This window comes from Tachysurus fulvidraco, chromosome 17, assembly GCF_022655615.1.
Source record: "Tachysurus fulvidraco isolate hzauxx_2018 chromosome 17, HZAU_PFXX_2.0, whole genome shotgun sequence".
NCBI classification, from domain to species: Eukaryota; Metazoa; Chordata; class Actinopteri; order Siluriformes; family Bagridae; genus Tachysurus; species Tachysurus fulvidraco.
The window spans coordinates 22,067,173-22,134,691 of NC_062534.1; the positions used below are offsets into that span (position 1 = coordinate 22,067,173).

Here is a 67,519-nt window from a genome sequence, read left to right on the forward strand (position 1 = left end):
CATCGCAGGGCACACACACACACACACACACACACACACACACACACACACACACACACACACACACACACTCTCTCATTCACTCACGCACTACGGACAATTTTCCAGAGATGCCAATCAACCTACCATGCATGTCTTTGGACCGAGGGAGGAAACCAGAGTACCCGGAGGAAACCCCCGAGGCACGGGGAGAACATGCAAACTCCACACACACAAGGCAGAGGCGGGAATCGAACCCCTAACCCTGGAGGTGTGAGGCAAACATGCTAACCACTAAGCCACCATGCCCCCCTATCCACAAGTTTTATTTTTTGACAATTAGCAATTCACTGTGAGCTTCTCTGCTGTGCTCTGGCCACCATAATGCTGTCCTACCAGAATTCCCTGCAAAAGTGAGCCTAGAGTTTGGACAATGAGATGCAGTACATCAGATTCTGTCTTTTTGAAAGGCATCTACTCCGATCTCCTCCGTGCTCCATTACATTTGGTGCACTGCCACGAACAGCTTGTCTCTTACCCATTTCCAGTCCCTCTACTCTGCGTTCTAACAGATCTCTGGATCTGAACACTGAGCCTTCTGCCTGTTTCCTTTCCTGCTGCGATAAAACTCTACAACAATAATGCAGCATCAGAGAAAGGGAATGATTTCTCAGACATATTCCCATTGACTGCTGATTCTGCAGTCAATGTGGGGTCTTTTAAAGTAATAAAGATATTTCAGTTGCAAACAATGTGCAAATTGGCCGTTGATGATATCCATCATCCAACTCCATTGAGACCTGGCTTGACAAACAGTTCTTGGGAATACTGAAAAAAAAGTTGAACCACTTCTCAAGGAAATGATGAAATTACTCAATTTCCACAGTGCAGATAAGTATCAGGGAGTGAGGTTAGTTATATGTGGTTCTCATTTTATAACGAGTCTGTATAAATATAACAAAAGTAGATTTGCAGGACAAAGGATTTAAAATCGTACCAGGTTTTTTTTATGTTCTATAGTTCATATCACATAATAAAAGTCTAAAAGTCAAATAAGTCTAATTTTTATTGCTCTTCAGCTGCTCCCCCTTTGGGGTTACTTTCATCTGAACTGTATATTTGATTTTGGCACAGGTTTTTTGCACAAGACACCCATCCTTATACAATCCTCTCATATTAGGTGCACCAAGAGTTAACCCCTTAGAGGCTGAGTGGGTTTCCCAGGGCATAACAGTGAGAGCTTAGGATTCTGCTACTGTACCACCCAGCCGGAAGCCGTTGTTGTTGTACTAGTTTACATTATAAATCTTCATCACGTATTAGTTAATTATTATCTATCTATCTATCTATCTATCTATCTATCTATCTATCTATCTATCTATCTATCTATCTATCTATCTATCTATCTATCTATCTATCTATCTATTTATTTATTTATTTATTTTCAAAACATGTAAGTGAGCATATTAATACTATGCATGATTAATGTTTCTGTTATACGGGGGGTCTATTCTATTTTCTAGTTGCTGCTTTTCCCGCTCTGTCCATGCAAGCGCACAGACGGGCGTGTGGATTTTTGCCCACAACAGAACCATACCGCTAACACTAGCTGTATGCACATCATCTACTGTAATAAATGCTCATTTGACAAAGTGGTCCTGACTGAATTATTATTATTATTATTATTATTATTATTATTATTATTATTATTATTATTATTATTATTATTATTATTGTGTATTACATAACCTCATTGGTAGCTCATCAGTGATATATTAGCTTAGCAGTTAAGGCATTGGAAGTTTGGAAGTTTAAATCTCAGGTCCACAAAGCTGCCACTGTTCGGCCCATAAGTAAGGCCCTAATTGCTAAATTGTATAAAGCGAGATAAAAATGTAAGTCAATCTGCTTAAGGGTGTCTGCCTAATGCCATACCTCTAATTACAACTCAGTATGCAAATGATCATGTGATCTCTTGAACTAGCAAGCAGTACCCTGGCTAACAAGCTGTGGACGTGCATCATGTGTCATGAAAAATCTCTTCATGTGTGCATTAATATAAAGACAGCTCAAAAGCATACACAATGTTTGCATTTTCCATGTAATATAAAAAAAAGCTTAAAAATACAAAGGAAAATCTATTGTTAATGCGAATGGCTTTTAACGGCAAAACAGGTTTGTGAATATAGCAAATGATGACCTGATAATTACTCCTATTTTGTATGGTGTTTTTAAATGACCATGTGAAATGTAGTATAGACATTTATACAGAAAGGGGAAGAGGATGTGCATTTGCACAAAGAGTAACGGAGAGACAGTCAAGTTTCTCTCTCTCTCCCTCTGTGTGTGTGTGTGTGTGTGTGTGTGTGTGTGTGTGTGTGTGTGTGTGTGTGTGTGTGTGTGTGTGTGTGTGTGTGTGTGTGTGCACTGAAAACATACTGAGAAGTCTATGGCACAGGGGATGGTGTGTGTCTAAGCATTGGCTACAGCCTTTGGAGAGCCATGAATAGTTTATATAGTAGATCAGGGAATCTGTATGTGTGGAAGTTCACTCGTTGCCATAGACAACAAAAAATGAATGAGAGGCAAATAGAAAATAAAAAGTAAACTGTGTGTATTAAAGCTAATACAGTGTGATACTGTACCTGGCTGGTGTGCATGTGTACAATGATGGCTTCAAGTCAGTCAGAGCCCCTAACAGCATCTTTATGGAATTGCTGTTTGGACCTGATATAGCGGGAACCATTTATTGAAATGGATATGAATCAATTTATTTCTAAATCATTTATAGGAACATTTGTACAAGATGCAATTGTATTCAATGACAATGCAGCTTGTTTGGAAAAAAACATCCGCAAATCTGATCACGAAGGAGACCCACTAATGTGATTTTATGAGTAACTTATCTGTCAAGTTTAAATCCCTTATTTATTTTAATTACACACCGATTTAGTAATTTAGTAATTTAATTACACACCGATGAGAAAGACAGTGCATGTCTTTGGTAGCTGAAGAGCTACAGGGGCTGAGCTGCCTTTTGTAGAAGATTTAACACACTCCATTCATTCATTTATTCATTTATTCATTCTCTACCGCTTATCTGAACTACTCGGGTCACGGGGAGCCTGTGCCTATCTCAGGCGTCATCGGGCATCGAGCAGGATACACCCTGAACGGAGTGCCAACCAATCGCAGGGCACACACACACTCTCATTCACTCACACACTCACACACTACGGACAATTTTCCAGAGATGCCAATCAACCTACCATGCATGTCTTTGGACCGGGGGAGGAAACCGGAGTACCCGGAGGAAACCCCCGAGGCACGGGGAGAACATGCAAACTCCACACACACAAGGCGGAGACGGGAATCGAACCCCAACCCTGGAGGTGTGAGGCAAACGTGCTAACCACTAAGCCACCGTGCACTGTAAGGTTTTATACTGTAGGGTAAATGAGCTGTTCTGGGATTACACTTCTTAAATGTTAATGAGCGTTTCCTAACCTTTTAAATCCGTTGGAAATATTTTTCTGTTTTGTCCTATGAAAATTTTTACACACAAATTCATTAAAAGATTAAAAATGGAAATTGAAAAAAATACTGTTTGTTTGGACACTGTTTGTTTATATCATGCATGATCTATTCATCTGCCTTTCTAATAGCAAAAATGTCTTGTTATTTGATTATCTCTTTTGATTCACCCACAATAATATTATCCTTATTACATTATTCAAAATCATGGTAATTAGAATCTCCTAATCTTCTTTGTGATTTGATTTTGGGCCTGTTTTGGCTTACCGGACATTCCCAGTGGTTAAATCAATAGGAAATAAAACACAGAGAAGCTCATCTGATCTGCTTAAAGTCAGCCAAAGTTTATTTTGAAGGCCATTCATTTTTTTCCGATGTTGAATTGAATTGCTTAAAGACGCAAGAAAAACCTCCTACACTTTTATCATCATCCATAAATCCTGATTCTATGAAAGCAAATAGGAAACTCTACTACAACTGTTTCTTTGCTTGTAAAGATCCAATAAAGCATGTGAGTTGATAGAAGAAATAAGGCTTAGGTTTTATCTAACATCACCCTGAGCTAGCAAGCAACACCCTGACTAACAAGCTGTGACATGCACCATTGCACTGTTCCATCTGACAAAAAGACGCTCATCAAACTTGTGTGCAAGCAACTGCAGAGAAAAAAATAATGTCTCTGTCTTTGTAATAAAAATAAAGACAGGTCAAAGGAGGAAAGGACAAATCCAGAGTAAAAATCTACTGGGAATGCAAATGGTTTATTCTGTTGTTATTGTTCTTCTTCTTCTTCCTATTATTATTATTATTATTATTATTATTATTATTATTATTATTATTATTATTATTATTATTATTATTATTATTATTATTATTACCTGAGCTTGATCCCTGGATCCCCTTTGGGTTAATGTCTGTGTGGAGGTTCACATAATCTTTTGGTTACTTTTTGTAACAAATGTTGTACATTACCAACAAATATTCTATTTCTTACTATTTCTTATTCATTCTATATTTTGAACCTGCAATTTGTGTAACGTATATAACTTTGTAGGTGACAAAATAAAATGTGAAATAAAAACATGCAAATAAAAACAAAACCTGCAACATGCAAGAAGTTGAACTGGCAACCCTGAGCAGGATGAAGCAGTTAATAAAGAGCTATAATTATCATCATCATCATCATCATCATCATCATCATCATTATTATTATTGTTGTTGTTGTTGTTGTTGTTGTCGTCGTCGTCATGTACAGTAGCTTAACTGAATGTCTATCATGTTTTCCTGACTTTATTCTCCAATACATCATATAAAACAATGACGAGAGGCTCTGAGGAGGAGGAGGAGAAGGAGGAGGAGAAAGAGGAGGAGGAGCCTTGGCGTTTGGGTGTACAAATCAGGGACACCAACAAGACCGATGCAATATTTGGAAATAACTCTCACGCGCTCTCAAGCTGCTTCATTCATCGTGCGCTCGCCACTTTTTAGGCTTAAACCACACTTTTAAAGCAAACAGAACGAAATAGTCGTCCTTTTTGTGTTTATGTGAGCTATGCGGTTTAGATGGACCGAGTTGTTTAGCGCGTGCTTGCCGTAGGTGTGCGGACGGGGCCGCGTGCGACTCCGGGTTGCGCTTTTGGATGAGCGCGGCCGAGCCGGAGCGGCGCGCGCTTCACGAGGATGCTGCGGGGAAATGCCTGCGGGACGGGAGGATGAGATGTGCGGGAAGGCGCTGGAGTTGCTCTCTGAGCTGTGCGCACGCGGAGAGGTGCACAGCGACAAGTGCGCAGACTTTATCTACTCTTTCCGCGACCTGGGCAGACCAGACTACTCTGACTCGGGTATGTTCCGACTCTGGAAGCTTCACTTTTGCGCGTGCTTTAAAGCTGGTTTACTCAGTATTAACACTGCTGCATGAACATTCCCAAGTAGTGCATAGATACTTTTCCTAAAGATCCATGTTAAACATAATGAAACGTATTGAAACTAATTTTTATCTCTTTATCTACTGCTCACAATGTCCTGACAAATAAAGAAAAAGAAGAGAGACTATTAAAGTCTGAGACTGAGGGTGGACTTTGTTGAGTGATCTGAAAGCCGCACCCTTTTACTGACCATAATGTGCTTTCAAACGTCACATCATGGCTGAAACGATTTCACCAGCTTTATGGGTACTTTTCTGTTCAACAACCTTTCTTCCTAAAGCTGATACACAATGAAAGTAGTTGTTTTATTCATTAGAAGTGGCATTAGGGGCACTGAGAGGTATTGGTGGCACTGAGAGGTATCGGGGGCACAAAAGGCACTGAATAGACTATTTCGAGGTATTGGGGGCACTGAGAGGTATTAGGGGCACTGAGAGGTATTGGGGCACTGAGAGGTATTAGGGACACTGAGAGGTAGTAGGGACACTGAGAGGTAGTAGGGACACTGAGAGGTATTAGGGGCACTGAGAGGTATTAGGGGCACTGAGAGGTATTGGTGTCTCCAAGGTTCTGAGGGGTTCACTTCTTAGTACTGCCCTGAAACAGACCTTCCAGGATAAAGGTAAGTATAAAAGTGCAACATGTTGTATAATAAGTGAACAATCAGTATTGTTGGATCTCACAATACATCTGCCCTGTCTATGTGGATTTTTCATGTTTACCTTATGCTTCAGGGGTTTCCTCTGGGATCTCTGGTTTCTTTCCATACCAAAGTCATGCATTAAAACTTATCTCCTCATGCTTGGAGAGGTTTACTCCAGTTACTCTGGTTCCTGTACTGTCCCTGTCCTGGCTGTTCTTCCCACCCTGTCTAGTGCCCTGACTCCCCTGCTATAAGCTCCATGCCCACTGAGACCCTGTGTATGGACAGATTTCTGGCATGATATTGACATTTAACTGCATTTACTGTAGAAGCTCTCATTCAGGATGCATTATGTGATGTGCAAACAGATTAAAGCACAGCAAAAGAATAATAACGATCACGTGAAGATAAACTTGTGTCATTAGGCAATGAGTTCTCCTCCAAGAAACCATATTTAATCAATTACCAAACTGAAAAAAAGTTTTATCTTCCTTTCCTTTCTGGTCTCCCTATACAGAGACTCACAAAGGTTCATTCATAAATCTTCAGTATGCGTTTTATCTGGGTCAGAGTCTTGGCAGATCTGGAGCCTATGTCTGGAACACTGGGCATGAAGCAAAGGGTAGGGACACACCCTGGGACACCAGTCTAATATAAAAGGGCATCATGAGGCAGAGCCCGGAGGAAACCTAGAGAAAACCTCAGCAGATACAGTATATGGATGGAAAGAACATACTGTACAAACCAGAGATACACAGAGACCTAAATTTAAGACTGAAGCTGTGATGCTACGAACTATGTAGAGATATACTGTACTAAAACTCAGCGGATTTGCAACAGTCTTTATCTTTATCTCTGGCAATCTTTGACAATTGTTACTTGAGCTTTAGCAGAATATATTTAGCGGTTCAATCTCTTAATACTTAGTTGGAAAAGATCATGGATCATTGGATTACTTATTATGATTAGATTCTTATTTGCATATTTTCCACATCAACAACTACGATTGGATAAATACAAAATAAAGGGAAGTTGGCTGAGTAGTGGTTTAGTGATTAAGAAGAAGTCTGGACTGTATTGAAATGTTATGAGTTTAAATCGCAGCATCACCAAGCTGCCACCACTGGGCCCCTGAGCAAGGCCCCTAACTAATTTCTCAGCTGTATTAATAAGATATATGTAAGTCGCTCGGGGTAAAGGTGTCTACCAAATGCTGTAAATGTAAATACAGCATGCAGGCACTTTAAAAAATGTCTTAAAGTGTATGACGTGCATTTCTGAGATGTTGAGTGTTTTTAAATATGATGCTACCGAGCAATACCGAGACGCCGGCCAGTTTTGATTGGGTGTCTGTTGCTAAGCTACAAGCCATAACATTCTAACACCGCTAACATCATTTCACACTGTACACGTTTAGTACCGCAATGTGGAGTTAACACCGCAATAGCCGAGCCGATCCTGCTTTAGGGAAGAGTTTCAAAACCCCAGGGAAAAAGCCGTCGTAACAAAAAATGCTGGGGTTTTCCAGGGTTAAAAGCAGGGGTTTAGAACGACATTAACGCGGGGGTAAGAACAGTGTGAAAAGCCCTTCTGTCCTAGTATGCATTTAAACTAGACAAATCAGATGAAAACTCATTCAAAATTCATTTTATTTTTAGTGACTTGAAAGCAAGCAGTCCACAACAAATCCATTAATAATGACAATAAAGACTCGACCATTCAAGTAGAAGGACAACAAAAAAAAAACATGTACATGATGCGCTTGTACAGGAAGTGCTCTTTCACAGCTTTTCATCATTTTGTCATTTTCAGCTCTCTTTGAGCTTGTGTAGGTGTCACCAAAGATATAAATCACCTATGCTCCGAACTCGTTGCACTTTACATCCGTCGGCGTTTAGCAGAATGCTTTCAGATACTTTAGCAGATGTTTTTTTTTCAATCTCTAAAACATTTACCCATGAAAGATTTTAAAAATTAGGCACATTTATGAGGTATGATTTATGAGGTATCTTTTCATGCTTGCCATTGTTTGTATAGTACTATTAGAATAGCCACTATAACCATTTCTCCATGAGGTCCTTTGGATCCCAAATCCCGGCTCTTTTAGCCGTTTCGACCATTTTTTCTTAACGTAATGTATCGCATCTCTGTGTTGTCACTAGAGAGACCACTGCATGTGCCACATATGTGACCGCAGCTGCTAGTGAACCTCATTCGTCATTCATTTCCCTTAAGAAGGGTTACGCTTTAATTAAAGCAAGCAGCTGAGGCTGACCTGACATGGGATTAACTAATCCCAGGAATGATTTAATGATTTAAAGCAGAAATTGCATGTCGAAACAAAAAACTAGTGTGACTGGGACATAACGTTATTGCAAAGCAAGGGATAATAAAATATAGGATAATAGAATATAAGGTGGTGGCTGATATAAAAAAATATACATACTGTATGTTACTCTGCCAAAAAGTCTGCTTTGTAGCAGGCTGAGACCTAATCTCATAATGTCCGTGGATGAAACTCCATGACGTTTATCATAGTCCACATTACGATACAGAACACGTGTCTTACGTTTCGTGTCACACGTTCAAATTTAGATCAGCGCTTGACAGAGGTGGGAGAATTCTCAGCCGCTGGAGGTGTGGGACTGATCTCTGTTAACTGTCTTTTACTGTATGTAACGACGTATGTACGTACGTCCGTATGTTGGCGCAGGTCTGTGAGTGAGCATCATCTGCATAAAGCTTATAAAACATAAAAAATATACAGAACAGCTCAGGCTGATGTATTTTGTAATGGCAGTCAAGATTGGAAAACTACTGTAACTAAACGAGAAGAAAATCGTTCGTCTTTCTGCTCTCGTTCTTGTCTGTTAAAGAGTTGAAAGGTTTCGATTGGTCAGAAAAAATTAACGTGAGCCTGTTTATAACTGCTTCAGATGCTAGTAGTACAGTTAACAAAAATGATGTATACTTTAAGTGGGTAAAAAAAATTAAGTTTCTGTTATTGCTTACCTTTATCGCTCCATCCCGTCACGTTTCAGAGGAATAAATGTTGTAATAGGAAAAGCAATAGGTTAGTTCAGAGCTCGCTCCACTTCATCCGGACGCATCGCTGCACACATTTACATAGTGCTTTATTCTTTATTTATTAAACTGCATCAAAAACAGAGCTGTAGATTCATGTTCAATGAGTAATTTAAAAATAAATAAATAAAATTCTGACTTTTGACTTATTGATCATATTTCAGCTCTCCTGTTTGTTTGTTTTTTTTGTTTTTTTTGCTTTTGGCAGCAAAACTCACTCACTCACTCATTTTCTACCGCTTATCCGAACTTCTCGGGTCACGGGGAGCCTGTGCCTACAGTATCTCAGGCGGCATCGGGCATCGAGGCAGGATACACCCTGGACAGAGTGCCAACCCATCGCAGGGCACACACACACACTCACACTCACACAATCACACACTACAGACAATTTTCCAGAGATGCCAATCAACCTACCATGCATGTCTTTGGACCGGGGGAGGAAACCGGAGTACCCCAGGAAACCCCCGAGGCACGGGGAGAACATGTAAACTCCACACACACAAGGCGGAGGCGGGAATCGAACCCCCAACCCTGGAGGTGTGAGGCCAACGTGCTAACCACTAAGCCACCGTGCCCCCCGGTAGCAAAACTATTTGTACTAATGTCTTTGAAGGAAATACAATCCACATCTATAAACTCAATAAACAGCCAAATTACTGAATCATTTATGATTTATTTAATAATTTACTCTTTTAAGTCCTTCACCCTGCAAGGTCCGATCCCATTTATACAGCAAAACCTTGCAGTCTGATTGGTTCTTCACACTCTAGACGTATTCACACTTCTTCTCGGCGCTGGCTCACAGAATATCGTCTTCCAGCGTTATTTTAAATATTTCGTGTGAAACATTTAACGGTGAGTAAAGAAGAGTTTAATTTTTGTTGACAGGCTACGGGAAAAATATACTTTTATGTGCCTTACATCATTTTTTAAAGTAAAGGTGTAGAAGACGGTAGTGAGAGCAGATCTGCTGTATGGGTTAGAGACTGTAGTAGTGAGGAAAAGACATGAGGCAGAGATGGAGGTAGCGGAGATGAGGATGTTGAGGTTATCTTTAGGAGTGACGAGGATGGACAGGATTAGGGACGAGGACATCAGAGGGACAGCTCAGGTTGGCTGTTTTGTGGACAAGATCAGAGAGACTAGATTGAGATGGTTTGGACATGTACAGAAGAGAGAGATGGTTATATTGGTAGAAGGATGTTGGAGATGGAGCTGCAGATAAGAGGTCAAGAGGAAGGACAAAGAGGAGATATACAGTATGGATGTGTTAAATGAGGACATGAAGGTAATTGGTGCGAGAGTAGAGGATAATAATGATGAGGATAGAGTTAGGTTTATTCTGATGATTCGCTGTGGTGACCCCTAACAGGAAAAGACGAAAGAAAAAGAAGAACTTTTGTCACTATGAAAAAAAAAAGGGATTCTTTTAAAAACCATTTAGTGAAAAGTTCCTCGGGCGACCATAAATGGTCCTTTCAACGGCATCACTGTAAATTGTTTTTGTTGTTGTTTGTTTGTTTGTTTGTTTTTTTTTCTTAATCTTAAAGCGTGTAAAGAACCTTTTTAATAGTTTAAAGAACTTTTTTTTCCACTACAACTTTCCAGCGATGGGAAAGGTTCGCCATAAAACCACACTCGGACGAAATAGAACTTAAGAACCGTTATTGCTTAAGAGTATATTCACTATAAAAGTCCCTCACATATATATTTGGTAAATACACACTGACATTTTTAGCACATTTCTTTGAGCTAAGAGAAGCATAAAAATCCCATTTAGCACAGATTCACTTCTAATGTAAGTCTAAATATTTAGACAGTCATTCATTTTTTAAAAGCTGTAATTACATTTATGCAACAAACCCGAAGCGCTTACAAAGATTTAGATTTTTAATTTATAAAAACGCAGCATTGTTAAAAACTTTATAACGGGGTTGTGCAAGATTACAATTTGCATAAACAGATTTTTTTTTTTTATGGATTTAGGATTAAAAAGCAATGGGGCGTGTCGTTATAAGCAAATAATCGACAGCAGGGTGGTGGGTGGGATTACTACAGCGATCGGCCACCGATTACAGTCTCTCGTTTGTGACATTAACATCGCGCACCGTCTGTAAAACTAATGAGTTTCTGTTATTGCTTGCATTTATCGCTCCCTCTCTTCACTCCTGTCTTCATTGGAAGTTTGCACTGGAGGCTCCTTAGGAACATGTTAAAGAAACATCTCCCCACTGAAACTTCACCGAATCACTGATTCTATGTTATTCTTCGATAATTAATATGATTTTTCATTGTTGTTGTTTATCAGTAGTCACGTGTACTGTTCAGGTTCCTGTAAAAGAGTTGTTACCATAGAAACAGTTTGATACGGTAGAATGAACGCGTTAATGTGAACCCGAGAGTTCACGTCTGACCAATCGCCGTTCAAAGCACTCTGGAATAAGGAGGTGTAAAAAACTTTTAATATAAGTGAGTAAGAAGTAAAAAAAAACACACACACACACAGTAATAATCACAAATTAGATTGTAGCCTGACACTCAATACTGTATATTTTTTCTTGTTGTTTATCACATAATTTGTTCTGCAATTAAAACAGATATTTAGTTAAGAGTTTTTTCCAGCACATACTTAAATGTGCACAAGTTTTGGCACTGATATTGTCTGACATTTGTGTATATCATAATAACTGTTCACACGACTCAGTGTACATAGGGACGAGGTTCACTCTCACATACTTCACTCTCACATACTTTCAGCTACACTAAACAAATTGCACATTTTTAAATTGGGGTAATAATGTAAACAGCATCATCTAGTTTTGCAATAATACAAAACATGGGACATTTAAAGGGGGCGAATACTTATGCTCGGTTAACACTAGCAAGTGGCAAAGCGATAAGGTTTTAATTTATTGCCTATGTACAGTACATGTGAGAAACCAGCACCTATTACAGCCATAGTCCATCAGTGTGATAAGTGACTTTAAATGTGACTTGCTTTCAGTTCTCTGCAATTGAGCTACGACACGACACGACACGACACACGTACAGCGACAAATCAAAAACTTGCTTGATGATTTCTCCGAGTAATCCTTACTAATCCCTTAACTAATCCTGTCGCTTGTGGTCCGAAGTTTCTTCGCTTAACCACTCGGTACTTAATTAATTGTAATTAATCCCTGTTTACTGTTTGATGTGCAGAAATGAAAAGGAACCGCGGTTTTATGGTTTCATGTCCAAGCTCTTTTTAAATGTCTATAGAGACATTATGAAGAACGAATAAAGCTCGGAACGAACGAACAGACATGGATTTTTGGTGCCTATGAAATACTTTTTTGCATATCCCAACTGGAGGTTGGGGTGAGAGCACAGGGTCAGCTATGATATAGCACCCTGGAACTGAGAGGGTTAAGGGCCTCACTCAAGGGCCAATCAGTGGCAGCTTGAAAGTGATGGGACTTGAACCCTGATTCTCCAACGAACAACCCAGAGACTTAACCGCTTGAGCCACCACTGCCCTTCAGTAAGCACTGGTGAGTACAGTTAGTACGGTTAGCTAGCTTTGCTAATCCGCTACCAAAGCTTGTATGATGCCTTGCATGTAAATCAAACTGAAATGCATTTTAAATAAAAGTGGTGTGTTTAAATTGTATAGAAGGCTGTAAACTATACAATTTGTGGCTATAATAACAGGAAAAGCAAGTGACATCAGTAGTGTCAGGACTTTGGCCACGTGCATCTGTTTACGTTCTTCGTCACGTGTCTTCGTCTGCTCCTCCCTGTCTACACACCTGTTTCCTATTGTCATTACCCTGTGTATTTAACTGTGAATCTACTGTTGTCTTGTCCTGTCTTTAGTCCGTGTCCTGTTTAGTGTTTCTTTTGTTATTAAACCCTGTTTGTTTTGCTATCCTGCATTTGGGTCCGTTTCTGTCCCGCGTTCATGACAAGTAGCAGTTGCTACATGCTGAAAAAAAGACAGAACTCAAGCAAATCGAGTGACTTTTCCGTGATTCTTTTCAGATTTGAGGCTAATTCCTGTCTCCTCATTTAATTTGCTGCCGTGGTTTATGTTTCCTTTTAGTTTTTTAGATTCTCTAGCATGTTTAAAGACGCTTTGTGGCTGTGAATATTTGCCTACGTCTTTTTTTGGATTATTCATTTGTTTTGCACTTCAGGTCCTCCGTAGGCAATAAATAAGGCAACGAGAGGCACTTGGGCGCATTTGAATTTAAATTGGTGTTTAGATTCGAAGCTTTAGGGAAATATAGCGGCTCTAGCGAGTCGTCGGTGTTCTGTTCACAGAGCACAGTGCGTGTCTGTGCTGGTTTTTTGGAGCAGTGTGGGTGAGAGGAAGATAAAGACGGAAACACAGAGACCTCTTTGAAGTACAACTCAAAAGCCATGTTAATCATGCTGAAACCTCGAACAAAGCTAGCTTTCATGGCGCTTAAGCGCTCTTTTACGCTTAACAGGGTTCCGAGGTGTTTATTTCAATGGTATCGGGAAAAGCAACAACTAATCTGATCTAGATTTTAAAAAGAAAATGTTTATTAAAAACATTTTTAAAAGTGGAATTATCACAGAGACATCAGTGAACGAAATATCGGTGAGTGTTAGTTTGGTCTAATTAAATGGGAATTCTTGTTGCCATGTCACATGATAATTGATCAGTTGGTGATTTAAGTCCATCATGTAGAAATAAAGCTCAACCATCTAGGATCTAAAAGAATTAGGCTCCACAATCAGTCAATTAACCACAACCTTTATGTACAAAATATATATATATATTGCCATCCTTTGCCCTTCCTACTTTTTTAACATATATTTATTTATTTGTTTGTTTGTTTGTTTCCATTTAAGGAGGCGTGGTCAGTGTGTATGTCAATTCAGTTGAAGGAGGTGGGTCAGTGTGTGTCAGTTCCATTGAAGAAGAGGTGTGGTCAGTGTGTATGTGAAGGAGGTGTGGTCAGTTCAGGTGAAGGAGGCATGGTCAGTGTGTATGACAGTACCAGTAAAGGCGTGGTCTGTGTCTCAGATTAAGTGATGGAGGTGTGTCCTCAGTGTCATTCTGTTTTTATGAAAGATAGAGGTGTGATTGTAAGAGGTCAAAGTAAAGGAGGCTTGGCCTCTGCATGACCAGGTAAAAAAAGATATGGTCTGAGTGCATGTCAGTCCTCGTACAGAAGGCATGGCTTCTGTGTATGTCACACGCAGTAAAGTAGGCGTGGCCTCTCAGGGAACAAGTTGTGGTCTGTGTATCAACCTCTAAGTCCTAGTGGATGAAGTGTGTTCAGTTTCAGGTAACTACTACTTCTTCTTCTTCTTCTTCTTCTTCTTCTTTTTAATAGAAATATTTATTTTTCATGCTCATTATGTATCAAAATGTGTATCATCTCAAAAGCAGAGATACTCCCACATGATGCGTCCCACATCATGATGCGTCCCACATCATGTTAAAATTTTTGCAGTCAGAAATGGCATGTCTTCAAACAGCGGCGTTCACACAGCACAAAGAGCTTTCAGGGGACGATTAACAACTTAAGTACTGTGCAACACCTCGCCTAATTCACTTGAGCTTATATACACACTGACCACACCTCATTCACCTGAACTGACCTACACACGGACCACACCTCATTCACCTAACTGACCTACACACTGACCACACCTCCTTCACCTGAACTGACCTACACACTGACCACGCCTCCTTCACTGGAACTGACATACACACTGACCATGCCTCCTTTACCTGAACTGACCTACACACTGACCACGCCTCCTTCACTGGAACTGACATACACACTGACCACACCTCCTTCACCTGAACTGACCTACACACTGACCACGCCTCCTTCACTGGAACTGACATACACACTGACCATGCCTCCTTTACCTGAACTGACCTACACACTGACCACGCCTCCTTCACTGGAACTGACATACACACTGACCATGCCTCCTTTACCTGAACTGACCTACACACTGACCACGCCTCCTTCACTGGAACTGACATACACACTGACCATGCCTCCTTTACCTGAACTGACCTACACACTGACCACGCCTCCTTCACTGGAACTGTCATAAACACTGACCATGCCTGCTTCACTGTAACTGTCATACATACTAATCACGCCTCCTTCACTGGCACTCAAATACACACAGACCACGCCTCCTTCACTGGCGCTTATATACACAATGACCACGCCTTCTACACTGGAACTGACCACACCTCCTCACTGTAAATGCCAGTGACATTAGCCATGCCTTCTCAGCCACAGCTTGTCCACTGAGACTGACAGACAAGGCCACACCTCAACACACAAGTACTTTATACCCAAGGAGTAATATAAATGTATATGATTTAATGACTCATGAGTTAAAAAGATCTTTGAAGAATTTAATCGATGCAACTTTTACTTTTCAGACACTTCATTCAGATCACGCTCCCTGTCTGTGCTGTGCTTCATCGTTGCTTTTCCTCTTTGATAAATATCCATTCATTAGAAACAATGCATTTTCTATGCAAATTAAGTTAAGGCAATTAAACTTGTCATTGCTTTTCTCCAGACGTAGCCTGCAATTAGCAAAGCTCACTGAATTCCCAGGTCCTTTTTTTCCGTCAGAGACAGATATTGTGTTTAATTAAGTCAATTACAACTTGTCAAGCATTACCAAACGAAGCTCATGGGTCGGATGGTTTAAACCGTTGAAAGGTCCTCAGCCCATCCTTCAGCCTCACTTCCTAATAAAGATGACGTAAAGCACAAACTCAGATGAGCTCTTCCTCGTTGTACTGACTTCAGAACAGCAGCAGGGATGAAATTTGCTTCAAATGTCACACCGTCTCAGTGTCTCAGTTAAAAGCCCTAGTGACACATTTTTATGGTTTACGGACTACTGAGTGGTGCTCCGCCAACATTAAAAAGACTTTTATATGAAACCACAGTACAACATCGCTGGCAATAAAACCCATTACATTGAATTGCTGCTTTTTACACGCTGTCTACTCCAGCCTGGACTGCTCAATATATCATACATTAATTTTTACCACAGTCGGCGGATGCAATATGCTAATAAGTGTGTTAAAACGAACCTAATCATGAGTCAGCCATCTCAACCATGTTCCAGTATTTATGTGTATTTGCCTTATTTTACACAAACCTTTTTAATGTTAGTCCAAATAATGTTTATAGTAACACATGGAAAACTTCACCAAAGTTTTAAAACACGGCAATATAGTAACTGTATAATATAATAGATTGGTATGAAACCAATTGAATCCTGACCAGTCTGTGTGTTTAGATCAATCCTGACATTCACATGGTCCAATAAATGCAAATCACTTTGGTCCAATAAATAATTTTAAACTCCCTTTTTTCTGTTGGTGTGCTACATCCTGACTTTTACATCAACACACATTTCCTAGAATAAAAGTCTCTTGAATTATCCTTGTCATGTTACACTGGAAACCATCCAATCAAATGCAAAGTCCTTTATCCTGAAATTTTGTTTTAGCTTTACCTTTTTTCTACAAAGCACTGACACTCGAATGCTACTGAAACATATTAAATAACGACTATATTTCCTTTAATTTGGGGTTTTCACACTGAAAATGCTTCCCCTGGGTCCTAGTAAACTCCGTTTAAGCTGGATCCTGGGTTATTTTGTTTAAAGTTTCACACTGCTCATACTTTACCCAGGTCAACTGTGTAATTCTGCTTAATTCTACATTCTTATTTGCACATATGCCATGTCAACAACTGCGATTGGATAAAAACAGCATACAACCTTTTTAAATAACGGCTTGTCTCACGCTTTAACATAAGAGTGAGAATAAAAGGCACCGTTATATTTTACAGCTTTCTAATGTTTTTTGTAAGAGTTTTGCATTAATATCCAACTTTTTTAATTTATCAGTGTGACGTATTTCCTCCTACCTGATGCTATCTACTTAGCCGTTTTTGTAAAGTGTTGCTATGTCCTGGTTTTCTTGGGATACGAAGAAGAATCCTTTTGTCAGATTTATATTAAAGCACAGTGAATTACTTTCGTCACATAACCCAACGTCGGGATTCAGACAGCATCCCTGGAGCAGTGAGGGGTTAGGGCCATACTCAAGGGCCCAACAGTGGTAGCTTGGCAGTGCTGTGGCTTTAACCCTGATCTGCCATTCAGTAACCCAGCGCCTTAACTGCTTGAGCCATCACTGCACAGAGTTATCATAAAGTTTCTGATTGGGTGTCTGTTGCTAAGCAACTAGCCGTGATATTCTAACACCGCTAACATTGTTTCGCGGGGTTCAGAATGAAAATAATCCGGGACTAAAATCAGTGTGAAAAGCTTTTTACCTTTTTAGAGCATCTGGCATACAAGTGAATGTATGTTAAGAGTTAACAGTCACTATAGAAACAATTCCATATTAGATTGAATGCGTTATTATTAAAGCCGCGTAGGCAGAAGGACCATCAGATCTGCTGTCGTAGAGAATGAAGCAACAGCTTGTATAGAGTGTATAATGAAATATAATGACTATCAGCATGGACAATGCCTGTAAATAAACGGTTATTTTTGTGTGATAAGACATGGTGTGTATTTGGGTGTAATAAAGACAAAATTCGAATGGGGGAAAATTCGTCATCGCCTGACAAATTTCATCGTGCTTTAGATGAAAGCTGAGAAGGAAAGTTTCACAACCTTGTACAGTACACTTCATTCTCTCTTGAGAATCTTGAGAAAGTTTCTTTTTTTTCCCTCATAAATGTTTAAGGGCACATTTCAAAATCTTATGGAACATCGGCTAGAACCTTGTAGCTACTGTACCCTACTCTACGATCTCCAGACCTGGAGGAACAGAAACTTGGCTTTCAGCCTGCTTTAGTCAGTTAATCCTACCGAACCAGTTCTGACCACATGTCCTGATCTCATGATGTGGTAAAACCTGACAGTGCTTTAGAACCTCGGTGCTACCTTCTCGTTAGTTCACTCACTGGTGCACTAATCCTCACCTACTGTACTGTAGCTACAGTGTTGGGTTTGTAAGGCTGATTCCACACTTTTTTTTTTTTTGGATAAACTTTCAGCAAAGTGCTGAGTCACATCTAGTTGGAAATCAAATAAGGAAAACAACCCTGGAAGACAAAGCTGAGGTATAGAGATACAGTAGTCTTGATAGCATTTTGATATGATGCGGTTTATATAAAACAATGTAATTACCAAAACAGTGGTGTAGAAGGTAGCATTTTTCAGCTCTACAGTTTCCCCAGGGTTTCCTCTGAGTTCTCTGGTTTCATTCCACCTCCATAACCGTGCGGTTGACTGTTGATGCTAAATCACCCCTAAATGTGTATATTGCCACTGTACTGTACTGTATGTGTATGTAAATTTACAGTGATTGACTGTGGCTCCACCTCAAGAGCGACAAGGATAAAGCTACTGACATTTTAGCCAATCCACATACTAGCATGCTATTTTGAATTGAGAGGAAACTGGAGAACATGGACGAAATCCAATTGGACACTGTCATAGCACGAGGAAGACAAGCTTAGGATCGAACCCTGGGACACCGAAGCTATGAATATTATTTGTATGTTAAACAGGTTCTGAGAAAATCTGAGATAAAAGCACAGTCTGATTAAGATGCACAGGACAGTAACGTTGTTCATGTTCATTTTTTTCCAAGCTTTGATGGCCTGAGTTGTGATTTATGGGCTATGAAATTCATGTTGAGTCTTTTACATGATTCGGCAAGGCGTGCTTTGAAACACAGTGTAATTATCTCTCTCTCTCTCTCTCTCTCTCTCTCTCTCTCTCTCTCTCTCTCTCTCTCTCTCCTTCTCTTTGATGCTTATTAGAAGGACTTTATTGATATTGAGATAATTCACTGTGGATGTGCTGTTTCCTTTCTTTTGGACTCATAGCTAACCACACAGTTTGGTCTCTTCCTCTGGTGTATAAGAAAGAGAGAGAGAGAGAGAGAGAGAGAGAGAGAGAGAGAGAGAGAGAGAGAGAGAGAGAGAGAGAGATAAAAGCATGGGAGAGACTGTGGCTCATTCACTCCCCACTATAAGCTCGTTCTCTGTCTCTGTGCCCTAATTCAGAGAGCAAACATCCCTCGAGAATGGCCAAATGGCATGGATGGTGGGGAGAGAGAAAAAAGAGAGGCAGATCATGAAAGAGGAACGTAGACAAGATGCATGGGAGTAGACGATGGTGGCGGGGACAGATAGTGCACTGAGGAAGAAGAGGAGTGTGAACGAGCTCAAGGGATGAATGAATGCACACAGGAGAACATGAGAAGAAAGATGATGAGAGACACATTGAAGAATGGAGGAGGGTTACTGAGAAGTACGGAGAGATAGAAGTAAGAAACGGAAAGACGAGAAAGTAAGTTGAGACCAGAAGGAAGGACAGAGGGAAGGAAAATAAAGAGAGTGAAATAGAGACAGGGCGTTCAAGAGGACGATGGACGAACAGATAATATTTCTTGCTGTTTGTTTAGTTAGATGCATTCATCTCCAACTTTCACATAGATTCGAACCAATATTTGGGAATAATCTCAAATCACATATTGAATGTAAGACTCACTCGTTTACAAGCACATTTAAAGTACGGTCCAGACAGTATACTAAACTGAGTACTTATTAGTACTATTAGTATTAGTAATAAGTCATTAGTATTAATACTAATGGGCAGTCGTGGCCTAATGGTCAGAGAGATTGACTACTAACCCTAAGGTTCGAGTCTCGGGCCGGCAATACCACGACTGAGGTACCACGATCGAGGTGCCCTTGAGCAAGGCACCGAACCCCGCAACTGCTCCCGTGCCGCGGCATAAATGGCTGTCCACTGCTCCGGGTGTGTGTTCACTGTGTGTGTGTTTTCACTGCTGTGTGTGTGTGCACTTTGGATGGGTCAAATGCAGAGAATGATTTCTGAGTATGGGTCACCGTACTTACTGTATGTCACTTTACTTCACTTCACTTCACTAATAGTAGAAGAGCTTTTTTAGGTCAGAGTAGCAAGGAAGGTAGAGCATGTGTTTATCTTGTATTGTACAAACAGACAGCAGTTCAAGCTCAGGATCGACAACACTGGACCATTACCATCATGCCTTCCTTTATTTCATTTCATTTCATTTCATTCAAGCCTAATACAATTCTTCTCAAACATATAACCAGATACATTGTAATAATAAAAATTTCCGTGCAATGAAGATTTTGGACCTCCACTGAGATGAGGCTGACTCTATGAAAATCCGGAGACATCTACAGAGCTACCAGCTCCAGTTGGACTCTGATACCAAGAGGAGATCTGAACTCCATGTGATCTTTACACCAATTCAGCACTTGTTTGACTGTATATTTGTAATCTCATCCCCAGTTCCACCCATATGAGGATGAGGTTCACCTTTGAGTCCGGTTCTTCTCAAGGTTTCTTCCTTACCAATTTAAGGGAGTTTTTCCTTGCCACTGCTGCCTGAGTCACCTCAGACTTGCTCATTGGGGATAAATAAATACATACATACATACATACATACATACATACATACATACATACATACATACTGTGAACTATATATATATCTTAATTTTTTACTATATTAATTCTTTTTTCTCCTTATGTTCAACTTCTGTTCTATGTTTATGTTCTGTAAAGCTGCTTTGAGACGAAGCCCATTGTAAAAAGCGCTATACAAATAAACTTGAATTGAATTGAATTAATAGCTGATAACCCCATTCTGTTGTTTTGTACCACTTTATACAAACAATAACAATAAAGAAGTCATTCATTCCAGAAAATGCTGAACCGTGTGAGATTTCCACACAGAAGAGTTTAGAGTTTAGACAGAATGGTGCAGAAAAACTAAAAACATCCTGTGAGCAAGTGGAGGTTCTGAAGCATGAAATGTCTCAGGAAGGATATACTGTAGAAACTCATTTAACACAAGCACATACACAAGCACATGGATACTCATACACAGGCCCATGGACACTTTAGAGAACTTTTGACACCTGGAACAGTTTGTGGTTGATGTTTGTTGCCTCTGTTGTTTTTAAGTGTCTGCCTAATGAATAAATGCAAATACACGATGTAAATGGCTCTGTGCTGGATGAATAACTTCTACTCTTCTAGTCTCATTTCCTTTGGGATCAACCAAGTCATTAATATTTCAGCTCGGATGCATAAAACAACGCATTACGCATCGTGACACGTCTTCGGTGGTACGTTGTGTATAAAAGTACTGCAGCAAAAAAAAAAAACAAACAAAAAAAACACATAAAACATAAAAACATGATGTTTGTTATGATCATTTTTGAGCTGATATTCGAATACATAAAGAAATAAAAAAATAAATGACGCAATTTTTAGACCACAGAGCACATACATTTTTATGACAGCATCTCAGACAAATTTAAACCACAATTTAACAGACTAGTTTAAAATACATTAAATACTTTTTAATATGTTATCATTTCTATAGTAACAATTCATCCACACACCAATGTATACAATACACTGAGTGGGGCTTTTCTGAAGGATTCTGCAGTGTCAGCACATCGATACCTAGGATCTACTGTATGGCTTAACAGTAACAGTAAAAAAACAATAAAACATAAATAAATGAATAAAAGGGTCGGTATGTAGGTCTATATATTTTTTTTTCAAGTTTCAATGTAAAAAAAAAAAAAAGTAAAAATTTTTTGGTGAATTTTTTAGATGTATTATGGTGCCCTAACCCGTTAATATTATTTTATTGCTTTTGTATTAGTTATTTGAAGAGTAAAAAAAAAGGTCGGTCTTAACACAAATTTGCAACTGGCAGGTCGGTCGGACCTAAAGCAAAAAAAAAAATATGTAATCAGTCCTAAATTGACAGGGTCGGTCGGTTCACGGCAAACAGGAATATTTTTAAGGTTGGCCTAAGCTGCCATTTTTTTTGTTTGCTTTATCAACTTCTAGAAAGAGAGAGAGAGAGAGAGAGAGAGAGAGAGAGAGAGAGAGAGAGAGAGTGGTAAGAGAACAACATCAGGGACTTGAAGCTCATGTGAAATTAGACACTAAGGCCTTTAAGAATTTGTAGTGTTTCAGACGTATTTCATATTCATAAAAATGTTCCAAAAAAACAAAAATTATGATTTTTTCTTCAGGAAAATGTTTCTATCCTCAAAGTAAATGATGATTTCCAGCTCTTTCTGCTGTCTGAAATGCCCCAAGTGCTAAAATTTATCATTAATCACTATATTATTATTTGTGTAAGGTCTCTCACTGAAAGCCAACAGAGTCCTGACTCATTTGGTCCGACTTGCAGCTATAAAATTGTCCGTTTGTTTATACAGAGTCAGAACGTCCCATTTAACTTTTGTCGTTCTTTTACATGTTTTACAGCCAACACTAGAAGTTTCAGCCCTCTGCATCTACTGTATACTTCAGTTACGCCTTTCAGTATATAAGACGTTTAAAGATTCATAAGTTTAGGATGAAACATAGGTGTAGTTTCATAACCACTCATCTTGATTTGTGAAACATCTCACACACTGGATTCGGATTTAAATATGCGTGCACTCGTAGTGTTTAACCTCAAATATCAAGCTATTGTGATCCTTGTGTCTGTTGCCAGATGTATCGGTGAGCCTGCTGTCGTTGATGGTGACCTCGTGTGGCCTGGCTCTGTTTGGTGTCTCGCTCTTTGTGTCGTGGAAGTTGTTCTGGGTGCCATGGCGCGACCGCTTCTGGCCCTCCAGCCTAAAGGAGCCGCAAGGCGAGCAGCAGCCAGTTCTGACTGAAGAGGAGCTTCTGGAGCGTGAGTACAGTGGTGATTTCTTCAAACACACGTCGGTGCCTCCGTTGGTGCCCGAGTCAGCCATGAAGATCAGCCACACGTCACCGGACATCCAACTGGAAGCGCAGACAAAAGCCAAGGACCTCAACCACGTGCACATTGCACGCATGCAGAGGCAGATCACCGACCCCACCTCATCTGTCCGGTAAGCCCTGGTCTTGAAATGAACGTCAGTTAATCTATTAACGTCAGATTTAATCACGGCATTTTTACCGTCTAGTGTTCTAAAGCTTCTGTAATTTTGCATCATGAAGATCTAAACAAGAAATGTAAATCTTACACATCGTTGTTGTTGTTCTTTCGACTGCTTCCTGTTCCGAGTCGCCACAGTGGATCATCTGGTCTGCATACAGTATTTGATTTGCCACAGGTTTTTACATCGGATGCCCTTCCTGATGCAGCCCTCCCATTTGTATCTCTTCTAGGGACTGGCACTGAGTGTTAATCCCTCAGGATTAGGGTCAGTTCCCTGCCTGGGAATTAAACCCAGGCTACGGAAAAATGGAGTGCAGGATCCTGCTGCTGGACCACACGGAGACTGTCAAGATTACATGATAAATTTGATAAAGCCAAGCCTACATGTTTGTATACAGTACTGGCTTTAAGCCTTGTCATTAAGCTATGATATTTGATTAGGATTGAACTGGAAATACATGGTGCTGTAGTTACAGTCTTATATTAAACACAGGGTCTGAATAGAGCAGCTGGTAGATACCTTTGTGATCAGGTCAGGAACCAACCCTTCCACTGAGGGTTTAACAGACTCGAGGCTTGATGAAATGGGAGGGTTGTGTCAGGAAAGGCACCTGGTACCTGGTATCTTAAACCTGTACCGCAATCAAATATGTGAATCATATGATCCGTCCGTTTGGTGACCCCGAACACGGAGCAGCGGAAGGACAAAAACAACAGAGTTATAATACAGTTTGTATAATTTTCATTAGCCTGGCTTTGGTATATTTGCACAAAATTATAGCAAACCTTATTACAGAGAATGAGATCCAGATTATCTATAATGTTACAGTGTTAATGTAATGAGGCTGAGGATCCATTTGCAGTTTTTATTATACACTCTCGTAATCACAACAGGCAGTGTCAAAGAATGGCAGAGACAATAACGTAGGCAAAGCAAAGACAGGGTCGAGAATAACAGAAGGTCCAGAATACAGAAGGTCAGGGCGGGCGGCAAACAATCGGGAACAAAGATACAGAAACACAGGGAATCAAAACACAGGGAATCATAAACGGACAGAAAACGCTCAGAATGACAGGCCGGAGCAAGTCGAGACTTCGCACCGAGGTCAAGTTCAAGTTCCTTTCAAAAGGAAGTGAGTAATTGGAACCAGGTGGCGGCGTAATCAGTCCCGGGTGGTTATGGGTATAAGTGTAGTGCGGAAGTGGTTAGTATTCGGGCGAAAGTTCCCTCTGGTGGCGCTCGGGGAATGCGGCAGGTGCGTCATCCATGACAAGTTTTATTATACCCCCCTAGATTCGACAGAAGGAAGCAACTTACATTAAATAAAAGTATTTTTAAATAAAAGTGGTCATCACCAATCCAAAGAAATAATAAATCTTGGCTTAACAGGATTTCATGACATTAAGCACTGTAAACAACTAATACGAGCACACCTGCTGGTCTCTTTCCTGCAGACATAACTCCATCCGGAGGCAAATAAACCTCTCGAGCCCTGAGTTCAGCCCAGGTCAGTTCCAGAGACAGGAGTCTTTATCCGGGCCGGGTCTGGGCCGGATTAAACCGGAGCTGTACAAGCAGCGCTCGGTGGACACGGACGATGGCAGGAGAGCGGACAGCTGTGGCCGTCTCCACTTTGTCCTTAAGTATGACTGTGACCTGGAACAGCTGATCGTGAAGATCCACAAGGCTGAGAATCTGCCCGCCAAGGACTTTTCGGGAACGTCAGACCCGTACGTCAAGATCTATCTACTGCCTGAGCGCAAGACCAAGCATCAGACCAAAGTGCACCGTAAGACCCTCAACCCCGTGTTTGATGAGGTCTTCTTATTTCCTGTCACATACGGCGAGCTGCACGCACGCAAGCTGCACTTCAGTGTCTACGATTTTGACCGATTCTCACGCCACGATATCATCGGCCAAGTCGTGGTGGACAACTTCCTGGATTTGCCAGACTTCCCTGGGGAGACAAAGCTCTGCAGAGATATTCTCTATGTCACTGCGGTAAGTCAGTCCTTCAGTTGATGTTATGGATCTAGACCTGGTGCTGAGATCCAATAACTGTGGGTCAGATCCTCTGCTATGTAAGAATAGTAAAAACAGAATTTAAATAAAATATAAAATAAATTAACATGGAATTAGCTGTACAGAACTGAGAAATAGACAAAATATATTATATATATATATATATACTACTTTTAAATAAAATGCATGATGATATGAATATATGTTCCTCCCCCGGTCCAAAGACATGCATGGTAGGTTGATTGGCATCTCTGGAAAAATTGTCCGTAGTGTGTGAGTGAATGAGTGTGTGTGTGCCCTGCGATGGGTTGGCACTCCGTCCAGGGTGTATCCTGCCTCGATGCCCTATGACGCCTGAGATAGGCACAGGCTCCCCGTGACCCGAGAAGTTCGGATAAGCGGTAGAAAATGAATGAATGAATGAATGATAGGAATTTGATGATAGGAATATAAAAAGTCCAGTTGATGTAGTGGCTGTGTTTTTCCTGATCTTCTCCCTAATTTGCTCAGTCAGGTTTAACCTATCACACCAACCGGAGTGAGTGAAGGCTATAATGTGCTTCCTCTAAACCTCATGCAGTGTCAGGTGGAAAAGTAAGACACTCTGAGGGACGCTATCCAACCACTCCCACATGCTTACACACCCGTGATCGGCTTGCGTCGGAGTGATGGACAGGGGAGACAGAGTACTCCACCCTTTCCTCATGAGTGCTCTTCAGTTTTGCTCTCTTAGACTCCTGGCCTCAGATGAATCTATCAGCATCAGGATACAAACTCACTCTTTCCTGGTGATAGTTTTCTGTCTCAGCACTCGGTATAGTGCCTCAGGAACCCCAATCTTTTCTAATAAACAATTGCTGAATAGGTAGTTTATGTAGAGAGAGAGAGAGAGAGAGAGAGAGAGAGCTCTTCTTTGTTCCAGTCCTTTGACGTTTTTAATAATGCCGTTCAGCTTTGACGTACATCCTTTTTTTTGTAGAAAACCGCTCTGTTGTAACAGCTTCAAAGCATGTGCACGAAAGCGGGCCGAGTCTCGACATCGGCAATCGATAGGACGAATTTGCACGTCGATTGAAATGCCAGGTATAATTATACAAACAAAATCGCATACATTGACAGCAGCTACCAAAGCGATCGATGCGTAATCCGATCAAAGATAAGAAAGGATGCTTCAAATCCTCTCAATTTTATTGTCATCTGATTTTTTAAAATAACCTTTCAGAGAGAGTAGCAAAGCCAGCGGACGCCTGCACAGAGTTATTACACCCAGATCGATAACTCCCGAAGGGCTTTGCGTAGAAGGTTGGGCAGATCAGAGACGCGTCACTATGAGGGAATGGTCTCCGTGTGGCATCGTGTAGAGGTTAATTACAGGAGAGGAAGCGTATAATGTACAGCTAAAGAATATCTCATCTTCATCACATCATTGGTGGTCCTGGAAAAAGCTGTGAATGCTCTGTGTAACATTTGAATACTGTATATGTGTTAGGACAGGTCACTGATCTGCAGACAAACTGATGTTAAAAGGAAGAAAAGCTCTAAACGAATCCGAGATAAAGGGTTAAAACGAGCGCTGGGGGTTTACAGCACAGGAAATTAGAGTGTTTATATAGATATATCTTTTAATTTTCTCTTTTTTTTTCTCCTCACTGTTGCTTAAAGGGCAGCGTTTTTAAATGCATCATTTCTTTGGTATTTTTTCATTAGCATCAGCATGATGATGATTACGAGTCATGATTACGAGGCCAGATGCATTTCACTGTTGTGTCGTGAGCAGCTTTTAGCGTTATGTCACTGTGAACCGAGAGCGTCTAAAGGGTAACGGAGCCGTAATGAGACGCCGGGTGCTTAGAGGTGTCACGCTCTTCTTATTCTTTTTTTTTTTTTTTAAGGACGCATTCCAAAGCGAAACAATATAAACATTTAGGAGCGGTTTACCCACAAGTCTTATTTTAATGAGAGCTCAGTAGGTTCATCGAACTTGACAGCTCAGCCAATTAGCCTCACATGCTCCCGTTTTCAGCTTGTTAGACGTTTTAACCATTTGCACCACGGAGGATTGTGTGTAACTGCACATAATGGCTTCTGGTTTAAAACAGTACACTTCAGGTAGAAGTGTAGAAACACAGTTGGATGTCAAGCATCCCCCTGATTCCTCTCATGGTTTAGAAAGTAAAAGTATGTGGATGTTTATGGATGCTTGTTTACAGTCCCTATGGAGGTGGTATCTGCATAGGGTTTGGCTTACCACGTGTGAGTCTATGCTTGACGTCATATCTGGCCTTTGTGCAAACCTCAAAAATCAGCAAAACATATTTTTTATATGTTGAGGGGTTTTTTTTTTACATCTGGCTTGTTTGTAGTGTTTGTTTTGGATCTCGGTGTGTTTTCTTCCTTGGTTTGGTTTGTTCAAAACAATCGATCCGCTTGCAAATAAACTCTGGAGCTGTTCTGTTTTGGTGAGAAAGCAATCGACCCGAAGGTCCGACGATCCGATCTGTATAGCAGTGCATGAGGAGAACTGTATAAAATGGCGTGTTATACTGTACATAGCATCTTCGATTACATGAATCCAAGGATAATGTGGCTGGTAGTCTTTTGGTGAGCATCTTGCTTCTTCGTGTTAAAATGGCGTCTAACAGCGCTGATTCGAAATACCGTTGTCCCAGTGAAAAACCTCAATTCCCGCTCTGATAAATTATTACAACTGCAGTTAAAGAAAGCCACAGAAAGCTCACAGAGCTGCCGACTCTCCATCTTCTGACCAATGAGAGGACAGTTTACTCACAGTCGACTCACATACAGTAATCTCACCATATGAATGGAGTCAAGGACAAAATGCTACTGTACAGTCTCACATTTCAACAATTTCATACAATGCTTCTTTTTCTTAAATGTGATTGATTTGCATTCTTTCTAATGGGATGACTAATTAATAGATCAGGAAAAATATGGGAAATGGATTTAGAAATGGAACTGGAGTGTGAACTTATCATTTAACATGTGTGGGATGTTTGTAGCCTAGTGGTTAAGGTGTTGGACTACCAGTCTGAAGGTTTTGAGTTTGAGTTCCAGATTGACCAAACTGGCCCCTGAGCAAAGACCCTTAACCCTCACTTGCTCAGCTATGTGAAGTAAGAGAGAATGGAAGTCTCTTTGTATAAGGGTGTCTGCAAAATGGCATAAATGTGATGAAAAAAAATATCTTTAGGATATTTGGATGGCTTGTGAAATGTTCCAGATATTTTATCGGGTTGAGAATTCAAGTAGCAAGATTCATTCATTCATAATTTCATTTTCTACCGCTTATCCGAACTTCTCGGGTCACGGGGAGCCTGTGCCTATCTCAGGCGTCATCGGGCATTCACTCACACACAACAGACAATTTTCCGGAGATGCCAATCAACCTACCATGCATGTCTTTGGACCGGGGGAGGAAACCGGAGTACCCGGAGGAAACCCCCGAGGCACGGGGAGAACATGCAAACTCCACACACACAAGGCGGAGGCGGGAATCGAACCCCCAACCCTGGAGGTGTGAGGCAAACATGCTAACCACTAAGCCACCGTGTCTCCCTATAAAAAGTACTTAATAAAGACAAATTATGTGGGGGTTTAATTGTAATAAAAAGAATTTGAGGAAAAAATCCGATCCAAACATCCAAAACTTTGGAGTAAATAAAAGTTTCTTTTAACGTTTGACTTGCTTTCAACTTTGTGAAACCTTTAAACGTAAAGAACAAACCAAATGTGCTAGATTTAACCTTTTTTTTTTTTAGAGCGTTCATTTTCTCAAAGCTTTGCAGTATAGAGTTAAGCCTAACACATAAAGGTTCACAAGAGTTCTCTAGGAACAAGGTGCTGAATTCCAGACCGCAGCACTGGGGCTGGTTCTCAGATCCCCTTAAAAAACTGCTGGTTTTGAGCCAAGATTTAGTAACGTGAGGTTCATGGGGGAACGTATTTCTGTTTGGGAGGAGTACAGCGCTGATGTATGTGGCTTGAACAACCACATTCATTTACACCTGTCCAGTTTCATCTGAAATGCGTCCCAGACCTCCTCCTGAAGGGGATTGAGCCATCGGATTTATATCCGTCTCGGAAACGTTGCGGAGGGCATTTAGACCTGGTCTTTTTACCATCGGATAGCTATCTGATCACAGAACACGCAGGAAGTGACCAGGTGTAAAAACCCCAAGAAGTCATTTAAAGTTATTTACCTGAACAGTCAGTTAGATTCTAAATTGGGATTCAACAATCCAGTCCATAACATTTCTTGGACTTGGATCCATAACATGAATGCATGCTTAAATGATCACTGCATTTAAAACTGCTGTTACTTCCTGTTAGGTCACTTCCTGGTTCCAGAAGCTCTTAAGCAGAAACAGATGATGCTATGCTTTTTAATTAGGTTTCAGTGTGATCAGTGATCAGGATAGGAAGAGATCTACTTATAAATCCTCCCACGTCTGATAACGCAGGCTAGCAATACAGTTGGCTAGTTTCCTGAACATATGTCAGTAATGTTGTTTGCACTCATCCAGCATCGATGGCTCATCCTTAAGCATCTGTTGGCGTCTGTGAAACACAAGCACGAGAGTATTTTAGAGGTGCTGAAAATATTCACAGTAGGGTAACACAGTGGTCCCCAACCTTTTTTTCGCCGCGGACCGGTCGATGTTTGATAATTTTACCGCGGCCCGCTTGGGGTGGGGGGTGGCGGCTATACAATTAAATTAAAAGTAATCATTTTAATTTAATTGTATTTAAACATGCCCTTTTAACTCACTACAACGCTAAATCAATGAGAACCCTGAAGCTTGTTTCTTTGCAACGAGACGGTTCCATCTGGGGTAATAGGAGACGATGACAATGGTGACCTCACGTATCTTCAGCCTGTTCATCTGGAGGCCAAAGTGGTTTCCAAGTGATAAGAACTCAGAGCTAAAGTTCTCTGAGCATCAGGATGGATTAGGCAGGTCCGCAGAGCACAAGGAGCCATGATTGCTGTTATCCTAGTAATCATGTTTTGAGTCCGGTTCCTCTCAAGGTTTCTTCCTTTACCATCTAAGGGAGTTTTTCCTCACCACAGTCACCTGAGTCACCTCAGACTTGCTCATTGCGGATAAATACATACACATTGTGAACTAATTCCATCTAATATTAATCTTGAATTTTGTATTCTATTCATCTTTTTATTATTCTTTCTATTAACCTTTTGTTCTATGTTTATGTTCCGGAAAGCTGCTTCGAGACAATGTCGATTGTCAAAAGCGCTATACAAATAAACTTGAATTGAATTGAATTGAATGTTTAGGGTTTGACTAGGTCTGAATTTTATTTTATAGTGTCACAAGTTTCTAAACCACCAGTAGAAACCTAGTTTATATCCCAGAGGTTTGCATCAAAGTGTCAGCGAGCATCCTTTCCAGCTCTCGTACTTGTATATAGGTCATATCTGTCGGGACATGCAGCATTAGACCGACAAGAGTATGTACATTAATATATAAATCATTTTCAAGAGACGTAATTACACGTTATATTTTATTACAATTTACATTATTTGGTTTGAAGGAATTACGCTGTTAGATGTAAATATTTTTACGCATTGATTTTAATATGAAGCTGAAGCCCGGAAAGTGAGAACTAGTGGATATTTTAAATTTGCATGTGGTTTCGTCAGTTACACGCTTCTACGCAGTCACAGGGCAGAAGTGGGTGGAAGATTTGCTGTGGTAATACTACGGAGGAACGTATTTCCTTGTTTTTTTTTGAAAGGTGAATTCACCACAGAGTCTACGGAGGAAGATGAAAATGTTTGCCGTTCACACACACTTGGTTTTCTCGCAATGCCTCAGTCCAGTGATGTAGTCTAGTTTTTTGGAGTGAGTATACTGTGAAACCCCACCCACCCCCCCACCCAGCCTCATACGCACCCATTCTAGAGCGACACCCCATAGGCACCACCACACTCACTAACGCATAAAATATGCATCTACATGTAATTGAGAGCATTATTAAAGACTGCTTATGTGTTATCAACATTCCAATTTATTATAAGCAACAAAAGACAGTCAGCTGATAAAACCTGTGCTCCAGCTCCCATATACATATAACATTTAAAGCTAAATGTAGCTCTTAAAGGTATAAAGTTCACCCAAAAATGAAAATTGTGTTATTTCCTCACCCTCAATTTGTTCCAAAACTGTATGAGTTTCTTTCTTCTGTTTAACACAAAAGATGATATTTTGAAAAATAACACAGTTTTAATTTTTGGGTGAACTTTATACCTTTAAGAGCTACATTTAGCCTTAAATGTTATATGAATATGGGAGCTGGAGCACAGGTTTTATCAGCTGTCAATTTCCAATGTACATTTAAGAGTGAACAATAAACATTTGTTCAGTTTTATCACCAACACTCTTTCACTGCAGAATATTATGAACTGAATGAACTGGTAGTTTACAAAGCTTTCCAAATACATTTGTACTCGGGCTGTGGGTGAAATGTCACCCGAAGCTGCTGTAGCTTTAAGCGCAGGCTTCTGAAAACACTCAGAGTGCAGTTTGGGTCTGCTTTCGTTTCACATCTTATTTTACATTAGTTAGTTAATTTCTAATTTGTGCCAAAAACACCGCCAAGCACCTCCTTGGTAGGTGACGTCAGATCAGGTCACAGGCCACGGAAGCCCCAATGGTCCAAAAACGTTAGTGATTCGCAATCGCAACCACAGTCTGTGTTCGCAACACAGTGCGGGGTGAATTTATGAATGAAAGTTCTGTCACAAAACGATATTGTTACGTATCCTCACGATTTTTAAGTGGGTATACGGAAATCCTTGGCCTTTCCTAGAGGGTATACGGCGTATACCTGCGTATCACGTAGACTACACCACTGCCTCAGTCACTGCCTTAATCCTTCAGATCTTTACATTTACAAGAAACAAGTGTACTTGACTCAGGATCGTGAAAATACAGGAAATATTTTAAGTGTATTTATGATACCAAGGTTTAGTGGAATATCAAACATATTGTACACATTTCTCACTCTAGGTGAGACAGCACAGAGATGAGAATGCACTTGATAGCAGATTTATTATAATTAGGAGTTGTCAAAGAAACTTTGGCAGTAGTGATGAGGTCGTGTTCCGGACTGAGAAAGCCACAATAAGGGCTCAGCAGGCAAGGAGTGTGTTGGTTAGCCAGCAGACTTTGTAAAATTACGGCAGAAAGGAAACATGTGGTAGCTCAGTGGTTAATGTGTTCTGATCAGAAGGTTGTGAGTTCAAATCTCAGGGCCATGGAGACTTGAGTTAGTAGCAATTCAAGAGTAACTCAAGAGTGCAGACCTTGAGTTAGTAGCAGTTGCACTCTTAAATCTATCCTATCATCTGCAGTCCAAAGCCGTCTTCATGGGTTCTAAGTTGTACCATGTACACGATGACCTCACCCCCTTGGGTTTGTGAGTTCAAAACCAGTTCCACCAAGCTGCCAATCCTGAGCAAGGCCCTTAACACTCAATTGCTCAGCTGTATAATTGAGATAAATGTCATTCACTCTGGATAAGGATATCACTCTGGATATTGTCTGCCATAAATGGAATTAAATGAAACAGCAAGTTAGTTCCAACTGAAAGTTTGGCCCCTTACCTCCATCTAGCTACTGAGCCTGGCTCTCCAGTGTGTTCTCCTCCTTGGGGGGTGAGGAGATTATTGACACTGCTAATTGTCCCGCTTGCTCGCTAATCCTGCGTTTGCTGACCATGGTGCCGTAACTTCCTCGATCCTTGTCATCTCTGCTGGGAATGTTAGGGACCAGGAGCGGTTTTCTGCTGGTTTCGTGCGGTGGTGTGTATGCCGTCACCACAATATGATGAAACACTGCTTAAAGCCAAGCTGAATTCACTAATACTCAAATGACCGTGATTGATTGAAATTTCTCCCCGGTGTGTTCCAACCTTCAGAACGATGAAGCTATTCTGTTATACGTTTTGCTTGCTAATTTTTTCTTTATATTGCTTTCACTCACTTGGTTATTTGTTGTTTGCTAGATTTCGTTCACTCCCAGGATGAAAATTTTCTCAGTAGATTATGCATGCTGATTTGCTTTCGTTCACTAGGTTATGTTTTTTACTCACTGGGTTCGTTTATGCTTTGCTAGTTTGCTCTTGGTTTTACTCACAATGTCTGCGTTTGTTTACGAGGTTAACTTTTGCTTGCTAGTTTGTTTTTACTGACCTGGTTACCTTTTACTCACTTGGTTGGAAATAACACACTAGATTAGCATTTGCAAGATTAGCATTTACTTACTAGATCAGCATTTACTCATTAAATTAGCATTTTCTCAGTTTATTAGCATTCACCCACAATGCTAGCATTTACTCACTAGATTATCATTTGCTAACTAGTTTGCTTTCCCTGTCTTTTTACATCCTAAGTTGTCTTTTATTCTCACGTTTGCTTTCAGCCATCATGTTAGCTTTATCTTCAGGTTTTGCCTTCATTATCTTTACTCAGACTCAGAAGTGAAAAACATTTGAATCATCAGAAATCATAACTAACTTGATTATACATAAGAATGTCTGCTTAAAACATTTCCGATCTGGTACAGTACATGTAAACATTACAATGTCATTAATTATTAATCATTTGTTTTGCACATTGTGAGTCATGAGAATAGCATTGGGCTAATTTGAGAGCCATAATGGTTTCAGGTTCTGCGGTTCTTCTGAACATAAAAACAGGAGGAGATTTGGGTCTTTGGTTAGGTTTTGGTCAGGGAATAAAGCAAATGGGTTTGTAAAAAAAAGGATATTTTTGTCCCATCAATAATTAGAGAACCTTTATTGATCTTTATAGCACGGAGAGCCAGTTTTCACTCAGTGTATTATAGAATTCAGGCGAGACTTTATTGAGAGCATCTCAGCATGACAAGAAATCAACTTAACAGGCCACAGACACTGGCTTTAAGTATTTAAACTCTGCCAGCTAGTGATATTTGACATTTCTGGATTAGGCCTGATTTTTTAGTTAGTCCTGTCATTCAAGGTCTCTAATGGCAACAGCCTTGTGGAAAAAATCTGTTTTCTTTCTACTACATTTACATTATCAGAAATGGTTTCTAGTTCATTTAGAGCAGTGGTCCCCAACCTTTTTTTCGCCGCGGACCGGTCGATGTTTGTTCATTTTACCGCGGCCCGGTGGGGGTGGGGGGGTGGGGGGTGGCGGCTATACAATTAAATTAAAATGAATAATTTTAATTTAATTGTATTTAAACATGCCTTTATAACTCACTACAACGCTAAATCAATGAGAACCCTGAGCTTGTTTCTGTACAACGAGACGGTTCCATCTGGGGTAACAGGAGACGATGACACCCGAAGTGTGTCGCTTATGTCCAGTTTATTCCGTTGTTTTGTTTCGGTTGCCGTCACTGCAGAAAACCCCGCTTCACACAGATAGCATGTCGGAAATGGCGATAGGGATGTAAGTGCTGTGGTGACAATCTCAGGGTATTCCGCCATGACTTTAATCCAGAACACCGGCAGAGTTTCTAACTTTCTAACGACGTCTGTTTCGTGCTCATTTTTGCTAATTTGTGGGTTAAATTTGAGCAAACACAATATACACATACACCAAGCACTGTTAAACATGACAAAGTACCGGTGAACAGAGAGAAGAGCGATACACACCTTCTCTCTCCACCAAAGCTACAACACCACTGCCGCTTGCAGTCACTCAGCTCCAGACGTCACCTAAACCCGTCCCGATATCACGATATTTTGCGCATGCGCGGTATCGGTGCGGCTTTAGGTGACGTCTCTCAGCTCCCGGTTAACATGTCGTCCATGAAACCCCATTTGCACTCATTATGTTTCATAGCCATAATAACATAATATTGAATAATCGGTTCAAAATAATAAACATTAATAGAAACATTATTCTCCTTTATTATAGCAATAACTTTATTATACATTATTCATTTTTAAAAACAAATGTCACTTTCATTGATAAATGTTATTTATGTTCTTTGGGATTGAGATATACTGTAAGACTGTTTTTATTTATCTATTATTTCTCTAGTGCTTTTAAACCCCCAAAACCGTAACAGGTCAGTTTGACCCAAACCGTAACAAAGGGGTCCAAAGAATGAACATACAGTCGTATGCAAAAGTTAAGGAACCCCTGACAATTTCCAAGATTTTCATTTATAAATATTTTGGGTGTTTGAATCAGCCAATTTTATTTTGATCTATCAAATAACAAAAGGACACAGTAAGATTTCAGTAGTGAAATGAGGTTTATTGGATTAACAGAAAATGTGCAATATGCATCAAAACCAAATTAGACAGGTGCATAAAAGCATACTTTTTCATACGACTGAAACACAAGGGTTAAGCTCTGATCTTTATTGTTATGAATGTGATCTGATGAATTGCCATAAATTGAAATAAAAATACCAATAACAATATCCTACATGTCATTTAAATCCCAGCACAAAATCCATACTAATGCAGTGTTGCATTAATTTAAATCATTGTATTTGATAAGCTGAATTTGTCCTTAATCCCCGGGCCACCTATAAATAAAACACAAGCTAGTTAACGTATGTAAAGGTCAATCCATTTCTCCCAGCTAGAGCAAAGGAGACACCGAGACAGTTATTGAATGAGGAGTAAAAGGTCAATCGGGATGATTTACTGATGCTGAATGAGCTGTCCAGGAACGTTCACCTTGGCAATAAGGATATTTCACTGCCCTGAGACATGTGATGACATTTCTACAGGGCTACTAATACTTTACATATGTATGCAAGAACATTAAAAGTTACACTCTTCACAGAAATGGGATATGCTTGTTTGCACGACTATTTCAACAATATGCTGGATGAAATTTTTAGAGGTCATTCAAAAGTTTTCTCAGATCTAATCTCATTCCAGAGGGGAGCACGGTGGCTTAGTGGTTAGCACGTTTGCCTCACACGTCCAGGGTTGGGGGTTCGATTCCCGCCTCCGCCTTGTGTGTGTGGAGTTTACATGTTCTCCCCGTGCCTCGGGGGTTTCCTCCGGGTACTCCGGTTTCCTCCCCCGGTCCAAAGACATGCATGGTAGGTTGATTGGCATCTCTGGAAAATTTTCCGTAGTGTGTGTGTGTGTGTGTGTGTGTGAGAGTGAATGAGAGTGTGTGTGTGCCCTGTGATGGGTTGGCACTCCGTCCAGGGTGTATCCTGCCTCAATGCCCAATGACGCCTGGGATAGGCACAGGCTCCCCGTGACCCGAGGTAGTTCGGATAAGCGGTAGAAGATGAGTGAGTGAGTGAGTGTGAGTGTGTGAGTGAATGAGAGTGTGTGTGTGCCCTGTGTTGGGTTGGCATTCCGTCCAGGGTGTATCCTGCCTTAATGCCCGATGACGCCTGAGATAGGCACAGGCTCCCCGTGACCCGAGAAGTTCGGATAAGCAGTAGAAAATGAATGAATGAATAAATTAATAATCTCATTCCACACCACCAGAGGTCACTATCACTTGAGCGTTTACCTATTTACCAGGTAAACAAGCTTACTTGGTTTTAATCATGTTCTCATTCCGGGTCACTATGAACATTTGGGAACTAGAAAACAACTTCTAAAATCTTGCCAACTTTTGGAGGCTTTACCTCCTGCAATTCAGAGACGATTATTATTTCCTTTTCAAAAATCTCTGCTGTTTTGTGTCTTTGATTATTTACCATGTGTGTTATTTTTGGGGCAGTGGTGGCTCAAGTGGTTTAGGGGTTGTTCATCGAGGTTCAAGTTCCAGCTCCGCCAAGCTGAGACGGTTGGGCAATTTAGGAAGGCCCTCAATCATCTTTACTCCAGACGCACTGTATAATAGCTGCCCTTGCTTTCTGACCCAGTCCTCCTCAGTTGTGGTATGTAAAGAAAAGATTTTTAAATAATAATTTAAGTTGCTGACTGTAAATTTAAGAATTTAAAATGTTAAAAATGCTAAATAGATTGGCAATGTAATAACAACTTTAGTTCTATCTGCTCAAATGTTAGCTAGCACTAATGACTTCATTAAACTAACCGAATGCTAATCGCTTCTTTAGTCAAATATCTTGGTCAGAATTGTCAGCGATTCTTGGATAAAAACAGACCCAAATGCAGGTTAGATAAAATAAACGGCTTTATTAATTAAAATGAACAAAACTAGACTACAGACACAACCAAAGACATGAAACAAGACTTGACAAACGATGAGGATTCCGTGCTGCCATAGGCAACGCGGCACGGATAAATACTCACGACAATTAACACGTAATGAACAGGTGTGCAGAGGCGAGGAGGAATAAACAAGGGCAAGGCAGACACGTGACACAGAACATAAACAAAAGCACCTAGCTAAAAGTCCGGGCTGGATCCTGACAAGAATATAAACGGTGTAATATTTGTTGTGTTGTGTAACCCAGTAAGATTTGGTAATGTTATGATACGACCATTTTGCCCGAGTATGATAATATTTTATGAAGTTTCTGCTAATGTTTATTTATTTATTATTTTCTTTCTAGAGTGTAATTTAGTGCTTTGTGTTGTTAAGTGACTGGTTAGTTGCGATAGTTGGATTTTGACTCAAAATTACAAATTTTTGAGTCATCATAAATCATTCACTGGATTTTCTAAGTATTTCCGCTTAAAACATTTCCGATCTGGTACAGTACATGTAAACATTACAATGTCATTAATTATTAACCATTTGTTTCGCACATTGTGAGTCATGAGACTAGCATTGGGCTAATTTGCGAGCCATAATGGATTCAGGTTTTGTGGTTCTTCTGAACATAAAAACATGAGGTGATTTGGTTCTTTAATTAGGTTTTGGTCCGGGGATAAAGCAAATGGGTTTGTTAAAAAAAAAGGATATTTTTGTCCCGGCAATAATTAGAGGAACTTTATTGATTTTTATCAGCACGGAGAGGCAGTTATCACTTAGTGTACTATAGAATTCAGGACTTGTTAAGATATAATCATTGTGCCCAAGTATGATAATGACTGATGAAGTTTCTGATAATGTTTGTTTGTTTGTTTGTTTGTTTGTTTATTTATTCTAGGATGAAATTTAATGTGGGGGCACGGTGGCTTAGTGGTTAGCACGTTCGCCTCACATCTCCATGGTTGGGGGTTCGATTCCTGCCTCCGCCTTGTGTGTGTGGAGTTTGCATGTTCTCCCCGTGCCTCGGGGGTTTCCTCCGGGTACTCCGGTTTCCTCCCCCGGCAGTGATGCCCGATGACGCCTGAGATAGGCACAGGCTCCACGTGACCCAAGAAGTTCAGATAAGCGGTAGAAAATGAATGAATGAATGAATAAATGAACGAATTAATGACATTTAATGCTTTGTGTTGATAAAGAGAAAGAAAGATTTAAGTGATTGGTTAATTGCGATAGTTGGATTTTGACTCGACAAATAGAAGAGATGCCTGTTAAAGGCTATAGATTGCTTTAATAAATCATATAATCACAGATTCATTAGATCTCATGAGCAACACACCTTTCACTGTTGTGTAGTCCAGAGCTGACAGAAAAGTCATAGATGCCAAGTTAGGATGGTTACATTTATATTATTCTTACAGTACACATCTCTATTCATTTCCACTTACCATGAGCAGTCTGTGTCAGTATTTGGGGATGACGTACACCTTTAAAGGGCTCTTAGAGGAGCTCCGGAGAGACTTGTGAGTTCAGATAATCACCTAAGATTGACTGCCTGCACTCTCTCACAGCTAATATTAAAGCTCTGCTCAACCTTGCTGTAATTTCATTGACGGCGTGCAAGTGACCATAATTTCACCGCTGACTTGATTTAAGTGCTTATGAGAGTGGAGGCGACTGTTATCCTATAGTCTACAGACGGAAGAGCGTGATTGAATTAGCGTGCCTCAGAGAAGCGGTGGATTCGCAAGACCCAGCCCTTAATGCCGAGCTCACACAAAGAGGCTGAGGGCTGAAACATCTGCACACAGTTAAAACGAAACATCACCTAGCTTTTGCAGTAAACACTATGGGGGTGTGGGGTTATAAAAAATGCATCAACAACCAGATGCTGCCATCCTTAAACATGCTGAAGTCGATTAGTTTCCTTTAATATGACGTGACATGTCATACAGCTAAGTATGCTGACCCATACTCAGAATCCGTTCTCTGAATTTAACCCATCCAAAGTGCGTGCACACACACACACCATGAACACACACCCGGAGCAGTGGGCAGCCATTTATGCAGCGGAGCCCAGGGAGCATTTGGGGGGTTCGGTGCCTTGCTCAGGGGCACCTCAGTCGTGGAATTGCCGGCCCGAGAGTCGAACCCACAACCTTAGGGTTAGGAGTCAAACTCTCTAACCATTAGGTCACGACTTCCTCATGTCCTATGTCCTAAGGTGTGTTGCAATGAGAGCTATGGACAAATGTTACCTTAAAATGTTCCTTTTTTTTCTTCTTTCTATAGAAGTTAATAAGAGGAAAAAAGTCCAGTGGTGGAAAATGTACCGAACGACAAATCTCTGAAACTGGAGATTCCTTTTACGGATGTAATTTAAACAGTTAGACTATGTGGAACATCCACCGTAGAAGAAATAACGGATTAACTGTTTGTATGAACGATAATGTATAATCGCTTTCAAAAGTATTGGGATGGCAAAGTCTTTTTTTTTTTATTATTATTGAAGATAATATAGATAGGTTTGAGATCAAATGATGAATATGTGACAGTCAGGTGATTGGAATTTCCACATATAGGACACAGGAGACCGAACATGTGCTGTATTACACCTATTGTTATTTGAATTAGAGCCCTGCGCGGGACTGTTTTTATAAAACCACACCCACCCGCTCCCGCTGAATTTCTGACCAGGACCGCCCGCGCCTGCAAGCTGCGTGTTCCACTCCCGCCCGCACCCGCAATGCTTGTGTCCACTCCCGCGGATTGTTTCTTGAGAGCTTGTGAAAATTTTGATTGTATACAAATGATCAGACTAATTATTAGTTCAGGTGAATGTCCAGAGTAACAGAATTAAACATGACTGCATTTAAATAAGATAAATTAATACTAATGCTAATACTAATCTTCTTCTCAACGTCATGTGTTGACTCCATTCTTATTATTAGGCTATACACCAAATCCCACCGGGTCCCGCGGATCTCCCGCTAAATTTTCTGACCGCCCACTACCGCCCGGGGCAAAGGTGAACCTGCCCGCTCCCACAATGCAACGGGAGCCCAATCCCAATGCAGCCCTCTAATTTGAATTGTTACACCATTGACTTTTTATTCCAGAAAAGCCAAAAATTTGAGTTTTGGGCTAAAGTAAAATCCTCTCCTCGGTATCCGATTGTCATCATAATAGATCAGGCGGCTGAACTGAACATGAATACTTCATTCTTTATTTTTAACTTGTCGCAAACAAAGCAACCCTCTTGCCCTTTTGCTAATGATCACACTACAAATCACACTACAGACTAGAGGTAGTACTTTTCATGAGCATCCTTCCTCCGCCATTTACTGCCATTATACCCACCACAACATTAGATATATTTTTCAAGGGGAGATTGATTGAATAAAGTCTTACCCTGACAGACACAGAGGTCTGGAAATGCCGCTGTTTGTTTTTCCTGCAGCCACATTGGACTTGTGAGTCAGTGGTCAATTGGTATAAAATTGGTAGAAACCGATTTGTGAGTCGTGCATCTTGCAGCTTATGTAACAACTGTGCGCTTGCGAATTACTGTAATGATATACTGTATTTAACGGTTGCTGACGATAATGGAACATACATGACTTGCACCTGACTGCAGCTGCAGCACCAGTTCCCCCCTGTTGGGTGGTAATAAGCGTTGTTCTCAGTCTGACAGGCACAGTCAGGGGGACTCATCCTGATAATGAGCCTGTCTCTGCGGCTAGCCCTCCATGACCTTTCACTACTGATAATAAATAAAATATCCTGCTGAGAGAAAGACCTGAGGGCCCTAAACCACCCTGAACCCCCATAACGAGTATCATTTACCTTAATACACACTCTGGGGTCTCTCTGGGTACACACGGGAGTCCGGAATCTCAGTAGAAGCTGGCCTTTGGAATTGATATTTGTATTTCATACAGGAATCTCAAGATCAGCATAAAGAGCTGACAAGACAAAGGCTTTCATATAGGACTGTATTAAGACTAATCAGATTTTTGGTATTAGGCATAGTCATAGTCCGGACTTTCTATGCTCTTAGGAACATTATCATCTGGTCTAATCTTTCCATTAACGTAGGTATCACAGTGAATAATTAGGAGCCCATGGAAGTACTGGGATCTGTGGGCTTGGGCAAGTGCTGGCTGCTTTGTGCATTAGAAAGCCATTTAAAGTACGTGCACACTGATTTATGACTTATGCATGCATTCATTTCTCCATTTCTTCCATCCTGTTTTGTCATTTTATTAATGCACTGATAGGAACCAGAGCAGATAAAGTATGCTGATGGACAATTTGAAGATCAAGGATATCAATGCCACTAGAGTTCAAGTCGAGCCTGGGATCTATATCAACTACGAGTAAGACAGCTCAAGATTAAGACCAAAGAGTATGAGAAAAGATGCTAGATGAAAAACAGACACTTCTTTGTGTCTTTGTTTCAATGAGAAATTATTTTTCACTTGCTTTAAAAATCCTAATCCATGGACAACTAGGATTTTGCTGGGATTAGCAAACTGAAGTGAAGAAACAGCAGTAGATTGTTCATGTGAATAACCTTCATTCATTCATTCATTCATCTTCTACGGCTTGTCCGAACTTCTCGGGTCACGGTGAGCCTGTGCCTATCTCAGGCGGCATCGAGGCAGGATACACCCTGGACGGAGTGCCAACCCATCACAGGGCACACACACACTCTCATTCACTCACACACACACACTACGGACAATTTTCCAGAGATGCCAATCAACCTACCATGCATGTCTTTGGACCGGGGAAGGAAACCGGAGTACCCGGAGGAAACCCCCGAGGCACGGGGAGAATATGTAAACTGAAAACACAGAAGGTGGAGGCGGGAATCGAACCCCCAACCCTGGAGGTGTGAGGCCAACGTGCTAACCACTAAGCCACCATGTACCCCATGTGAATAACAATTTTTCATTATTTCTTTTTCATTTTGAATATTTTTTTATTTTGAATACATTTTTGTTTATTTTTCATTAAATTTATTTATTTGAATTTTTCATGATTTTTTTTTTTTTTTTTTTTAATGGTGACTTCCTGTAATTGTTGTAATTATGTTTTTAGAAACCAAGACTAGAACAAGATCAGGTTATCTACAGCATTTCCGAGTGCGGGAAGCTCATAAAAGACCTCAGGCATCACCGGACTCTTCTCACTGTTGCGGTGGCAACACACCTGAGATGATATGAGAAAGAAACTGCAGCAGATTATAAGTGTACTCTATATAGTCAAATGTAGTAACACGTACTGTAGAATAACATGTTAGTTTTAACTGTACGATATTATGTTTTCTGCCCAATCTCTTCCAGTAAAAAAAAAGGTGCAGGATTACAAAGTGTAAAGCAGAACATTTATACAGAGGTTGGGATGCAAATGCAGATTCCTTTTCTTAATGACGGAGACCTGAGAGCAAATCTAACTGTGAGAGCAGCAGTCCAAAGCCACCTCTATGGTCTCCAAAATGTTATTACATACAGCAATCCCATGTACTGTAGCTCCAGGCTGCCCATCTGGGGCCATTGTCAGCAGCAGTGAATGGCTTCTAAGGAACGAGATTCCAGACAGAAGTAAGGCATCTGGATGGATCAGGCAGCTTCAGAGAGCAGAAGCGGTCCTGATCACTGGTATCTCAGGAGTAGCATGTGTATTTAGAGAGAGAGAGAGAGAGAGAGAGAGAGAGAGAGAGAGAGAGAAAATTAGGTATAAGAATAATCAGCAATGTCATCGGCATATCAGCATGACTAAAAGGAAAAGCCAGAAGGTGACAGAAGTTTTGCTGTGAGAACGAGGTGAGGGTTCGTCCTGTAGGCCGTTCAGGCTGGACAACACATAGAACGTTTCAGGATTTGTTTATACAACAAGCATTACCTCTACCAGTTTTTTTGCACAGCAAATTGCACCACAATTACACACATCAGCATCTGCACTTTAATCATAATAGTTCTTAACGTTTTTGCGGGTGTGACTCACCTTTCAGAGTAGATGGAACAAGACGAACATAACAAAAAACAACGCTATTGTTCAGGAATACTCGTTTAGTGGTATGGTTGGATTGGTGGATGGGTTTGGATAGAGGATGCAAGGTTGTGCAGTTGGCTGAGTAGGGCTGAGGAAAAGACTGTAACTGTGAATCTGGTTCATGACATTAAAGGTGCGGTGCACGATGTTTGAAAGCCAATGTTGACATTTGAAATCACCTAAAAAAACACGCCCCTAACCCAAACGGGTGTCACCCCAGTTTTGATAGCTCCGCCCCACACGTACATACGCAACCCAGGCAACTATTATGGCGGAACCTGCTGGGGCAGCTGGCCGAGGGTATACTTTTATTTTTTAGTAATACTATGGTAATACAAATGTGTTTTTGTGGTACTGTGTGTTGTACCATGAAAGCTTTAGCTCCGTTTCACGCAGATTACGACGATCAATACCTAGAACCCGATTTGGGTTGGTTAGCCTTCAGTCATAGTTTAATTTTGTTGTTGGTGGTGGTTTTAATAGGGCTATGTATATTTTTACACACTATATACCCTGGACGTGTATGAAATAAGGAAAACAAAGGTTTGTATTTATCCCTAATGAACAAGCCTGAGGTGACTGAGGTCACTGTGGTGAGGAAAAACTCCGTTAGATGAAAGAGGAAGAAACCTTGAGAGGAACCAGACTCAAAAGTGAACCTCATCCTCATTTGGGTGACACTGTGGGGTGGGATTATAAATATACAGTCTGGCCATTGTGTATTGATTAGGAGGTTGTTGTAGTGGAGAAAATGCTCTATTGGCTTCATCTGGAGTAATACTGTATAAAGTTCTTGACTTTTTCTTTTTAATCAAATCATTTCTGCATGTTTGTGAACCCATAGTGTGGTGTTCTTGTGAAAATGGTGCTATTTTAAGAGAAGTGCTAATTAATTAGAGAGCCCCAGTCCTCCTGTGGGTGTGAAATGAAAAACTGGAGCAGAGAAAGGTGCAGGATTCCCTGATTTGGGAAAGGCTTCTGAAAGAGTTCACAAAAACTGACCCAACTAGTCAGTGTAGCACCACTGAGTCCAGATTTCTTCAGTCACTACACTGGGTTCCTCAAAAGTTCTAAGGGGAACCCTATCTGTAACTCCAGCACCTGGGTGTTCCAGCAGCCGGGTGTTTTCTCTCCAGTCAGGGATCTCAACTGGCTTTTTCACACCTTCAGGCAAAAGTGTAAAAGCAGGTTGTTGATTTTCTGGCACTGATAATGAACTAAGACTAATCTGTGTGTTGTTTGAGGGATGATAGATTATAATATAGTAGAGATTAATGGGATTGGATTTTGGATGGATTCCAATGCATCGGAGATTATTTAGATTGGATTGTGGATGGATTATAATGTAGTGGAGATCACTGTGATTGGATTTTGGACCGATTGTGGTGTAGTAGAGATCAGTGGGATTAGATTTTGGATGGATTATGATTATAGTAGAGATCATTGAGATTGGATTTCGGATGGATTATAATGTACTGGAGATAATTGGGATTGGATTTTGGATGGATTCTAATGTAGTAGAGATAATTTGGATTGGATTGTGGATGGATTATAAAGTAGTGGAGATAAATGCGATTGGATTTTGGACCGATTGTGGTGTAGTAGAGATGAGTGGGATTAGATTTTAGATGAATTATGATTATAGTACAGATCGTTGGGATTGGATTTCAGATGAATTATAATGTAGTGGAGATAACTGCGATTGGATTTCAGATGGATTATAATGTAGTAGAGATCATTTGGATTAGATTATTAATGGATTATTATGTATTGAAGATCATTGTGATTGGATTTTCGATGGATTGTGATGCAGTGTAGATTATTTAGATTGGATTTTGGATGGATTATAATGTAGTAGAGATCATTTGGATTGGATTGTGAATGGATTATAATGTATTGAAGATTATTGTGATTGGATTTTGGATGGATTATAAAGTAGTGGAGATAAATGCGATTGGATTTTGGACCGATTGTGATGCAGTGTAGATTATTTAGATTGGATTTTGGATGGATTATAATGTACTGGAGATAATTGGGATTGGATTGTGGATGGATTATAATGCATTGAAGATCATTGTGATTGGATTGTGGATGGATTATAAAGTAGTGGAGATAAATGCGATTGGATTTTGGACCGATTGTAGTGTAGTAGAGATCAGTGGGATTAGATTTTGGATGGATTATGATTATAGTAGAGATCATTGGGATTGGATTGTGGATGGATTATGATGTACTGGAGATAATTGAGATTGGATTTTGGATGGATTATAATGCAGTGGAGATTATTTAGATTGTATTGTGGATGGATTATAATGTATTGGAGATCATTGTGATTGGATTGTGGATGGATTATGATGTAGTGTAGATCATACCACTATATATCATATGGATGATATGGATCATATGGATGATATTATATGGCTATTAATACTGTAGTTTGTAGTAGTTGCTCAAATAACATGTAATTATAGTTGAGTGTATTTTGTGTACATTGTGATGATGTTGCAGGATAACGTGGACTTGGGCGACCTGATGTTTTCGCTCTGCTACCTTCCGACCGCCGGCCGACTGACCATCACCATCATCAAAGCCAGAAACCTGAAAGCTATGGACATCACAGGAGCCTCAGGTATTCCGTGTCTTAATTATAATCTCATATAATATAATAATATACAATAATATAAGGAAAACCCAGACTGGACCTCTTGAATAATTGTCTTTATAATAAACCCCTGATCTTTAGTAGATCCGAAGGTTCATTTTTTTAGGATTACCTTCATCAACATGGCAACATACGAATGCATACATGCGCTGTAAACCGTACAGCCGAACATAGCCCTGTTTAGAGAAGTTTTATCCCAATTTATTATGTCTAAAATTTGTTATGACAAGTTTTAGAAATCAAACAGAAGTTTTTTTATGTTTTCGCACATTAAACTTAAAACACCGAAATCTGTTGACTGTCGAACACTTGAGACATTTTTTTAATGAAGCAGGTAAACTTTTTATCTCTAAGTTCAACTCTTTTTACCAGTACATCTGTTCCAGTTTGTCAGTAGAATCGAAAGGGACATTTTCAAGCAATGTAAACAGATGAATGATTTTCTGGCTGTGAGTCTAATCTAAAATGAGTCAGACATCTAAAATGTCTTACAGTGTCAGCCATGTGTTTATCCCTCTGTTGATAACCATACACTGAATTTTAGTGGATGGAGATAAACACCTTAAAACCTTAAAACAAACACTTGGGGCGTCTCAGAGAGCAGAAATGGGTTTGATATCACTGTTTAAATTTGTATAGGATCTGTTTTTGTTTTTTCGGAAATTTTCTATGTATATAATTCTCTTGGTAGGCTAGTTACAAGCAGAGATACTACAAATTCTTAAAGTCCTGAGTGTCTAATTTCATAAGGGCATTCATACAGCATACTGTAAACATGAACACAACCAAACAGGAGCAAATACCATTTTTTGGCATCTGGGAAAAAGAGTTAAGTCTTTTGAATTGTTTTATGGTCTAGGAGAAATAGTAGGCAACAAGGAAGACAGTGGATCTGTGAGGAAGGGAACGCTATCCGTCACCAGTGTTGTGCTAGTGACTAAGAAATAGTAACGGTAACTAGTTACAGTTACTAGTTACTTCATTCAAAAAATAACTCGATTACTTTGTTGATTACTTACACCATAAAGTAATGTTCCCATTAATGCCCTTTTAATGCGTTATGGTCTATACAAACACAAATCTGCCCCTGGCTAACAGTCCGGTTAAAATCTAGTCGCTGTTGTTTGGCTGGAGGGGCTTGACTCACTTCGAGTGTGTCCACCGACACCGGGTTAGATTCTAGATTCGTTGATTCATGTAGTTTCTACCTCTGGATTGGAGTTGCTGTTTATCGCGGTAGACAGGACCTTTGAACCCGAAAGACACAGCTTACATTTGACTAAAATGGTTTTGTCTTTATGCTCAACTAAAGTGCTATAATGAGCATATTTCCACTTTGAGAAACTCGTCTTGCTCTCTCGCCGTTACTGCCGCACATACTTGAATAAACGGAAACACGCCCACAGTGCGGCATCTTCGTGTTTACAGGTTGGCATCCACCGATCCTACAATGCGCCGCTGCTGTAAACAGGTTAGTCTGTAGGCTACACTTCAGCCTAAATGACTTAATTTAAAAAAGTAACAGACAAACGCACCATATGGTAACGGTAACGGAGTTACTTTATTTACAAACTAATGCGTTCGAGTATTAGCTACTGTCAAAAGTAACTGCGTTACAGTAAAGCGTTACTGCCCAACACTGTCCGTCACCATCGTGTCACCACAATAGAAACGATTCTGGTTTATTTCCTACAAAAAAACAACTCCAAAAAAGTGTAGCGACATTTTGACTCGACCAGCGCAGTGCTCAGAGCTAATCTGAAGAATGCATTGTAAGACATTTAGCAAAAAAATTCAAGAAGAATGTCAGGAAGAATCCAAAAGCTGCCCAGAGGACACAACATAGGATGGAGGAAGTTGCAAATGTGGCGAGTGGGTAGAAATACGATTAGATAATATTCAGGAAATCCAGAAGGAGAGATTTAATCCATAAATTTAAATCCATAGATTTAACGTGTTGTGTTGCTATCGAATTAGATGTGCGTTTGCTAAGTTGACTAACTTTCAGAAAAAAGGTTGTATTTTTTTTTTTAGCAAACACAAGAAACCTTTTAATTTGAAGGTCAAGGGTTTCTGTTTAAAATGTTATATAATATTTATTGATCATTCAAGAAAGTTAATATTTCTGCTACATTTCAGACCCTTACGTAAAAGTCTCCATCATGTGCGACGGACGGAGACTGAAAAAGCGGAAAACGTCTACCAAGAGGAACACCCTGAACCCCGTCTACAACGAAGCCATAGTTTTCGACGTCCCTCCTGAGAACATAGACCAAATAAGTCTGTTAATAGCAGTGATGGACTACGATCGGTAAGAAACCCAATACGCACTATAGTTTCCATGCCAAGATTTTTTTTTTCCTCAAAAGCCGATAAAGCTCTGCCCAGGGTCACAGCCAGAACTGTGGAGGCGTCTCATTTAAAAATCTTTTGGCTAAACCCAGGATTTAGTAGCAGTGGCAGATGTACTCCTCCTCTTCTCCTACAGAGTGAGCAAAAAAAAAACCCAAAACAGATGAGAAACGCTGAACTCTACTCTGCATGCAACCCCAGATTCGTATCATGCATAAAGATGATGCTGCTCGGATTTTTCCACTGACCACTCGACTAATCCCAAAGGTTCCAGCTGTGTTTATGATATTTAGTATACAGGGATCAATAGGACCTAATGGGCTGGAGAAGGTTAGACTAAGAGCTATTGTTGTACCATGTCACATGATGCATATACACTGATGGACTCTAGTACTAAAGTATAACATATAGTGAACAATCCCTCCGGGTTTTCGAAAGCAATTTTTTATTTATTTATTTATTTATTTATTTATTTATTTATTTATTCGTTGTGATGATCGCAGCCAAAATTTCTTGATTTTTTGCGTAATTTTGTTGTGTTTTGTTTTTTTTGTTTTGTTTTTTGCAAAAAACTGATTAAATGATGTAACAAGCTTTTATGATAGCTGTACTCATGCTTTACTCAAATGACCAGAAGATAGCTTTAGGTGAATGCGTGTTGTAATGATGTCACACGGTGCATCTCGGTCGGAATCTGCAGAAAATCTGCGTTCATTCATGCTCACATACAGTACCACAGCAATTTAACAATTACAATTTTTATTTATTATAGAACGACAGGTCATTATTTTTTTATCCGTATATAGTTACGTTTAACGTCGTAGAACCGCCACGAAACAGGTCACTTTTTCCGATGACGTTCATTATGTTATTAAGATTTATAAACAGTATAAACAAAAAAGACAAAATAAAATGGCAAAAAAAAAAGAAATGTAATGCTTTAATTCTAATTGATTTTACATTGAACTAATACATCACATCTAAAAAGGAATTATGCAGAATTTCCTGTATATATCTATAGATGTTTTGGCCAAACTACTTCAATAAATTTAGTTTGTAAATGTACGTAATTAACGGAAAGAGATCATCTACGAGTGAATTTTTCCAGTACATAAGATTTGGAATGGACGAAAGGAAGCGATACACGAAGCGATAATGAGGAAGGAAGCGGCGTGGCAGTTAGATACAAAGCATGGTTAAGAGTGAATATTTTATGAGACATCATCTGTCGAACTTCCCTATCCTTCTATCCTCAAGGCCACTCAGCCTCCCCGCATCGCTCCCTGGCAAACACACATTAATGTCTCAATCAAGACGCGCTCCAAGCAGCTCACTCCATATCAAACGAGATGGACTGTGATGTCTGGGGACGTTAAAGAGCATTTCTGAGGAAACCCTGCGTACGGGATAAGCATTTAAAGCCGTTCATGACTCTGTACCAATAGAATGAAGGAGCTATGGCATCCTTCCCGGACAGTCTGACAGTCTGGCAAATGCTGTTCTTAAAGAAGGCTTTTCTATGCGGCTATTTACATGTGACCTTTACGTGAGAAATCCTGAAGGGATGTCAGGAATGCCTAAATATTTCATATTGGCATGTCGCTGAAGAGAAAATACAATACAAGCTGATGGAAGCAGTATTTTTTTTTTTTTAATTAATGATCGAATGTCATCCTGTTGGATTAGTACATCCAAATACTACTCCAGACGTGGTCTCATATTCACATACAGAATACTTGTTTATTTATATACACCATACAAGATGCCTTCACTATTCCATGTTCCTCAAGGGTTCTTAAGATTCTTAGGTTTCATCCAAGGTTCTACTTTCAAACAGGAAGCCTTTTGTTCTGAGGTTGTGTGGTGAGTTGAAGAGGCAGAATGAAAGAACGTCAGAGCAAATGCTTAGTTATTTTGTAAAATAATTGTTTCATTGTCCTTCGTGTTGCTCAAAACATACGTACAGTACATAATAGAAATACAGGCAAGGGTCTAAACAGGAAGAAAACATTAAAAGTGCATTATGTGAGGGTGCAGACGCTCTCGATCAGCTCTCTGGTTCAGCAGTCAGGAAACGGATCAATAATTCTACGATGCACGGCAAAAACTAGGGAGCATCGAATCTCACTATGATCAATTACTGGACAGCTGTCAGGTGTCATTTTTTAAGCTTCTCATCTCAAAATTAATGAATGTATTAATTAATTAAATAAAAAGTCACTCCAACTGTCAGACTTGTTATTTGACATTCATAGATTTATAGATACTTTTTGTTTGGCATTTAATTAATTGAAAAAAAAATTTACTAGCCATTAAAGGCAGGGTCTCCGATGTTTGAAAGCCAATGTTGACATATAAAATCACCAAAACAAACACGCCCCTAACCCAAATGGGTACCACCCCTGTATCGATAGCTCCGCCCACACATACATACGTAACCCAGGCGACTAACAGAAAGAAATGTGTCTTTATCATAGCTGAAGTGAAGAACAATACGATTGTAGATAAACAAACAAGCAAAAATGCCACACAAGCATAATCATGTAAAGGACAAAGGCATATATTAGTTCTGTGTAACAAAGCAAAACCAACGTTACTCACCTATCGAGAAGGAAAAAAGCGCCTCGGCATCTTAAGTAAAGTCGGCCACACAGTAACTCCTGAGCTAAACGCTGTTACTACACAAAACGCGGTTGTAGCTGCCTCTCTACATTACTACAATAGAAAAGAGGTGTTATTTGTGTAGTAACAGCGTTTAGCTCAGGAGTTATTGACTCGGGAAACTCCAACCTGTGAATATGTGGCCAACTTCCTGCTCCTTCAGTTCTCTCCAGCGCTGGAAAGCTGATCCTATATTAACACGTCCTACTTCTTGTCCTTATCGTAAGTCTTTCTTCGCTTTCTTTCTTTGTTTTTATCCTCCATGTCGATGTTAAAACCGCTTTCTGCTAACGTCACACATGCGCACTGAACACTCTCTCCGCCGCATATTGACAAGCCCCGCCCCTTTCTGCTCATTGACTACTTTGATTTTTGTTTATTATTCGGCTCGACTCAGTTTTCTGAACCATTTCTCAAAAATCGGAGACCCTGCCTTTAACTATATAATAATACCTATTAGCTATTATTAGATCTTGCAATTAAGCTAACAAATATATATGACATATAAAACTTTAGATTTAATATGTTTAGTTATGTTTTTATATGATAAGCTGACTGATGAGGAAATTAAAATGTGGCCAGAAATTGAGTTGTTAGAGTCACAGTGTGTAGCGAGTCAGAGATCTTTGGAGAACCCCGACTCTTATGCACGATACACCCAACCATAAATACGGAGCTAGAGCGCTGATAGAGACACACCCAAAAGAAACATGGCCCAGATTTTAATGCGTGATCAGACAAGAACACTTGATAATCAAATGGAGACCGAAACCATTAGAGAATAAGCGCTATATATATATATATATATATATATATATATATATATATATATATATATATATATATATATATATATAAAGCTATAACAGGACATTCCACAGAAGGAAAGGAAAGGTCTAGCTCTGTAAAATCTGATTCCACCACACAAGATATTATGTATTTATTCTAATTCTACTTAAAATTCCTGCAAAAAATTAAACATTTTTGTGTAAATCTCTTCACTCTGCAGATCTTTTACACAATCACTGATTCTTATGCTCTGATTCTTAAAACATTTGAAACCTTTAAATCTTGACTGCTGTCTGTACAGAATGTGTGAGTGCTCTTCTCTGTGTCTACTTCATTCTTAATGATGATGATGATGATGAGGTGTGACATTTTTAAACAGCAGGTATCTGATTACAAACGGAATTAATTAGACTTTCCCTGTTTAGAATTTCTAAATATTAAAGCATAAAATATTTACATTTTTATAATATAAATATGGATGAAACAGCAGCGGTACTTCAATTCAATTTATTTGTTCAATTCATTTTATTTGTACAGCACTTTTAACAGTTCACATTGTCTCAAAGTAGCTTTACAGACGTATAGAAACACAAGATGATAATAATAATAATAAATAAATAAATAAACTAGTACATACATATAAAGTTTAAAATTCATTTACAAAAAATATAATATACTATTTATCTCTAACATCTATCCCTAATGAACGAGCCTGAGGAGTTGTGGTGAGGGAAAAAAAACCTCGAGAAGAACCAGACTCAGAAGTGAACCTCATCCTCATTTGGGTGACACTGAACAGGAAATAATGTCAATGTAAATAATTGTCAGCACAAACTCTTGAGTTCACCACAGACCCAACACTAATTCCTTCCTGCATTTCATTCTTTCAAGTCTTTAAATGATTGCTGCTAAAGACCAGACCATACAGCTGACTGACACAACAATCAAGCATCGCGTTAGTTCTGGCAGGCCACGTCGTCAAGCGTGCATCAGCTGTTAATCAGCCGTCCACGACGCGCACCAATCCATCCATATTACCCGGCCATTTAAATCCCCATTCATCGAGCCGCTTTTTAGCGCTTCGCTGCTGCTGCGATTTAAAGTCCCTCCTCCAACCCCGACTCCACCATGCCGGAACCCGTGTTCGTTGTACCAGTTTATGTCATAAATCTCCACATATTTTTCTCTCTCTCTCTCCCTCTCTCTCTAATTATTTCATTATCTATTTATCCATTTATTCATTTATTATTTTCCAAAAACACATAAGCGAGCATATCTAATACAATGCATGATCAGTGGTTCTGGTATACGGGGGGTCTATTCTATTTTCTAGTCGCTGCTCTCCCCGCTCTGTTCATGCAAACGGACGGGCGCGTGGATTCTTGCCCAGAACAGAACCATACCGCCAACACTAACTGTATGCATATCATCTAATAAATTCTCATTTGACAAAGTGGTCCTGAAAGAAATGTATTTAAGTTACTCTCAAGTCCAGGTTTATAATATAAGAGGTTCGAGTAAACCGTTAACAGCGGATTTTAAGCAGAGATTTGATTCACAGCATTCTTCTTTCTAGCTTTATACCTACTGTAGCAAAGGAAAATTTTACGTGACTAAATCTTCTGTCGTCCACAGAGTCGGCCATAACGAGATCATAGGCGTGTGTCGAGTGGGGAACATGGCCGAGAGCCTGGGCCGAGATCACTGGAACGAGATGCTGACCTACCCACGCAAACCCATCGCCCACTGGCACTCGCTCGTAGAGGTAAAAACTATGATAAACATCCTCCAGCTTAAGGGTTGTGATTTTACATTAACGCTTGACCGGATGCTATCGGCACAGAACCCTTAAACTCCTGAGATGACTGTTTTGAATCGTGAAGATGACACAAAACCGCTACGTTTGCTGTGATTTCAGGGCAAGAGGGATGATCTTACTCTTTCTTCTCGGTCCATCCAGGATTCCGTGATTATTGTGTACAGGTTTTTTTAAAGTTTGCTAAGCATTTTCTGTGTTTTTTGCAAGCACAGGATTCTTCTGTTGATCTTCTACCATGGAAGATACGTGTAATGACTTTGTATGAGAGCCGCGTTCAGGTTCCACACGCACACGTGAATTTAAGGCGGCTCTGACTGCATTCATAACTTCACATGTCGGATTCTGAAAAATCTGCTGTTATTTTGAATTAGATTTTGCATTGCATTGTTTTCTGTTAATCTGAGTGATGCTAGTCAATTGTGGCTGTCTGCGAGCTCAGGTATGTAGAAGAGGGTAGATATCGTTTTCCTCCAATTGTGTGTTGCGGGTTTTCCGGCTCGACGTAAGTATTAATCGCTAAGAACCAGTAGCCTAGGATATATATGTTGTGTTTTAACACATACCACGTGTACTGTATATAGTGCAGTTTTTTTTAATAGTATTTTTTTTATAACATGTAGCCTTTTTTTTTCTTTCATTCTGTGCACTGTCTCACTGCACTTGTCTGAAGTCTTGTGTGCTTGTGGTTTTTTTTTTGTTTTTTTTTTTTGTGAGGTATTTTTCAGCCTAAATATATTTGAGCTCCCATCTGGTGTTAACATCTGTTTTTTTTATTAAGATATAAAATATATATATACATATATATATATATAAAGCTGGAATCCTACTCGATAACATCTGACTGTTCGCGTCAAACAGAAATATATAGTTTGATAATATTCAACATCTAGCGAAGCCTGAATGTAGCATACAATAAGATAATCTGATGAAATGTTAAGCTTTAAATGCCAGATAAGTTGATGATGTCTTGTTGGTGATGGGATCTTTCTGGGTGTGGCCTAATATTCAAATTAATGCTCTCGATTGACAGTCCTTTGTGAAACTTCTAGCCTCAAGCAGACTCCTTATGGTGCAATGAAACTTACAAGTGGATTAATACGTCAAATGAGGAGCATGTCCAAATTCTCAGTATTCATTAAACAGGAAGTGTGGGATATCCACATGACCTACTGCTTTCACTGGGGTTCTGCAGTATGGAAACACCACGCTGTCTCAGAATGCAACAGGAATGGTTGAGTTTATGTGCTACAGATATTAGATAACGTCACAGGTCACACGACCCGGTAGTATGTCTGGGTCGTAGTGATACTACGTGATAACATACAGCGGCTAGCAGCGAGTAGTAGCGACTGGCAGCGAGCAGTTGCTATCACAGTACGTGATTCGAGACTGACACACCAAGCCGCTACACAAATCTTAAAGCATTCTGTCTTTTAGAATTTTTGTATGTCAACGATTTCCTTGCTAACATTTTATAAGACCTAACCGAGCCTTGATGTGAGTCTGAGACGTGATTTTATTTATTGTATCATTTACCAAAGGCATAACGTTAGATGGCTTCAGTTCATGGATGAATAAACAAGGTACATTTAACATACTGTAAAGGTTTTCTCAAATATAATAGAAAGCTCATCATGCATTCAGCCATGCGTTTAGTGCTGTTCAGACGGGAATCGGGTTTCCGGATCCATGTCTGTTAAGTAACGTTGACGGAGGACGTCTGTAGTAATTACGATCGATTCGTAGGGGGTTAAGTGAGCTTAAGGATACATGGAAGAAATGTGGTTTTCTTTATGATCTACATGTGATCGTTACACCAAAAGGTCCATTCATACCAGGTTCCTCGTTTAGCTTTAACTCTTTTAAACCAGCCGCCAAAAAACGGAGTTTGCGCCATTTTTGGTTTTATCGCGTTCATGTTCAGTATCGAACGTCTTTGTCACGTCTCACTCCACTCAAGACTTTGTAGCGTTTCATAAGTATTTGGTATACTAGGGCTTAAAATATTCCTAGAAACATTCCTAAAACCCAAAATATTTAGTTTTTGTACATAAGCATCTAAAATGGGAAGGTGTTTGTCTTCAGCCACTAAAATTAACTCATTAAAATGAATGAAATTAAAACTAAAATTAGAATTTTTTTTTTCCATACGGTTTCACAGGCGATAGCAAAGAACCAGAGCTTCCTGGAGATGTCTCCATACTAAAAAAGATCTTCTCCCGCAGAAAGACCGGTAATCTAATCTTTACCAACATATCAATTCAGATTGGATATACAGTATGTACATTACCTGTGGTTCTTTCTACGCTTACTTTTATAGAAGCTGTAAGAAAGAGAGATTGTTCCGGGAAGCAGGATCATGCAAACTGTGAAAATGACTTTGAAATTGGAAAGGATTCTATAATCTATAGTCAACTCTATAATACACTAGAAGTAAGGGGGAAGTCATGGCCTAATGGTTAGAGAATTTGACTCCTATCCCTAAGGTTGTGGGTTCGAGTCTCGGAACAGCCCCGACTGAGGTGCCCTTGAGCAAGACCCCGAACCCCCCATCTGCTCCCCGGGCAACGCAGTCACCGTACTTAGCCGTACGTCACTTTCACTTTAAATTATTAACTTTAGTCTCTAACACAGACTGGTTAGCATGTTTCTGCACTTTCAGTGGTTTTAAAGGAAGCTGTAAGTCTATTAAATGTATTATTATGAATGTATTAACAGCTAAGCACATTTCATCGAGTGCTAACTGCCCTCTTCTACATACCACACATTGCTACAGATGGTTAGCATCACTGTGAATGACGGTAATAGTATAACAGTGACACCATCCCTCCCAAGCAAGACCGATTTTCCTCTCTTGGACCCACAGATGATGATGATAGAATTTAAGTTCGGCTTCAAATCTCAGACATGTCCATGTTAATATTTACACGTTAATCTGCCGTGTTTAGTAGATTTGTGAAAGTCTTTTATTATATAGAAGCCTAAATACAGCTTAAAGACATCATATTAATTTTGGAAAGTAAGAATCAAAATATCGGTTCTGCTTAGTATGAGCTGAGACTTAGCGATGAAGTTCGGTAATGTCTTATAACGAATGAAGAAGTGAATGTTGAGTAAAATAAGTTTAAAGCGATGGTGTTGAGCCTACAGAATGATCCAGACCGAGTGAAACATAACGTCCTGTGTTTGCGTCTGAACTCTTTCGACTCTAGACACAAACACACACACACACAAAAAAAACCCCTCATGTTTTCATCTTTCATCCTCAAGGATTTCCACACTGCCGCTCTCCAAATCTTGCCATGAGCAGCTGACCTCTCATACCCTTAGACTCATTGTTCCTTGATAATTCAATTCCTCAGCTCCTCCAGCCAAGGTTAAATATCCTGCACCTCAGCTTTCTTTTCTTTTCTTATGTTCCTCGGTGCACAAAAGCGACTCCTTTTGTTCGAGCTCAATTCATACAGCCAGCTCTTAAAAACCTGAGCACTGCAAAGAAAGACAAAAGTGAAGCCAGGAAAAAGAAGGGAAATCAAATAAGGGTTGATATGTCATTGGCTGGAGGGCACGGTGGCTTAGTGGTTAGCATGTTCGCCTCACACCTCCAGGGTTGGGGGTTCGACTCCTGCTTCCGTCTTGTGTGTATGGAGTTTGCATGTTCTCCCCGTGCCTCGGGGGTTTCCTCCGGTACTCCGGTTTCCTCCCCCGGTCCAAAGACATGCATGGTAGGTTGATTGGCATCTCTGGAAAATTGTCCGTAGTGTGTGAGTATGTGTGTGAATGAGAGTGTGTGTGCCCTGTGATGGGTTGGCACTCCGTCCAGGGTGTATCCTGCCTCGATGCCCGATGACGCCTGAGATAGGCACAGGCTCCCTGTGACCCGAGAAGTTCGGATAAGCGGTAGAAAATGAATGAATGAATGAATGAATGTCATTGGCTAAGAGAAGAAATCTGAGGTAGGGGCTGTCATGGGCGTTACCTACGAGCGAAGGCAACGGATAATTTAGGATCAGGGTTGAAATAACACCTGCTAAAGGTCTCAGCACCAGGAGGGTAATTCCCAAAAGACTGAGTTAAAGTGCTGAGTTCATAATTATATTACAAACGCATGATGCTCTCTTAAGTCAAACCGAGTCTTTTAAGATCCACTGTATAGGAGTATGAGGATCTGATTAGACTTTTCCATTATCCAGTGCTGGTTTTAGTCTACATACGAAGTCAAACATAGGACGTTCAAACGACCCTCAAAACACAATGAGGCATGTTATAGGAAACTTTTTTAATCAGTATAAACATGAATGAATGATTTTCTGACTGTGAGTCTGATCTAAAATGAGCCAGGACTCTGTTGTCTTTCAGTGTGAGATGTGTATATGTGCATCGAGGCAGGATACACCCTGGACGGAGTGCCACCCATCACAGGGCACACACACTCTCATTCACACACTATGGACAATTTTCCAGAGATGCCAATCAACCTACCATGCATGTCTTTGGACCGGTGGGAGGAAACCGGAGTACCCGGAGGAAACCCCCGAGGCACGGGGAGAACATTCAAACTCCGCACACACAAGGCAGAGGCGGGAATCGAACCCCCAACCCTGGAGGTGTGAGGCCAACGTGCTAACCACTAAGCCACCGTGCCCCCCTCTTTAGTGATTGAAGATAAAAAAAAGATATGGATGTGATATCATTGTTTACTTTAAAGATATAAAGTTTTTGTTTTCTTTGTAACTTTCCTGTAATTCTTTGCTCCTAGTAGTCTTGGTAAAAAAACAAATCCGTATGAAAAACTACAAATTTTTAAAGTCTAATATGAGCTTCATATTAGCCACTGCTGTGGAGTGAAACATGACAAAGACGTTCAGTATTCAACATGGACACAACCAAAACAGGAGGAAACTACATTTTTAGCCTCTGGGGGGAAAAAACTAGTTATTAAGACAAAAATATGCAGCTTGTCGTGCTAGCTGGAAAACAAAAACCTCAGAGGCTGTCGTTCCTGAACGCTCTGTCAAGGCACAAAACACTGGACACAAATGCACAAAAGGTTTAGGTAAGGAATGGAAGAATAAGACATTATTGACTTAGGACATTGATTACACTAATTAATTAATGATAATTTTATGAATCAATCTATCGGTTTAACCTACACTTGGTGGCGGAAAACTTGGAGCTTATTTCGGGGGACTTGAGGCACAAGGCAGGGCACAATTACCCCTTTTCCACCAAAAAGAACCGGGTGCTGGTTCAGAGCTAGTGCTGGTGCTGGTTCAAAGTTGGTTCCACTGGCGATCCTTCTAAGAACCGGTTTACCTTTCCATCGGTTAGAGAGCCATCACAGAGCCGAGTCTGACGTCACTGTATACGTGTCACGTTTCACAGCAACGTTAGCGCAGCAGCGGCAAACACAAACACATCAACAATGGCGGATGTTGCTTTACTGTTAATGCTCATGGCTTTGCTAAGCGGCAAATCCAACGTGCTCTATGTAATTCATATAAACGGAGGTTGTAATCGAGAAAGTACATAACATTATTTTATCATTAACACAGAAAAAAGTTAGCCTTAGCACGTAGCTACCTACTAGTATGTGTGCTGTTAATGTATCATATTGCGGTAAAGTAAATGTATATTAAACATTAGTTACATACTTAAGTAACGTACTTAAGGTACGTTATCAAATGCGCTAACAGTAGCCCCGCCCACAGCCCCGGACACAAGCGGTTCTTAAGTCTAGGCCAGCAACGTTTTGGTGCTACTTAAGAACCACTTTTCCTGGTTCAGAGCCGTGAAGATTTGTCACATCAAACATTATATACGTTTGAAATTTGATTGAGCACATTTGGATAAAGTTCAATTTATAAATTTGTTCTATATCATTTATTTAATTATTTGTTAATTTATGAAAATTCTCCTTGCCTGGCTTGTAATTAGCTTGACTTAGCGGTTAAGATTCACTAATTAGAATTAGCATAATTATTATAAGAATTATAAGCATAAGAATTAGCGTAGAATAACATTCCACATGCATCATATATGAAATGTCTAGAACGCATGTAAATTTCACATGAATGATGTCATTTTTCATTTTTCCCAGCGGTCTGAGCAGTTCCCCGGACCCCTAACCTGACTTGTTTAACTCTTCTCTTCCAGTGGAGCAGTGAGGGAAATCCCGGAGGAAGCCAAGGCTCCTGCAACTCCCTCAAAACACCACCATCACCCTGAAACATCCACCTGATCACAGCTCACAGCGTTAGTGGAAAAATGGTGAGAGAATGAGACATCTCAGCTAAAGGTCACTCAGATGGTTTGCACGGACTAGCTAAGGTGGTGCAGGCAAACGTAAAACAAAAAAAACACTGGACTTTTTCTCATCGCGAAAGGGCGCGTCTGTTCTACTGCATGTCAACTTGACCGTGTGTGTAGGCTTCAGTTGTAAAACAAAAAAAATCCTAACATGGTTACAGTATTGTTTAAACTCTATTTGAGAGGTAAGTATTTTTGACATGTTTTCTCTATCCGTTTAACACGTTGTAATAACTTCTTGATGTTTTTGAGTGCAGTGCATGACCTCTATTTTGTGTAATTTTGTTCTTATGGTATCAGGTTTTACAGTGTTAAATCATTCTGTATGAAAATACATAAGAAGTACAATAGTAAAGGTGCCGGTTGTGATTACTGAGCATTGGAACGACATCTCTGGACAAAAAAAATAAACAAGATAACCAACAAATCCACTGCTAACCACTGCTAGTGACGTGTGTAGTAAAACCAAACCTTTACACGGTGCGCTAGTGTAACCGCTGTACACACTGTAGGTTTTAAGCTCTGGTTAAAGATGTAAATTACGGAAGAACATTTTATGAATATACATGCATGCATCAACTTTAACACTATCTATTAACATAGTAACTATCCAAAAAAACTTTTTAATGTAATTTCTGAGTAAGATTTTTTATAACATAAAAAAAAATGTTATGTAACATTATGTTAATCCATGTCATTAGCTGTAGATGTAATGTACCGGGGATTACATATTTAAAGGTGGGGTCTCCGATATTTGAGAGATTCTTCTGAAAACTGCGTTAGGCAACCAAACAAAACAAAAATCAAAACAAACTTCTAGCCAATGAGCAGAAAGGGGTGGGTCTTGTCAATATGGGCGGAGAGTGTTCAGTGCGCATGTGCGCATATTCACAGATTGGAGTTTCCCGAGTCAATAACTCCTGAGCTAAACGCTGTTACTACACAAAACGCGGTTGTAGCTGCCTCTCTACATTACTACGATAGAAAAGAGGTGTTATTTGTGTAGTAACAGCGTTTAGCTCAGGAGTTATTGACTCGGGAAACTCCAACCTGTGAATATGTGGCCAACTTCCTGCTCCTTCAGTTCTCTCCAGCGCTGGAAAGCTGATCCTATATTAACACGTCCTACTTCTTCCCTTATCGTAAGTCTTTCTTCGCTTTCTTTCTTTGTTTTTATCCTCCATGTCGATGTTAAAACCGCTTTCTGCTAATGTCACACACTCTCTCCGCCCATATTGACAAGACCCGCCCCTTTCTGCTCATTGGCTACACGTTTGTTTTGATTTTTGTTTAGCTTGTCGTCCCGACTCAGTTTTTTGAAGCATTTCTCAAATATCGGAGAAATACCCCACCTTTAAATACTTTTATTAGTCTGAATCTTCTGTAATCCATACTGTAGAACTAGATAAATCTTCAGGAGTTGCCTTATTACCGCCTCTGAACTTATGAACGTCCCCTTGCTGTCTGAGTAACCGAATCACAGGTTGCCTTCCAACACAGGCTAATGACCTGAAGGTCCAGTGTGTCTGATGATGGGAAATAGAAATGCTTTGCCATACTGCATCATCATCTCCTACTTTTATGTCATAGTCCTGGGGCTTCTCCAGCAAAGCAGCAACTCGTACAGCCTCGAATGACACAAAGTACGAGCTTAAAACTTTCCTAAAGGAATGTCCGTACCGTGCCGTAATACCTTTAACAAACGAAGAATTGTGCATAGCTACAGATGCTTATAAACAAGCATAGGTGAAATATTTTATAAAACTTTCAAATAGTTATTTGTGTGTCTAACAACTTCATTCCTTGTATATTTGGATTTTACTCATTACCAGCTTCAATATTGAGAATCAGGATTAAACAACTAATTGGTATCATGATTTGATTTTTTTATTTATTTATTTTTTTTGCCTTATATAATGAAAGAACAAATTGCTTCTTACCGCCATCTGGCATTCACCCAAAATATGCAAAAATCCTACTTATCGATTTATTTGTCTACTTATTTGAAAGATCACACTGTGATTATATTTAGCATATTTCCAAACCAACCAGAAAACTGGTTGATGTTTTTTTTATTTGTCCGTCTGTTCGGCTTTGGCGACACTTTACCCACCGTAGCCTCAGATTCCTGTTTGTGGACGAAGGTTTGTCATCTTGACATCAGCGTTGTGCCTTCTAAGATGCCTTTCTGCTCACCACGGTTAACCATGGTTGTAGAAATAAATAAATAAATAAATCAGCTATTTGGTTAAAGGTTTTGTAGCCTTCCTGTTAGCTCAATCTGTTTTTCCTCTGACTTCTCTCATTAGCAAGCTGTTTCCTCCCACAGAACTACTGCTTACTGGGTGATCTTTTTCCCCGCGATGCCGTGTAAGTTCTGGAGACGACAATCTGATGTTGCTGAATCTAATGGTCATTATTTTATGCATATTTTTGTATCCACATTATTGTTTGATTGGATAACTGCATAAATGCAAAGGGGTAAAGGTCTTTTTAGGCTGTTTTCTGGTTTATCTGGAAACTTTGCCTACTACAGTACATCCACAGTGTGCTATTGTTCCTGTGGAAAAAGAAATAGATCAAATTTCCTTTTGGGGAGCAACAAAAGGTCTTTGATTGCACTTTATTATTTTATTTTCTGTTTTCTTTGAGTTGTTCCTCTCTCTGAGGACACAAGGAAGGTTCCAAGGATGAGATAATATTTGACAAATGAGACGTCCTTGCTTGATTCTATCGCTTTCGGTCTTAACAGTGAGTCACTGTGTGTTCTCACTCTGAAAGACTCATCTTTCATTTCTTCAAGCACCTTTACTTCAATTAAGTCCTTTACTGGTTGGTCCAGAGAAATTTCTTGATCCGACCCCAAACAACAGGGGGGCACGGTGGCTTAGTGGTTAGCACGTTTGCCTCACACCTCCAGGGTTGGGGATTCGATTCCCGCCTCTGCCTTGTGTGTGTGGAGTTTGCATGTTCTCACCGTGCCTCGGGGGGTTTCCTCCGGGTACTCCGGTTTCCTCCCCCGGTCCAAAGACATGCATGTTGGTTGATTGGAATCTCTCGAAAAATTGTCCTGAGTGTGTGAGTGAATAAGTGTGTGTGCCCGGCGATGGGTTGGCACTCCGTCCAGGGTGTATCCTGCCTCGATGCCCGATGACGCCTGAGATAGGCACAGGCTCCCCGTGACCCGAGAAGTGGTAGAAAATGAATGAATGAACCCCAAACAACGTTGCCAAATTGGCCGTTATAAATGAACCCATTTCACTCCCTTTAGAATGTTAGGCTAGCAGATATACAGTACCTAGAATTAAACTATCAGCTGACATGATTGGTTTATAAACTGTACTTAGGCTTAGAGTTGCCAATCAAATTGAAATCTATGACCTTTCATCAAAGTTGTGTGGGTTTAAAGGGTTTCTGATGTGTTTTGCAACGTAGGTTCAGATCCACAGGAAGAATGGAAGCTATTTAAAATAACATCAGTCACACGCTGCGCCGTAGCAGGGTCAGCAGGAGATCACGGATGTATTCCTGCTATTAAACAGGTGGTGTTCACAATTACTGACAGCAGGCAGTGCGTGTTCACTGATTACACACATCAGTTGGAAAACCGTTGCCGGTCTCCTACGTGAAACTTCGCAGTGTTTCCAAAGTGAACAAACGGTGGATTAATCTGAAGACCGAGAGCCAAGTAATACACATTCAACATGATTTACATCTCAGGGCTACATCTCCTCTTGCACTTTACACTAAATAAGATTCCTAAATATTACAGGCACCGCCGGTGTAACAGCACGGCCTAAAGCCAGAAGATTTAATTATATGTACTTTAGGTATCAAGGTCTCTTCACTGTTATAGAAGTGTTAAGGGAATTTAAGCTTTATTGGATAGAATGTTACCTCATATACACTATTGAACTTTTAGCTAGTGTACTAAGATTAATCAGTGTTAAAGTGCTTTTTTTGTGATGATGTTTTTGAAGGTAATTCTGAATCTCCAACCATTCATTCATTCATTTTCTACCGCTTATCCGAACTTCTCGGGTCACGGGGAGCCTGTGCTTATCTCAGGCGTCATTGGGCATCGAGGCAGGATACACCCTGGACGGAGTGTCAACCCATCGCAGGGCACACACACACTCTCATTCACTCACACACTCACACACTACGGACAATTTTCCAGAGATGCCAATCAACCTACCATGCATGTCTTTGGACCGGGGGAGGAAACCGGAGGAAACCCCCGAGGCACGGGGAGAACATGCAAACTCCACACACACAAGGCGGGAAACGAACCCCTAACCCTGGAGGTGTGAGGCAAACGTGCTAACCACTAAGCCACTGTGCCCCCAATCTCCCACCAGTTACCAGTGATATAATCTAACTTTGTTTTGAGGTGGATCTTTGGCTGTACTACTTTCAGGTGAGATTAAATATGTATATCTTGGGTCTGGTGTTAAGGCTCTGGGTTATGGATCAGCGGCATGAACTACGGAGAGAATTAAAATTGACAACTGTAATGCTAAAGCTTCCTGAAATTGAATACAATTGTGTGTTTTCTGATTTGTAGCAATAGTTTGGGGAAAGAAGCACATTTGAGTGGTGTGATGGTCAAGGATGCACATAATTTTGGCCTTGTAAATTATTTTTCACAATTTTTCAGTTCCAAGATGTCAACGTAAGACGTTTGTGTTACTACTACTGCAACTGTTACATTTATTTAACCATTTTCTGCAATGTTTAACAAAAACCTGCACTTGCTTGCACTGCTGTTGAGGGTAAGCTAATAGCAGGGCTATCAAGTGTCACGCATTGTTGGAAGTCGTGGCCTAATGGTTAGAGAGTTTGACTCCTAACCCTAAGGTTGTGGGTTCGAGTCTCGGCCCGGTAATACCACGACTGAGGTGCCCTTGAGCAAGGCACCGAACCCCCCAACTGCCCCCCGGGCACCGCAGGATAAATGGCTGCCTACTGCTCCGGGTGTGTGTTCACAGTGTGTGTGTGTGTTCACTGCTGTGTGTGTGCACTTTGGATGGGTTAAATGCAGAGAACGAATTCTGAGTATGGGTCACCGTACTTAGCCGTACGTCACGTCACTTTCACTTTCATTGAGAGTGACAGTCAAACATTTGGGTCTTTTCTCACACATCGTATTTCTCACGCAGAAAAACTTTTTGACTATTTATCATATATTTAATATGCCGCAGCGCCCAAAATGTATCAGTCCGCACCGCTGTCTCTATGGAACCGGGCAGGAATCAAGCGCGTCTCAGTTCTTAGTCGATCCTGACACTTATCAGCCAATCAAAAAAAAAAAGAGGCTACACAACAGCCAATAAGAAAATAGCACTATCTGTATAAGATTTAATGCAACAACCAATGAAAAAAAAAAAAACATATTCATTAGAGAGGGTATTTCCGATGGTCGGTTTAAACAAAACCTCAACACGAAACAGCTTGTCTCTGGACGAGACATTGTCCTCAATCATGACACTAATATGTCTGGGCTTGAACTGTTTTAAATGGGAGCAACATTACAAATGATAAAGGAGTCCAAAAAAAGCAACAAACACTTATAATAAACAACACCAGTCATAATCTTTCTCTCTCTCTCTCTCTCTCTCTCTCTCTCTCTCTCTCTCTCTCTCTCTCTCTAACACACACACACACACACACACACATTAATAAATGGAAATTGAACAAATACTTTGTATTTGGTTACAATGTGGTCAGTGATCCTGGTGAAAGTTTTTTTTTGTTTGTTTGTTTTTTTGGTTTTGTTTTTGGGGGGCGGGGGGTTGCTGGGGGGTTGGAGATGTCACGCTTGCCTGTCTTCAAAACTTGAGAGCCCTGTAATAACGTATTACAAAATTAACAGCCAGCTTCACTCCCAGTGAATTATTATCTGCAGGAAGAAGGTGAGTGACCTGATTAGGTTAGAAGTGGAGTAGATTTACTGGAACCAGGCCTGGACTGTCCATTAAGCCATAAAGGTAACTCCGTTCTCTTGTGTAGAATTTTTTTCTTTATTGCCAGTTTGACACAAACATGCACGTTTCAGAGCAAAGTGGTAGTTAAAGTTCATCGGTTTGTGGATCGTGTCGGTCATTCGGTGTGGTGATAAAATATCACACTGTGACGTCGTTCGTATGCGTACAAGATGAGCGATGGTCAGCTAACATTTATTCATCTTTACAAACAGTATGATATAATGGTTATGATATGAAGCTTGGTACTGTACTTCTGAAATCTTGTATAATTAGCCAATGTAATATCGATTATCAAGTTATTTAGTATTTCTAAATGCGTTTATTATGTCCATGAGCTTATAAGTGTAAAAAGGGGTGTTCAGGATAAAATAACACCGATACATTAGACTCGTGTGCGCTGAGTGTGTGAGTGCTAAATACAATTAGATCGGACAAGCCTATTTTTCCTGGAACTTTGGAGAATCGACACTTAGAGAAAACCTCAGTAAAGACTGTGAGTATGACAGTAAGATAACTGTGAGGTGGAATTTTTCTATAAATGCGTACAAATACAGATGTTTGTTACTTGTGGAACAGGAAGTTGATTTGCGACACACCCTAAGATGCTGGATCATGATGAGGAGCGCATTTGGTTGAGAGAGTAACCCTGTTTCCATTAAGCACTTACTCTGTGAGCTCTGATACTCCATGCTAACTGCTCCACATATGAATTATTTAGCAGACACATTTCTGTGAAGTGCAAAGCAGAGACAAATATGTGTCCTGCTAACAAGGTTTGTCAGATGTGATGCGCCGCCATTGGCCATGTATTTAGTACAGAGCCCATGGGAGCGGAGGCCTTATCATTATCACCATCATCATTATCATCATCATCATCATACACACTATATGCTCTTGTTTACTACGCCCCGTGGAATCATTCCTGCAGAGTGTGAGCTGCGCTCATGGGATGTGGTAGCTCAGTGGTTAAGGTGTTCGACTACTGATCGGAAGGTCATTGGTTCGAATCCCAGGTCCACCAAGGGACCACTTAACCCTCAAGTGCTCAGGTGTATAAACTGAAATAAGATAAGATGGATAAGAGTGTCTGCTAAATGCTGTAAAATGTAAATGCTCTCTGATCTGAGGCTTTATGAGCGTGAAGCCCTAACGTGTGTTAGACCATGTTTGAATCTGGTAATTGATGGAAACAAATAATCCTGAATGAGGAAACAAGCTGATAAACATCCAGAAAATTTGTCTTAATTGCGTAGCTGAGGACTTCACTAAAGCGCTGCTCATTTTGGGTGAATAACGTCGCACGGGTCCACCCGGTGCAGCCTGTCGATGGTGAATAGCATCAGCTCAGAGGAAAGTCATCTCACTTTGTCTGAACCAAATAACAATGATGAATGATGCTGCGTGGGAGAGAAAACATTCAGATTTTTTGATCTCCTCCTACACCGATGTTTGAAATCTTTTTCC

At 40.2% G+C, this 67,519-nt stretch overlaps 1 protein-coding gene across 3 annotated transcripts; it reads left to right on the plus strand.

Moving 5' to 3' along the window:
* Nucleotides 1-4,894: 4,894 nt before the first annotated feature.
* Nucleotides 4,895-60,456, plus strand: syt9b (synaptotagmin IXb). 3 transcript variants are annotated; one of them, XM_027136022.2, is made up of 8 exons: nucleotides 4,895-5,354; nucleotides 22,793-23,159; nucleotides 24,665-25,211; nucleotides 45,985-46,105; nucleotides 48,278-48,449; nucleotides 53,576-53,705; nucleotides 53,859-53,917; nucleotides 59,916-60,456. In XM_027136022.2, the coding sequence occupies exons 1-8, from the start codon at nucleotides 5,207-5,209 to the stop codon at nucleotides 59,998-60,000; spliced, it is 1,629 nt and encodes a 542-aa protein (XP_026991823.1). In that variant the 5' UTR covers nucleotides 4,895-5,206; the 3' UTR covers nucleotides 60,001-60,456. The 3 variants fall into 3 exon arrangements, with proteins under 3 accessions (XP_026991823.1, XP_026991825.1, XP_026991824.1); XM_027136024.2 differs by lacking the exon at nucleotides 53,859-53,917 and adding an exon at nucleotides 55,921-55,992 and having other exon boundaries at nucleotides 4,896-5,354; XM_027136023.2 differs by lacking the exon at nucleotides 53,859-53,917 and having other exon boundaries at nucleotides 4,898-5,354.
* The last annotated feature ends 7,063 nt before the right edge of the window (nucleotides 60,457-67,519 follow it).

Coding starts and splice junctions, on each gene's coding strand:
- syt9b (XM_027136022.2), top strand. CDS start 5,207: ATGCCTGCGGGACGGGAGGATGAGATGTGCGGGAAGGCGCTGGAGTTG. Junction 5,355..22,792: donor ACCAGACTACTCTGACTCGG/GTATGTTCCGAC, acceptor GTCTGTTGCCAG/ATGTATCGGTGAGCCTGCTG. Junction 53,918..59,915: donor CAGGATTCCGTGATTATTGT/GTACAGGTTTTT, acceptor CTTCTCTTCCAG/TGGAGCAGTGAGGGAAATCC.